Source organism: Lynx canadensis, chromosome C1, assembly GCF_007474595.2.
Source record: "Lynx canadensis isolate LIC74 chromosome C1, mLynCan4.pri.v2, whole genome shotgun sequence".
Classification (NCBI taxonomy): domain Eukaryota; kingdom Metazoa; phylum Chordata; class Mammalia; order Carnivora; family Felidae; genus Lynx; species Lynx canadensis.
In genome coordinates, this window is record NC_044310.1 from 81,369,659 (window position 1) to 81,441,747 (window position 72,089).

Here is a 72,089-nt window from a genome sequence, read left to right on the forward strand (position 1 = left end):
ATTGCTTCTTTGCCTAATGTCTCTTACCTGTTTTGTTTGTTTCATTTTGGTTGGTTTGCAATTATTTTCCAAATTTGTCTGAGTTCTAATTAAAAGGATTCATTTATGGAGGTTTTATAACTTTTTTATGGGGCATTTTTTGGGGGTGTTTATTTTCAATTTCATGTGACCAGCTTTCCCAAAATGATGATCTGTGACTATATTCTGAATAAGGATATTTAAAAACACTGCTTGTGAGCACTATATTTTTAACTTTTTTTTTTTTTTGGAAGAGAGAGCAAGAGCAAGAGAAAATCCCAAGCAGGCTCCACACCCAGCTTGGAGCCTGGGCTCAATCCCACAACCATGAGACCATGACCTGAGCCGAAATTAAGAGCTGGACGCTTAACCGACTGAGCCACCCAGGTGCCCCATATGAGCACTATATTTATGGTCAGGATTTGATGACTGGGCCCACTGTTACTTTGGGACCCTCAAATGGCACGGCTTTTTCTGGTGTTTTGACGTCTACCTTAGACACACTAGTTCTCATCAGATAGCTCACTTAATTTCTTTTGAGAAGAAATTTCCAATCTTTTGCCTGAGAAAAACATCTATCTACCAAGCATTCCATGCAATGCATGGACATCATGCTGGTGATGGAGGTCAAATGCTTGGTAGACAGAGTTAATTAACATTTCTGCTTTCTGGTTTACTTTCCTTCACACCTAATATTTCTGAGTCTTGAGTTCCTTGGGGTTTCTAGGGCAAGTAGGTCCCTCTCTGAGCCCATCTCTCTTCTGTTACCAACCATTTGCTGCTTCCCCCCAACCTGAAATTTTTTTTTTGTCATGTCTCCTCTGATAATTTCCTTCTTATTTTGGGGGGTTTGAGGAGGGAGAGACAGGTTGGAGAGGAAAAATGCACATGATCTATCCACATTTTAAAACCAAAAGCAATCTGAAGTGCATTGTAATCCTAGGTGTCTCCCTTCAGAATGTTCCCCCTTAAGTTGTCACGGACAACATAACTATTGGAGACAAATGAGTGTAGGACACAGCCATTTAGGGTGTGCTTCCTGAATGCATATAAATACTTCCATAAAAAGACTAATCTACCCACTAACCCCAATCAACCACCCACTGCAAGGTGATGGAAATAAAATGACAGGTATTTAATGCCACTAAAATGGCTTAATCCCACGGTGTCTTGCTGGATAATGCTCTGCTCAAAGTAATTCTTCTGATTGTGCCTGTTGTTATTATGCTGTTAATATTACTAAATTTAATATCAATACCCACAGAGAGACAATGGTTACTTTTCATGGAAACTCCATGGTTCCAATTTGTACCAATTGGATATTAAATAACTCACAAAAATAACTCATAACAAAGAGCAGAATGATATAACCTATGTATCATAAATTGGATACTATGTTATGATGAAAGCTAAAAACAACTGAATATGTTTAATGTTTATGAAAGAAAGCTGTGTACTGAAATTCAACTAGTTTGACTAAATTCGGTTAGAAAACAAGAACAAAACACAGGTGGAGATGAGGGGATGGGAATAAAATTGTGCTCATTTCTAGGTGTCTGTCTCCAAATAAATAGATTTGACTGAAGTATCTCTTTTCAAGCAGTTGTGTATCTAAAAATAATCTTCCCTTTAAGAAGACTTCCATATATAGTTGTTCTGTAGGAAGCCCTGGGGGCAAAGAGAAGACCTTTACTTAAGTGAAAAGGAGCCTGAGAATTGCCTCTAGGCAAAAGCCATTATACACTTCTCTTCCATCCTTTAGACAAGCAAAAAGCAGAGCTTCCCACTGATACAAATCAGCTCACAACTTGGCTCTCATTAGCTCTAAGTTTATGGAAATCTTTAGAAGCTTGGTTCACCCCACCAAGCTCATTAGGTGTTTAAAATTAGGCATTCTTTTCATAAGGAGCAACAGGAGTTCTTCCTGTAGCACAGGTATATATATAATGTTCCCCCAGGCTTTGTTAGGTTAACAAAGTGCAGTGAGAGTGCTCACTAGGCCTCCTTGGCTGTACTTGTTAGCTCAGATTTCATACTTAGAGCTAAAATAGAGCAGTGATTGGTATACCTAAATCCATTTAGAGTCTAGGGCCTGGATATCTGATCTTTTTTCATATACTTTTAATCCCAAATGCATCCATTTGTTTACTTCCTATTTCTGAGATTGTTGGTGGGGAGGGGGAGGCAAGGAACATTCAGTTACTAGTGTCAAGTGTTCTAAAATCACATAGAAAAATATTCCTGCAAGGGATAAAGGATTCAGGAATACGCCTCCAATTGAATTCTGCTTTATAACAAGGCCTACACTTTTCGACTTCCATGAGACTAGGAAGTGAAATTGTGCTCTCTTCGATGTAATTATAGTCATAAGGTGTCCAAAGTCTTTTTATTTACGTCAAATTAGGGCAGATATCCAAGGCACTGAGCTTGCTGAAATGGTTTTGTTTAATGTGTTCCATACGACTTGTAAGATTCTGGGAAGCAATGGGGGCAACTGGGGAGTCAGGATGTGTTCCTGTGCAGTAAAAAAGATGTCTTAAAGAAAAACCGTAGCTGGCAGACCCACAGCTTTGGATCAAGGGTCAGCCAGTGTCTGCAACCTTGATAACTCCTGTTGCTTTGCTCCCACTACTTCCCAAATTATCAAGACAATGTAGAAATAGATTTCTCCTTATTACAAAACAATGCTGTGGTACATAAAATGTCAGTCTGCTGTCCCATTACCTCATACATTACAGGTATAAATCTTGAAGAGGGCATAGAGTTCAACTTGCCTTTAGCATGGAAAAGAAGCAATTACTTAGCTGTTTAGAAAAATCCTAATATCGTTACCAGATAACCCTAATAGCCACCTGATATCTAGCTATTATTTTAAATGCATTTAAAACACATTTTAAAATCTCAAATTCAAATCATATGGAAATAATAACATAAGTTATCATAAAGGTGTTTTGAGATAATGCTAAATGTCAATTTAGCATATTTTCCTATATTGGTTTTCTAGAGTAAATGAATAGGTCCTTTTATGAGGTAAATGTCCTTTGGTCAAATGAAAGGGACAATCATATTTAAAGGTCAGTTAATATAGTGAGGTAGATGTAGTCACTAATGTTCAAATTTCAAATCTCTAAAAAAGGGTGCCCACTATTTTGACTAACACTGTGCCCAACAGCTTGGCCGCTTATCTCCTTTGTTCTCATGCTGTCCTACCATGTTGATCTAGTATTTCTTTTTTTAGCCTCAACCATTCTGTCTAGTGTGTCTCACAATCTAGTGACAATAATCTAATTCTCTTTCTGTTTTTGGTACAGTGATGCCCACCATCATATATATTTCAATGGCAACCCTTTTTGTAATTCCAAAGAATTGTATTGCAGAACTGAATTCTTTTTTTCAGCAAGGTAAGAATTCTCTTAGAATAAGGGGATTAAGTCTTCTTAAACAATAACAACAACAACAACAGCAGCAACTGAAAATCTGACAATTCAGACATATCCTTCCAGTCCTGGGACCATGTTTCTTAAGACTACCTGGGTGAAGGCACTTAACAACCACTTAAACTGAACAAACCTTCCTGCTTACAAAACAAGATTACATTGTAGTAAAAAGCAACTCTCTTTTTCCCCCCACTCGACCCTCAATCCGTGCATACCAACACATACACACAGCATGCATAACTTGGACTAATTGTTACCCTGAATTAGCCACAACTCTATGGAGTTACAGAATTGGCCTCTTTTGGGAAAAAAATATTTCAATAATTCTAGTGTTTGAACTGGAAATAGAAAAGTAGTATTTTATAACTATTTTACCATTACAATCATGAAGACACAGTTACTAAGAATTTATTTAGGCCTCTCCACTGATGTAAACCGTTCTATGAGATTAACAACAACCACCATGACAATCGAGTCATTAGTAAAGTGAAAAATTTGAGTAGAGTGGTCATTTACTCAAGAACTCGTAAATCCTAATTTTTCTGTGTTTAAATATCTGCGTTAATGGTATGTTATCTCAGCCTGAGTGTCCCAATTCACAGATGCTACCAGAACAAAAAGGAACCTGAAGGCCAGAGGTCACAATGTGTTTTTCATGTTCATCAAAGTCAACATAAATATTTAAAAATAACAAAATTCATCATACTTATTTATTTAACTGTGATATTCTCCTCCAGGACTATTCTTTCAAAATTGATACTCAAGTAGAGGAATATATTTCAAGTTTGCAGTCTTTGAATAATCCAATTCAAGCTGTAGTATATTTTCTTAAATAAGCTTTAATAGGAGTTGATAAAAGGCTTTGTTTTACTGGTGGGTATAGTTTTATAAAGCTATGATCATTGATAGTTATTCATAGGTAAACTAAACAGTAAAAACATTTTTTTAAAGAAAGAAATAAGAATTTCACTACAAAAAACTGGCTTTGGGCTGATGAGGCAGATCAACCCTAGAGTGACCCCAATAGGACACATGTTTGTCTAACCTCCTCCTTTTAAGTGCAGACAGAACTTGGGACTTGTTTCTGGCCAATAATATATAGCAAAGGTGAAAAGATTTTTCAAATGTAGTTAAGGTCCCAAAGGAGTTGATCAAAAAGGAGATTATCCTGTGTGATCTTGACTTAATCAGGTGAGAGGCCTTAAGAGAGGGACTGAGTCTCCCTGACTTCAGAGACTCTCTCCTGCTTTGAAGAAGCAAGCCACCATGAGTTGTACAGCTGCAAAGAAATAAATTCTGCCAGCAGCTACATGAGCCTAGAAGAAGACCCCAGGCATCAGGTGACAATACAGCCCCAGCTGACATCTGGAGTGTAGACAGCTTAAGACTCTGAAGCAAAGAACACAACTAAATCACACCTGGATAGGTGACCTACAGACTCTGTAAGATAACACATGTGTGTTGTTTTGTGATAATTTGTTAAACAGCAAAAGAAAACTGACACAGCTGAGCAAGAGAATATTTTCACGTGGACCAAGTGCGGGGAAAACAATTTGTATAAATGAGGCTGGGAATGGGAATGGATTTGGGAATTTTTATTCGGGAATTTAAGTGGATTGGGGGGGGGGTTCATTTGGGAGCTCCTCCTCAAACTATTGACTGGTTAACCTTGCTTAAAACTGACGAAATAAGAGAAGACATTTCCCAAACTGATGCATAAGGAACACTATGATATTTTACAACCTCATCCACCTTACCTCTGCCCTTATCAAATGACCACGAAGGAAGATCCTATGGTCAAATATCTTTGACAGGCATTATATAGATCCCACTTACCACCACCGCTTTCTCTACAAGCACCACCACTGGTACCCTACCCTTGAAGGTTCGCAGTGCAAAAGTTTCTCAGCCCGTAGTAATGAAACAAAACAAAACAAAAAACAAAAAAAAAATCTCACCTTTTTCAAAAACTATGTGGCCATCAAACTGTATAACAGAGTTCAGTAGAACACACTTTAGAAACCAGAGTGGCAGGGAGTTCCAGTGTGCAGAGACTGTGCTAACTGGGAAGTGGAATGACATGAGTAAGGATCACCGTCGTCCTCAAAAGTAATGTGCTTTGGCAAAAAGGGTGACTAGGGTGGAGAATGGCGCAAACAGATGCTGGCCATAGGAAGAAGTTGTTTCAGACGGCAGAGGCTTTCTTGACCTTGCCATTCATAACTCCTTCATAGGAGGGTATTTACATGTAACTATTTATCTTTTAATTTCACCTCAGCGTGAGACTGGATGAGCCGCTAAATGTGACTTGGTAACAAAAAAGAAACCAAACTAGTGGGGATGATGATGATGATCTCGTTTCTTAATGTTTTATTTTGACCCAGGACTGGCAAACCCATCCCTGGATAGAATAGTGAGACTTTTGACCTTCAGTGGCCTCACACCTCCTATTTCTCCATTGTGGCCCCACAAGATGCCCTATGCTGTTATATCATCCTTAGGTGCCACATTCTCCTACTCTAGTCCATCTCTTCTGCGGTGGGTCTTTTCCTTCAGATTTCTCTCTTCAACCTCTTCCTGTCTAAACTCACCTATTTCTACAGTCCTAGCTCTAAGCCAATCGTTTTCTTGTTTGAAAAGTACTCAGATGGGGCATCTGGGTGGCTCAGTCGGTTGGGCGTCCGACTTCAGCTCAGGTCACGATCTCGCGGTCCGTGAGTTCGAGCCCCATGTCGGGCTCTGGGCTGATCGCTCAGAGCCTGGAGCCTGCTTCCGATTCTGTGTCTCCCTCTCTCTCTGCCCCTCCCCTGTTCATGCTCTGTCTCTCTTTGTCCCAAAAATAAATAAACGTTGAAAAGTACTCAGATATCTTTGTTAATAGGTATTAAAAAGTCCTCTTGGCTTTCTTAATTCCAGTAATGGCTGCCCAGCCACAAAACAATAAGCCAAAAGAATTATGGATTAGACTCAAATACAAAACCAAAGTATTTTTAATAGAAAAACTTAAATTTCACTATGAAAAGAAAAATGATCCCTCTTAGGCCAAGAATCTCTTCCTATTCCTATTTAATTTACCCTTTCTTGATACTTACAGGCCTTTTTCTCCGCCCACCAGAACCATTACACCAGCCGTACTCCATAATATATGCCTAACGTACCAGAATCCCTCCGTATGTACCTAATCTCATAGTATTGCAGTTACCTACAAGCATCATACTCTTGTCGTGTGCATTTGTGTCACTGCTGCAGCCTTGTCAGCAGAATGGTAGATGACTACCCAATACTGATAATTAGCGAAGAAAGGATGGAACTACTGAAGTCCTACAGAAGATACTTAGTCAAGGGATGGAACCCTGAAATTAGGCTGGCTCTCTACTTTGGATCTGTATAATATACAATGCTTTGCAGGCAAATTGCATCAACATCAGACATAACATCAGTGGTGTCATAACATCAGACAGCACTTTAACTAATAGATACCTGTGTTGTGCAACATAAGTGATTTTCTCTGATTAACTAGAAAAAGAGGGATTAGCTATATGAATGGGCATGCTTGTGGCTAGCTAATGAAGCTTGCAAAAAACTTGTGTACCAAGTTGAGGGTGTGAGGCCATTATCTGCACTTGTCAGCAGGGCTGGCACAGGGTGAAGTGAATGAGGCACTTGCCTTGGTGCAAAATTTAAGGGCACAGGGTGCCAATAATCAAGAATAAACCTATTCCAGCCCAGTATTTTTAAAAGTCTAATGTAAGAAGTCATGATAAAGTATCAAATGGTTAACAGAGGCAAAACTAGTAACAATGCTGTGCCAAGCTATATTGGAGCCTCAAGCCAAAGGAAAAATCAGCAATACTAATCTGTCTTTATTTAACATTTTGATATTTTGTTCATCATAAACTTTTCCATAATTTTTTTATTATTTTTTCAAAATACTTCCTTTGGCACTTCTCTAAATTTTGTGCCTGAAGCTAGTGCCTCACTTGCCTCATCTTAGTCCTGGCCCTTCATTAGATCTATATGTTAATGTTCTGGCTAACTCCTTCAAAATATTTTCTCATTCTTGTTAGTCTCTCATAGTTTGGGGTCAAAAGTCTGTGACAGACATTTATAGTCAACTGGTTCTCAACAAGAATGCCAAGAATTTTCAATGGAGAAAGAATAAGTCTTTTCAACAAATAGTACCAGAAGTTAGATATCTTCCTTACACATAAGTGAAAATTAACTCAAAATGGATCACAGACCTAAAATAAGAGCCAAAGCTACAAAACTCTTAGATGAAAACGTAAGAGTGAATTTTGTAACCTCGAGTTAACCAAAACTGTTTTAGGTTTCACACCAAAAACAAGTGACAAAATAATAGACAAAACAGACTTCACCATAATTAGAAACTTTTGTGCTTCAAACGAAACTATCAAGAAAGTAAAAAGACAACCTGAAAAATGGGAGAAAATATTTGCAAATCATATTTAATAAGGGACTAGGAACTAGAAAATACAAAGAACTTTTACAAATCAACAATAAAAATGTAAATAATCCAATTTAAAAATTGGCCACTGATCTGAATAGACACTTCTATAAAGAAGCTAAATGGTCAGTAAGCACATGAAAAGATGCTCAACCTCATTAGTCGTTAGGAAAATATAAATCAAGCCACAATGAGATGCCACTTCACACTCACTAGGATGCCATAATCAAAAAGACAGAAAATGTTGGCATGAATATAGAGAAACTGGATGAAAATGTCACAGCCATGTTGGAAAAAGTTTGGCAGTTAAACATAGGGGCACCTGGGTGGCTCAGTCAGTTAAGCACCTGACTCTTAGTTTCTGCTCGGGTCATGATCCCATGGTTCGTGAGCTCAGTACCACATGAGGCTCTGCACTGGCAGTGCGGACCCTGCTTAGAATTCTTTCTCTCTACCCCCCACCCTTAAAATAAATAAATAAACTTAAAAGAAAATGTTTAACATAGAGTTACCATAAGACCCAGCAACTCTGGAAGAAGAGAAATGAAAACATGCATCCACAAAAACCTGCACACAAATATTCATAGCAATATTACTCAAACAGCTAAAATGTGGAAATAAATAGTTTAAATAGTTTAAAGTTCCTTATATCACCCTCACAGAATTCAGCATTCCTTAATACCAAACCACAACAGGTAGAAGCGCAAAATGCTAGTATTGCCATAGCGGGGCGTGGGCTCTTAAAAAATACAAATTCCTCCCAACATTTTCTACCTTGTATTTCCTGAATGTATTCACGGCATGGAAAGACTTACAAACAATATTATAAGAGGAAGCATTGAAGAAACAGGAAAACCTTTTAATGAAGAGCTATGGGGAATGGGAATATGGTCACTGCCTTCCAATTTTGAAGGGTACTGGAGAGGGAGTTGAGTTTTCTTTACAGCTGTAAAAAGGAAAACTGGTATCAAAGAGTAAATCTTATCGATGCCCGTTTTTTTGTTTCAACTTCTTATAAAGAACTCTCAGCAGTCAATAGATGAACAGAACCTCCTTTTTTCCAGGCACTGGAAATGTTCACACTGGAACTGATAAACTGTGTTTCTTTAATAAGGTAGGACATTAAAATCTACTCCGAGATTCCATAATTCATTGTATCACCCAGTGATGTCACTCATGTTAATTAATATTCCTTTGTAAATTGTAAAAACTAGTAACTACCTCCAACTCATTAACACCATAGTATTCATTAGTTTTTTTTATTCATTTCAATACTCAAATAAAATAAACTGTTCTGAAGAGCTATGATATATTTTGTTTTGTTTTGTTTTTAGAGGATGGCGAGAAAAATTGGAGCATGTGGCAGTTTAGAGTAAGTTTAGAAGCCAAACTGAGAGCCTCTTGGGTCACTCAGAAACCAGTGTAAGGGCAACACACTCCTCAGAGGGCACCGAAGAGGGGCGGGAGGTCACTGTTCTCAAAAGTCACCTACCTTTCTCAGAGGATAGGGACAAGATCCAAAAAGAACTTTCCTCTCCCAATAATTGTCCAGCATGCTGGCTGTATAACACAAGTCCCAATGTTATTTCCCCTAGGCAAGAAAGGATGGTTCAGAGAGGTCCCATCAGCTCTCTGCTGGAAACCATGTATTTTTTTAAAAAAGATCTTTATCATTCACTTCTTTATCTGAGATACTAAGCAAGATAGAGTAATAAAAATAAATTAATTGATAATAAATTATGTGGTATACGAGTACTGAATCATTGCTATTACCCTATCTTAATTCATTTAAAAAAAACTTATGTTTTATTTTTATTTTTGAGAGAGAAAGAGGAGGGGGGGTGAGTGGGGGAGGGGCAAAGAGAAAGACATAGAATCCAAGCCAGGCTCCAGGCTCTGAGCTGTCAGCACAGAGCCCTATGGCAGGCTCAAACCCACAAACGGCGACATCATGACCTGAGCTGAAGTCAGACACTTAACCAACTTAGCCACCCAGGCGCCCCTTAATTCATTTTTTAAAAATGCACTCAATAGGGGTACCTGGTGGTTCAGTTGGTTAAACATCTAACTCTGGATTTCAGCTCAGGTCATGATCACATGGTTCCTGAGTTTGAGCCCCATGTTGGGCTCTGTGCTAACCGGCAAAACCTGCTTGGGATTCTCTCTCCCCCCCTCCCACCACTCGGCCCCTCCCCTGCTTGTGCTCTCTCTCCCTCAAAATCAGTAAATCAAACCTATAGATAAAGAAGTTTTTAAAATTTTAAATTTATAAATAAAACCAACAGATAAAGAAGTTTTAGAGTAGGGAAGTCTTCCACCCATTTCCATCAGTTATGAAGAAAACAGCTGTGAGCAGCTCTGAGGTTGAATTTGAGGTATTGTTTAAGGAAAAAAGCACAGTCCGAATGTCAGGGATCTAACAGCGTTGCTGCTTTGCAGCACAACATAAGGAAAAACACAACTAAGAAACATCTATATTCATTATCCCTCTATAACCACCATGCCACATATTCCAAAATGGCTCCATAGAAATATGCCGAAGAAGACAGCTGAAACATTCATTGGTAAGTTATTGGCTTTGTATAATATACATTTAAAGGGAGCTACAAATGTAAAGGCAGATGTGTAATATATGGCTGGCACAGTTTTTATTTTCTTATACATCTTGCTACTGTCTGGGGGCAATGCTCTAGCGACTACTGAAATATAATAGCTGCTTTCTCTCTCAGTACACAATTTGACAGCATTTATTCTTTCCTTCAGTGAACATAATTACTTCACATATGGAACCTGTGATAGCCTACAGGCATCTGAGAGAAACCAGAATCATGCAATCTGTCCCCTTTGTGAGCTTAATTTACATTCACAAGTGTCATTTTATTAGGGCTGGCATCATGTAGGATAAAAATTACAGGTCAGCTATGGCATGTCACTGGGAGTGTGCTTAAGTCAATAATGTGGTATTATTACATTTGGGATAATTTTACAAGGGAGATCTCACAGGAGGAATCCGACCCTTATTTCTTAGTTTTCAGCTTTACTATTACCAACAAGGTAATTCATTTAGAAATGAATATCGTAACAGATAGTTTAGCCTGCTGTAAATATTTGTGCTGAGTGTCATACACATCAATGTAACTTTCCAGCATCATCTACAATCTTAATGGACATGGAAGATTTACCTCGCTAACTATTAAAAGTGGGCATGTTCAAGTCCGTGTAATCATAACGGCATCAGTCAGAAGCCTGTGCCCTTTATTTTGGCCTGGTTGAGAGTAGAAATTAAGAAAATTGTGCTACTGACCCTCTCCATCATAAGTTAAAACAACACTGTTGGTTTAATAAATGTTCCCTGGAAATGGGAAGTGTAGGGCAAGCTGTAGGCATTACAACTGGTGATTGTTTCCCTGTTTGAACAGCGAGATGGACTTGAGGTAATGCTTCCTATTTGGCACCTTTCTCTGCTGATAAGGTCAGAAATAAATTTTAACATGAGAAATTAGACATGGTCAGTAAAGTCTAAATCATGATTTCTTCATGATGCCATATTCTTTTATGAGATATATGGTCTAATAAGCCATAATTCAGAGATGTAAGGATGATGCAGGCTGAGAGAGATGAACCACGTCAGAACAAGCCTTCAAGACAGTTGCTGAAAATGCTCAGCTTCATCCTACTAGGGGTGTTCACAGTATGAGGACAGTGGATCAAAGTAAAACCAAAGCTGAGTCTGTGGAAGGGCAAAGTTAGGGAATAGAGTTCAGATACTAAACAAAAAGCAGAATCATTAATATCATAGTGAGTGTCTAAATAAGCAGGTAAGAGTATTTGGGATTAGGTTCATTTACCAAAATACTCTTTTTTAAGACTGATTAAAAAAAAAAACTGACTGACTTAGGTGTCATTGAACTTTAAAACTACCTTATTTTCTTAAATACATTTAGTTAATTTTTTATCATATTAGTCCATAAATATGATCAGAAAATCCAATGGCAGGTAGCTAATTTTGAGAAACTATTATCCCATATCCCATATTTTCACATATTTATTATCCAGAAGCAAATCCTTTTAAAACCTTCAAGTTATAGCCATAACCTACATATTACTTAAATGTATGCCTAGGCTGACATTTTTTTTTCCAGCTCTAATGAGGTCTAATTGACAAATAAAAATTGTAAAATATTTAAAGTGTGCAATATCATAATTTGATATGTGTATACATTGCAAAGGATTACTCTATCAGGTTAATTAACACATCCATCACTTCACATATTTATCTTTTGTGTTGGACATTTACATGTCTTCCTTGGAAAAGTGTCTATTTAGGTCCTTTGACCATTTTTTAATTGGGTTGTTTGTTTTATGCTATTGAGTTGTAAGAGTTCCTTGATACTAACTAACATTTGATTAGATATGTGGTTTGCAAATATTTCCCCCCATTCCATTGATTGCCCTTTCATTTTTTTTTCTTGATGGCTTCTTTTGTTTTGCAGAAGATTTAGTTTGATGTAGTTCCACTTGTTTAATTTTGTTTTTCTTGCTTTTGCTTTTGGTGTCAAATACAAAAACATCACTGCCAAGACCAGTGTCAAAGAGCTTATCACCTATGTTTTCTTCTAGGACTTTTATGGTTTCAAGTCTTATATTCAAGTCTTTAATCCATTTTGAGTTGATTTTTTTGTGTGTGTATGGTGTAATACAGTGGTCCAGTTTTATTTTTTGGCATGTGGCTCTCTGGTTTTCCCAGCACCAGTTACTGATGAGACTATCCTTTCCCCATTGTATATTCTTGCCTCCTTTATTGTAAATTAATTGACTGTATATATGGGTTTATTTCTGAGCTATCTAGTCTGTTCCATTGATCTACGAGTCTGTTTTTACGATAATACCATACTGTTTTGAGTACTATATAGTTTGAAATCAGGAAGGGTGATGCCTCCAATTATGTTCTTTCTCAAGATTGCTTTAGTTCTTCAGGGTCTTTTGTGGTTCCCTACAAATTTTAGCATTCTTTGATCTACCTGTCTGATTTTATGACAATACCATACTGTTTTGATTACTATAGCTTTGTAATATAGTTTTAAATCAGGATGTTATCTATGGGCTTCTCATATATGACCTTTAACATGTTCTCTTTCTGATAGTTCATTATTGGTGTATAGAGACACAACTGATTTTTGCAAATTGATTTTGTATCCTGAAACTTTACTGAATTTATTAGTTCAAAGAGTGTTCTGGTGGAGTCTTTAGGGTTTCCTATATATCATATTATCTCATTTGCAGTTACAGTCAGTTTTACTACTTCCTTTCTGATTTCTGATGCCATTTATTTCTTTTTCTTGAATAATTCCTCTGGCTTGGACTTCCAATACTATGTTGAATAAAAGTGGTGAGAAATAGCATTCTTGTTTTTCTTCCTGATCTGGGAAAGAAAGCTTCCAGTTTTTCTCTACTAAGTATGATGTTAGCTGTGGGCTTCTCATATATGGTCATTATAAGATCTACATATTGTTCCCTCTATGCCCACTTTGTTAAGGATTTTTGTCATGAATGGATGTTGACACTGTAATTTTTAAACCATGTTTTTATACAATTGAGAGAATAGCATGCATATTTTGGTTCTTTTCAATATTGCTTCTGAAAATGCTCTACATATGACTATAAGAAACATAATATTGTCTATCCATCCTCTACTAGTGGAACATTTAGCCTATTTATACTTTTTTGCTATAAATAATGCTACTATTATTTTCTATAACTAGAGTCAATAAGAAATTTTCAAATGAGTAAGTATAACTTGAAAGTTTGGATACTATAAGGAAGAAAATAATTTCACAAATGGGAGCATGAAATTACAGCTACCACAACAGAAGAAACATACATGTCCTGTGCCATTGTTAGAGGATAACTTTATTCTACCCTATCCACTTGTTTGAGGGATGGATATTTACTTGGATCCAATCAGGTAAATCTTTGGTTTGTGCCTCATTCCAATTTTTCTTTAGAGGTGAGAAAGATAGGCTTTATCAACAGATCATATTCCACAGGTTGACAGAACAGCCCTATCGCAATTATTTTTATGAGTAACAATTATAACCTGTCTCTAGTGTTGCACCTTATGAAGAAGGTAAAACAAGTATTATTGTCATCTGCATATTCCAGAAATGTAGAGAGCTTATGGTTACTTACCCCAGGTCATGCAACTATTAAGTGATAGATTACGCCAGTTACATAACTGGTCACATCATGCAAATTATACACCAATACACACGCACAAAAGCCAAGTGACATCCTTAACTGCATTTCTAAATCAAGAATTCAAGTTTATATAAATTCAGTTTACATAAAAGCCAACTGACATCCTAATTTATATCTTTAAATTAGGATTTCAAGCTTATTTAAATTTAGTTTATTGAAAGCAAAGTAACATGCTGAACTACATCTTCAAATCAAAATTTTATATTATTTTATTTTATTTATTTATTTTTTCAATATATGAAGTTTACTGTCAAATTGGTTTCCATACAACACCCAGTGCTCATCCCAAAAGGTGCCCTCCTCAATACCCATCACCCACCCTCCCCTCCCTCCCACCCCCCATCAACCCTCAGTTTGTTCTCAGTTTTTAACAGTCTCCTATGCTTTGGCTCTCTCCCACTCTAACTCCTTTTTTTTTTTCCTTCCCCTCCCCCATGGGTTTCTGTTAAGTTTCTCAGGATCCACATAAGAGTGAAAACATATGGTATCTGTCTTTCTCTGTATGGCTTATTTCACTTAGCATCACACTCTCCAGTTCCATCCACGTTGCTACAAAGGGCCATATTTCATTCTTTCTCATTGCCACGTAGTATTCCATTGTGTATATAAACCACAATTTCTTTATCCATTCATCAGTTGATGGAAATTTAGGCTCTTTTCATAATTTGGGTATTGTTGAGAGTGCTGCTATAAACATTGGGGTACAAGTGCCCCTATGCATCAGTACTCCTGTATCCCTTGGGTAAATTCTTAACAGTGCTATTGCTGGGTCATAGGGTATGTCTATCAAATCAAAATTTTAGATTTATATAGTTTTAAAGTTGATAATTCCACTCATATATCTGTAGATAGCACCTCTTAGAATTTTGCAGGGCTTCTATGCTTACCATGATAACCTTTCTTAAGTTTAGAAAGAAAACTTTGTTAAGGAAAATTATATATTGTATAAAGAGCATATAATATATATTTACTAAGAAAGTCTATAATATGTAAGATAAAATACAAAATATAATATATAAAATGACACTTACATTTAAAAGTATGCATTATAAAATTGCTAGGCAAAATATAAACATACATGTTTTTCTAAACCTCAAAAATGAGGATTATGAACATGTATTTTTGAAGGGGAAGTAGACACTTTCTGCATGCAGTTTCTTGTTTTTATTTTAAAAACAGATTTGGCTTATAGACTGGTTAAAATTGTTATTTAACCCTGGAAGCCTTCAGAGAGGCTGTCTCCAACCCTCTTACCCATTTGGGCAGATTTCAAAAAATGTTTTTTATTTTGAAATAATTATAGATTCACAAGGAGTTATAAAGATAGTACAGAGAGATTTCCTACAATGAGCTTCTCCAACAATTACCACTTACATCACTATGATATAGAGTCAGAATTTGGAAAATGACATTCATACAATGTGTGTATATAGCTCTATCCCATTTTATCATATATATAGATTGAGGTAACCATCACTACCCCTTACAGTCATATCTGCTTCTCACTTCACCATCCCTAATCTCTGGCTAATTTGTTCTCCACCTTTATAATTTTTTCTTTTTAAGAACACTGTATCAGGGGCGCCTGGGTGGCGCAGTCGGTTGGGCGTCCGACTTCAGCCAGGTCACGATCTCGCGGTCCGTGAGTTCGAGCCCCGCGTCGGGCTCTGGGCTGATGGCTCAGAGCCTGGAGCCTGTTTCCGATTCTGTGTCTCCCTCTCTCTCTGCCCTTCCCCCGTTCATGCTCTGTCTCTCTCTGTCCCAAAAATAAATAAACGTTGAAAAAAAAAAATTAAAAAAAAAAAAAAAAAAAAAAAGAACACTGTATCAATAATGGATTGTATTGTGACCTTTTGCATTGGCTCTTTTTTCACTGAGCATAATGGCCTTATGATGCATTTGAGTTGTATATCATTTTTATCATTGAATAGTATTTTATGGTATGAACGTGCCACAATTTGTTTAATCAATTTTGGGTGGATGTTTTTAACTAAGGGTCTGAACTGGACTCAGAAATGGAAGCATAAGGAAGAATCTTGTCTACCTACAAGGCATACTTCTGGTACTCAAGGGGTTTTGCTCATGAAAGAAGTAATTGAAAAGGAGATAAGGTAAAAGGTAAGCGTGATTAATGCAGTTTTCTGATTGAATTTTAAAATGCTATAGACTAGAGATTTCTGGAAGATGGCTTAGGTCCTGATAGTGGTTTGAATATCTTGTTCCTAGAAGCCAAATTTTACACAAGTACCAGTGTCCAAAGGACCATAATTAAACCAATCAAGCAGAAAGTCAAAGCAAGAACCAATTCATAGACCTACAACCAAATCTATTTTAAAAATCTTGTAGTTTATCACTAAATATATATGTTCTAAGAAAGTTATCAGAATACTTTATTTTTAATCTATGACTTTTCTTTCTAGAACAATACAATCTTGATCAAAAGTGTGAAAGAAAAAATAAAATTAATTACAATTGTCCCCCTGGCCCTCCCTGTTGTGCATATTTTCAGTAGTGTTTCCCTACAGTTTTGTATGAAATTTCGTTTGGCAACTAAAAAACCTAGTCACTGATTTCCTGATTAAATAATAGCTCACCCTCTGATTTTCATTCTGATTGCTAACAGGTTTATGAAGTTAATTACCTTTTTTATTGCTATTTATAACTTAAAAGACCAGTATGAAAATCTCCAGTGGAACAATTAAGACTTGTTTTTTCATGAGAATTGTGGAATATATCTTTTTTTTAAGATTATTTATTTATTGGGGGAGGGGAGGTGGTATGTGAGCAGGGGAGGGGCAGAGAGAGACGGATAGAGAAAATCCCAAGCATGCAGGGCTTGAACTCATGAACTGCGAAATCATAACATGAGCCAAGACCAAGAGTCAGGTGCTCAACCGACTAAGCTACCCAGGAGCCTCTTGAGAATTGTGGAATATATCTTATTTTCAAATTGGAGTTTTCTTATTTTTATAGATTATTTTTTAAATAACTTACTTGATGTAAATGTCAAAATGTGTCTACATGATACTATATCAATGATGGGTAGAACTTTTTGTGTGTGATTCTAAGAATTCATATCTAATAAATAAAGCCTTGCTATCTAACATTTAAAGAGCTCCTCGAAATCAATAAAACTCAAGCTCCCCCCCTCAAAAAACACCTGCTTTACAAATAAGGAAATATAAATGGTTAAGAAACATTTTAAATGTTCAATCTCAATAGTAATAAAGAAAGTAGTCAAAGTAACATTAAGATAATATACCACATTGTCAAAGACTTTTTCTTCTGTTTTTAGTTACAGTATCTAGTGTTGAAAAGTATGCAGGGAAATAATCACTCATGCCCAGCTGAAATGTAATTTGGCAATGTGTGTCCAAACTCTTAAAATTTAGTAAACCCTTTATCCTGCAATTTTATCATAAGGAAATGATACTGGATATGTTAAATTTTTATGTATATAACATTATCACTACATTTTTAATATGAAAACTAAGGATAAATCTATTACCAAAGACTAGAAATTGGTTAAATATAGTATATTTATATATTAAAATTCTATGCAATAATTAAAAATTTATGTTCTAAAAAACATAATTGATGTGAATATATATGTATGTATTTCTAAGTAAAAGTAATTTATATAGCAGTTTTAGTTTAAGATGCCTGTGTGTATGTGCATGTGTCTCCACGTTTGTTCATGTTAACTATTATTTCATACTGACTATTCACAGAGCATGAGAAAAAAAAAAAACACTGGGGAGATACTATGTCAAAATGATAGTAGCTATGGTATTTCAGGTATTTCTAACATATTATACCTATTTTTTAATTTATATAATCATTATGCGTTACTATCATAATCAGTATTAGAAAAAACAATAAAAGTTCTTTTAAGAAGAAGCTAGAGAAAGGTACACCATTTTTCTTAGTGAATTTGACAAGAATGATAAGTCTAAGATGAGAATGCAGAGACTCCTTTCACATACTATGAATCGTTATAAAGAGAGCAACTTAATTTAAAAAAAAAATAATACTCTTGATTCAAGAATGGTGATTAGAAACAGAATGACTTACTATATTCATTACCTTAAGCACAAATGTGAAGACTTGGAGAATAAAAGAACTCAGTGGTTCTCAGACTTTGATCCCATTGGGAATGAAAGTCTCTCTCTCCCCTTCATGTTCCAAGTTCTAACATGTAATTCATCCAGCAGATTCCTCTACAAACACTTAGGTCTTTGATAATTGCTAAGCTGACCAACTGTTAAATGCCTTGGTAAAACTACATTGCTTCTACGTATGGGAACTCCAAATCTCAACTTGCATTCTCTTGTGATTCTAGAATGCATTAGTCGATGTACGTATTTGACAAAGGGTCTAGTAAAATTGTGGAGTAAGTAGGCAGCACAGAAGGGGACTCTTCCTATTTAGGGTCTATGAAGCAGCTATTTAACAATGTCTGCTCAAATATCCTACACATTCAAGAAAACAATTTTTAATAAACCTGCAGGCCTATACACACTCTACATCCAATCATATCAGACTATTCCTGGTTCCCAAGCAACTCCATGCACTTTGACCAACCCATACCTTTGTTCATGCTTTTTCCTCAGTCTGGTATGTCCTTGTCCTTTGCATCCTTCTGTTAAAATCCAATTCATCCTAAGGAACAATTCTATTATTCCATTACTGCTTCTTCCCTTTTCCATATTACTTTGTTTCAGGGTGAATTCAAGCTCTCTCTTTTCCTTTCCCTGAAGAATAAGTCTTTTCTTTTTCATTTTTCATTCACCTAACATGTAACTAAGGGCCATTACTCAGTAGACACTCAGAAAACATTTGGTGAACTAATATGGCCTAGTAATCTAAACTTACAGATGCTTTTGGGTTTAATGATCCTCTCAGATATTGAAAAGTCATTTGGAATGATAAGATTTATCAGAATTCTAAAACATCTTAAAAGACTTGTAATACTGCAGCTAGGGTATTATTTATGAGTCTGTATTCTACCACACACACAGAACATACTGTTTTTGAATAACACATAATAATGAATTTAATGACCTCTAAGTAATTTTTTTGTCCCCATGAAAAATTATCTCTGGAGCGTTTGAAAGCAAATTTTTGCTATTCTTTCTTCTTTTAATCATATTTATGTTAATAATTTGCTTAGCAAATGTTTGGCACATTAGAATAATCATAAATTCCAAAAAAGTGAGATTGATTTATTCAACATATATTTGCTAATCACCTGCTACGTGTGAGATACAAAGTGTTAATAGCAGTTAGCTCCCTCCCAAACACATACACCCTTGCCCTCATAGAGCTTACTTCCTAGTAGGGAGAATCAGACAATAAGAAAAACATATAAAATACAACCATGTATATATTCCTGTAATAAATACTATGAAGAAGTACTGATAAATATATGAAGAAAAGTAAAACAATGAAAGGCTGTCAGAATTTGATGGGAAAATAAATCCAAATGACTTAGACTTAACCGTATATCTCCTTTTACAATTTTTTGTTTATTCTGTTTCCTGTTCTTTGTATCACTCCAGAATCTCTACATTTGTTAAGTTATGATACAAAGCATGATGGAGACTAACTTGATCTGAAAGCACAGGATTTTAATGGATTATGCAACTTTAATGCAATGTGGCCAAGACCATTTGAACAGCTTGGAGAAATAATGAGAACATCTCACATGCTTATAAACAGGTAAATTCACGTAGCATATTGGAGTCAATAAATTAAAAGACAATAATTATTTATTTTTATTTTTTTAACGTTTATTTATTTTTGAGATTTGAGAAAGAGAGGGAGAGAGAGAATGAGCGCAAGCCAGGAAGGGGCAAAGAGAGAGGGAGACAGAATCCGAAGCAGGCTCCAGGCTCTAAGCTGTCCCAACATGGAGCTCAAGCCCACGAACCATGAGATCATGACCTGAACTGAAGTTGCTGAAGTTGGACGCTTAACTGACTGAGCCACCAAGTGTCCTAATAATAATTGTTTTTTATTAGTTTTCTTTTTGACAGGAAACATCAAACATTTTAAGAATAGGTATTTGAGTCCAGTAATATAGGAACTATATTACAACACTATTGGGATTAAATATCACTGAAATAACCTTAGGTTTGCATGGACAATTTTCCCACCATGACCATCCCCAGGATTGCTTCTTTCCCTTTAAACTCTGAACCTATCCTGTCAATGACTGACACTACCTACTAGGTACGCAGAAGCATCCCGACTTTTGGTGTGAACCTGTCACTTAAAGGGACCTTGGGTAAATTATGGATTCCTGAGAAAGATGATCCAGGCCTTTGATTAGGCATTTCTGAGAAGAGAGAGGAAAAAGGGAGAGAGAAAGCAGGAAAAAAGAGAGGGGGCAACGGAGAAGGGTGGGGGGGAGAGAAGAACAGAAAAAAGAGGGAGGGATAAGGAAGGAAATGAAATATCGGAAGAAAGAGAAGGAAGGATAATAATAGAATTGTGGCAAAATTTAAAAGAAATAACATGCCAGGATGTAATATTGTCAAGTGCTGCCTAAATAACTTTTGACTTTCTGTCTGTTTCCAAGAAAATTCTAATTTTCTTATTTACAAAGTTTCTGCTCCTTGACAATGCCCTGGCTTTAGGTCTATCTTTGACTTCTGTAAGCCATGTTTTTCTTTGGCATTACCTATCACAGAAATTTTATCTAGATATCTGTTTATTTCCAAAATTACTTTTTTTTAAACTTACTCTAGCATCTGTTGCCTAATATTGGTTTTAGTTCTCTCTTACCCTTTCTTTATATTAAATAGATATATAACATCCACTAAAAATTTTCAGTGCTAAAGGTCTTGATATTTTAAAGCTTTTACAGCTCTGTCCTGAATTAGTTTCAAAACATTTACACAATAGTTTCTCCACACTACTCAACACAGCCACAGTATTCATATTTCACTGATGTAGGGATGATTGTATGTGTGGTACAACCCTTGTTTCTCAGTTGGTCTTGAGATCCAGTGGGCTGACTATAATAAGTGGGTCATTTTGACATTAGTAACCTTTATTTGGCTTGTCTGATCCAGTTCCCACCTGCTATTAGAGAGTCCTCAAGCATTGTAAATATCTTCCTCGCCACTTAAGAACTTCTGGAACTCCCCAAGGGCTTCTAGCATGTGCTTGGAAATAAGATCCGTCAAGCACTGTGTGGATTCTGACAGGTACTGCCGCCATTCCCCGAGTCCCACTTGCATGAATGCTGTACCAGCCAGTTCTACTATCCAAGTATGCACACCAGGGTGGCCTATGCCAGACTCTCCAGCTTCATCCTCTAGTACCATCACCACCTCTTTTGATGGGGCTGCTCAAGTACTGGAATGTTTATGAAGCTGAAGCGCCAATGAATTCTGTGGCAAAATAGAGAAAAATGCTTGCTTGCTTCCTTCCTTCCTCCCCACTCCATCTCTCCCTACCTCCCTTTTTTCTGTCTTTCCTTCCTTTCTTTCATGCAATACCTTGTTGTAACGGGCACCCAAGCTGTGCGGCTTACACCTTAATTAATGACAGTTTCCAGTGAACACAGATCTCTCAGTTTCTATGCACACCCCTCCTTCACATTAGATTGCAGGAATGAAACTACAGGAATGACAGAGGCTCTGCTGTGGTTAGAATCCCTCCAGCAACTGATACAATGGTAACTGGGCAAATCAAGGATGCCCCACTCCCTCTTTCCTAACTTCTACCAGTCTCTGCAGCCCCTTAAATCAATAGACTCCTGCTTTGTCTAACTTAGGTCAGGAGACGTGCCCACAAGGGTCTTGCTGTCAGCAGTAGAAACTGTTTAGGCATAAACTAGGAGCACCACCCCACAAGATAATCCAGGATTTTATCTTCCCATTTCCTGTCTTGACCACTTTACTCTTCTAGGTTTTGATCACTTAACAATTTTACATTTTCTACTTCTTGCTAATCATATAGATGATAATTCTCCCATGCAGTAATTTCACTACTTATTTGACTCCAAGAGAGATTATGTTGAGAAAGAGAAAAAGATTACTTGAGAAATATCTTGCGGGTCTCAATAACCCATGCTACTCATGTCTTCCATTTTAAAAGCTAATGGATAATTAACTCACTTGGCAATTAAATTTGAATTATACTACTTGTTTGCTATTTAACAATACTTCATTTTGACTAGTTAATATGTTTCCAAAATGGAGCTGCATCCTATTACACGCAATCAGCTTTATTATTTTCATACTTAGAATTAAATCATGACAAAGCAGACTTCAGCTAAAAATGTGTTCATTTGCCAATCCTTTCCTCTGATAAATTCCCACAGTTTAGCAGGGTGCCTGGAACGTGTGCTAAACATGTTGGATGACTGCATGAATGAATGAATGCATCAATCAATCATTCAATCAAGTTCTCCTGGGATACACTATGATCTTGTTAATTCAGTCTTCATCCATCCCCATGATTTATTCGGATCTCTGTTCACCTAACTAAATTCTTACCAAAGGACTTCCCTAGCATCTACTCTTATTTACATGTCATATGTAGGGATTGGCCTCCATTCCTGGGTGTTCCATTTTGTATGTTAGGAGTTGTTTTCAAGGAAGAGTTAGTTCACTGATTTCCTTCAGTGCTGTCCTACCATACCTTCTCCTTTGCTCCCATTTGCTCTCCCTCCCTTTATTGTCACTGGTCTGGCCCTCCACTTACATGACTTTACATGTCCAGTTCTCATGGCCATTTACGACTCTGGGCCTTAACCCCTAACTCTCTTCTTTTGGATTCCTACTACAAATTCTCTCCTTTTGATGGGATATTTCCTCAGACATATCTCTACAAATCAGGTAAGTCTGAGACTTCCTCTCCCTATCAGTTGCCTCCACCAGACCTGTCTAGTCCCAGAGGCAGACAGATGGATGTTACAGAGTACTGTTTTTCAACAAGAGATCTATGAATCTCCTGATTCAGAATTACCTGCAATGGTTTAAAAATGAAGTTTTTCACCCTCCTGTTTCCAAGAAACATGGAACTGGCAAAATTGAAGATAATTTTCAAATGCATAAGAACATACCCTCATTTTTTCTTTCTTTAAACTGTTCTTTATCCTGATTGATGTAAATGTAATAATACCCCCAAACCATGTTAGATCCAGTACTGCTAGGGTTAATTTCAATTTAATAATTTCAATTTGCGTGTCAGAAAGCACTGAAGCTGATATAACTGGCTTAATTTGTAAAGCCCATTCCCACATTTGTGAATTCCTCTGAACAAAATGTGAGAATTCTCTGTATGTGTATCCTTGGGCACAGTTATGTATATTAACCACTCTTAAGCTGTCAAAGTGTTTTGTGGGTCAGAATTTTGTTAGGTTTATAAAAAATTCTCCCCTAGATAACTTGAGGCAGCTTTTTTGATAACATATTTTGAGATTCACAGATTGAAGTTCTGATGTCACTGTATGTCTTGAACTAAGTTTTCCTGGATTTCCCTAAGAGTGGCATTTTCCAGCCCCAAACCCTATAGCATTCTGTTTATTTCTAAGGCTACTTATCATGTTGTATTTTGAATTACATTTGTTTTCATTTATTTTATCTTGATGGCATTTCAGGGCAAACCACTACCACCTGTCAGCAAAATGTGAGGGTAATGAAGCTGAAAATCAGGGGAGGGTCAGGAATTGGATAGTGAAGAATTATTATCAAAATGCAAAACTCATTCATGTTCCTTTCATGGAAGCAGAGTTGAAGATGTGGCTAATGGAACAAGACACATTAAATCTATATAGGGCATGTGCGAGGATCAAAGTCCATGGGGAAACATGAGGTCGCAGTAGGAGGAAGCTAATAAAAAGGCACATGTGGAAAGTAATGGTAGTGTTCACTTGTTCTATTCAGATTTATTGTCATAGATGGACTCTCATTACCATTTTGAGTTTTCTTTCTAAGGTTCAGGGCTTCTCATACTTTACTTCATCTGAATGAAGTAGCCTGCTTCATATAACAAGTCGAGAATCCTATTTCCTGTACTCCTATAACTCCATTGGTTATTCCTTTTTTTTTTTAATCTCCACAGCATTTAACACTCACACATATAAAGTGATAAATCTGAATGGATGAATTATACATACATTTTTCACTTCTAAGGGTTAACTAAAATTTTTGAACACGCACTGGTATTTGGTTGTGCATGCTAGTATAATTTTCTGTGGTTGAGGTAGCAAGTTCTACAATTATACTTTCTATTGCCTCATTAGTCTTTACCTATTAGCAAGTAAGTTGTCCTTAATGGGGTATTTCGGATCATTTTAGTGATGGTCATTTATAATAAAAAGAAGAGACTACAGTAAACCTTGCACTGAGCTTTAATGTATTATTTAATTCTTACTCCATCTGCAAGTGTTTATTTTCTTTTATTAACTGTATCAGAAGAGGCTAATTTGTATAGCGTTTACATGTTATTTTCCCCAGTGAGGTGTCTGCTGTCATGCTTCTATGGCTCTATTATACCAGAAAATGATACAGCACTGCTTTCAATTGCTTTAATATAAAAATCAATAAAAAGAATTATATGGGGGGGGGGGAAGAATTCCCCTTACAACTGAGAATATGTAATAAACAGAAATGAGGAAAAATCTTGTAGTTGGTCAAACTTTTTTCTTCTTCTTTTACCTTTCTTCTTAAAAAATAGAAAGTCCCCTCCTGTATGTCTCAGAGGCACAGCTGTGTCACTGGCATGCCACCGCTGAGTCATCTGTGGCAGTTACTGTGTGCTAGTTAATTCTGCACAGTGCAGGGTAGGAAAAGGACCCATCAGAGAGTCTACAGCATAATTAAGAAACACTCTTCTCATCCCACTGCTCTCCATTATCTCTTCTTTTCACCTTGCCCTGTGTTTTTCTTCTTTATGAAATGGTAGTAGTTTTTCAGTCTCGGTGAGAAAATAACAATTTAGCTAACCCCAAATGACTTGTGCACCAAGTTCCAGGTATGTGGCCGAAGTGAGAGATCTTGCCTAGTCATTTTCAGGCCAAATTTGAGGCAGATAAAGGGAAAGATAGAAAAATGTCTCAGGTCAAAAACTGTTAGCCAAATTCATTAAAGAAAACTGGATGCTGTTTGACTAATTGGAGGCTTTTTATTCCAAGATTTTTCCCACCCTCACTGTCTTCAGAAATTTTTGTCTTCATAAACAAAGCATTTTGCATAAGTAATCTGTACATCCAAAATGGGGCTCAAACTCACGATCTTGAGATCAACAGTCACATGCTCTACTAACTGAGCCATCCAGGCAACCCTAAACTAAGCATTTTTGATAAAGCCTTTCAGGTAAAGCTTTTTTTTTGTGGGGTTGGGGGGGGGATAGTAATATCCACACCAGTCATGACCTGAAGTGAAGTGATACCTCACTGAAATTCCACTTTGTTTCAAGGTCTCTGAGCTGGCAATCAGTCAGATTATCAACATATGACAAATAGTTACTTCCGTGTGTGTGTGTGTGTGTGTGTGTGTGTGTGTCTGTGTCTATGTGCGTCTGTGTGTGTCTCTGTGTCTAGCAAAGTTATAGGTACACAGTATGGTATGTCTGAAAATTTGTTTCAAGGATATGGCTTCACACTGTAGAGATATTTTATAATGGAATCCCCAAGCATTCACACACCACCAAGATGTTTTTCTGTCTGTCTTCTCATTTCAGTATTTAAAATGAATCTTACAATATAATCCCCAAAGTATTATGTTATATACTTATTTTATGTATATGTGGATGTGTAATCACAAAAATTTTTAAGATTGATATGACTGGACTAATAAAGCAAGGATTATTAATTAAAATCACACATATGAACAAACATTATAAACTATAATTACATTAAATATAAAGTTTTAATAATTTTTTTTAAGTTTGCAATAGGACATACACTTGAGTTTGTCTCCCCTAACTTCTGTTTACCAAACTGGACTCATTTTTGTTCTTCATAAACTATCATGGAGTCATTTTAAAAAGCATATCTGAGAAAAAGCAGCAAAAGGCTTTGTCATACTCTAAATCACGAGAAAAGTCATGTTTATATAAAAAAAAAAATCAGGATGGCTTACAAAAAATAAAGGTGGGGGAGGCAGAGGATGCTAAGGTCACTTGGAAGCCATTCATGTGGGTGGTGGCCATTTACGTTTCAATAAAACATGACTACTTACCATAGCAACCACAGGAGTGGATGGTACCTGTGCTGCCTCTGAGATGCAATACTTTAATAAAGAAATACTTGCAGCGAAGAATGGACAAACATATAGGCACATTTTTATAATCTCATAATAGAAAACAATACCTTCTGAAAAAGCATTTATATTTTCCCAATTTTTAATACCGAGCTACTGTTTGATAATCAATACTATGCTATAAGCCATCTGTCTTGCTTTGTGACTAGCTTGCCTTTGAAAGTGATGATTTTTGTTTGTGTGCTTGTTTCAACAGGATGAATGTTGCATTTCAGGAGGCACCAAGAGGTCATGGGAAGGTAGCTTTTCTTTTCCTAGAGAATGAGGTACAAAACGACTGAAGTTCCTGCTAGGGGATACACTGGTTCTTGTGATTCTCTAAGGTCTTTCCGGGGATATGGCTCACATATTATCTCCTAATTTCCTTCTAGTTTCACACAAGGAGGAGGCTCCAGAGGGGTTTTAACGAACATAGGAGTTAGGCTGCAGTGGTCTGCGGAGGAGACTGCTTTTGGCTACAAATTAGATCCCCGTGCTTTTTTCAAACCTCATTTATATACTTTGATTGCACGTTTACAGTTTACAACACCCTAAACTTTGTCCCTGAAAAGAGTCCTGAATTATCTTGTTATCAGTTGTTTCATATTTTTACAATGTTTATTTTGCATGTGTAGGATTATTCATGTATAATTACTATAAGCAGGCATATTCCATATGTTATAAAAGTTAAATTTTTACTTAGAAATCATAGCCAAGGAACACTTTTTTTTTCCAATGAAAGTAATTTAAATTGAAGTAATACCCTCTAATACCACCATCTGTACAAGTATGCTACTTTTAGAGTAATTAAATATGCATGTCTGATCCACGTACAGATGAACGAAATTTTATTGAGGCAGTATGCTATATAAATCCCCTATGTATTAAAGATGAGGAACCAATGGCATTTTATATTCATGAATATACAAATAAACACAAAGAGAGATATCTGATAAGTTTTATCTTTTCTAGAAAAATATTTTATCAACTTTTTCTAGTTAATATCTTTACTAAATAGTATGATCAACATTTTATTGGTCTAATATTCTGCATTGATTTCAAGCTTCACCAGCTATTTTCATGTTGTATGTATGTCTGGATTTATGATAGGTGCCCAACCACTTATCGTTTGCAGGTTCCCAGAGAGCTGAGCAATGCAGTGAAACTGAAATCATTATGTCGTCTGAATTCATTACAGTTGGACTTGCCCCTCCATGAAACAGCACTGCACAGCCAATAGGAATTCATGGCCCCAGACCTTTATTACATCATCATGGTTTATAGTCCGTAACAAATACAAATACAGAAAGGAACCACAACAATATGACCTGCCAGCCTACCTTCTGGGGCTCTGCCTGATGAACTTGCATTTTTACTGCATGGGGCAGAAGCAAAGGGAACACACTCTGTTGTTACCCCCTTGTAAGACCAGACCATGGGTTCCTAGTCTCATCTTTGACCACATCATCACCACCATCTATCATCACAACCAATCTCAATTGGGAAATGCAGTCATTTAGGTAAGATCTCCCAGCAACAAGGTTTGGTGAGGTTTTGCTGATGCCAGTTTAAAAGTGGCTTCCCAATGCAGTGAAACACCCCAGTTACTTTTTATAAAGCATTACTACCTCCCTTACTGGAACTGACACGTGAACTGGGCCATAGAAATGGTCTGTATAAATTGACAGCTACTAAAGGAAGACTCTGTTGAGGACATTTTCATCCCAAATATTTAGGAATGGAATGTCTTTTTCTCACACTGTTCTTAATCGTTGGGAATTTGGTAATCAATGTTAATTTCCTTCATATCAAAAATTCACATTGAAGTCAAATTACACGTTAACTGGAAAGTGTTGGAACTTTTTCTTCTCTTTAGCATCCTCTCAGTTTTTGTAACCATACTCAAAGTGGGTAAAACTTGCAAGCGGTATGGAATGTTTCTTTTTATAATTCATACTTAGCTGTCCTTTAACAAACAAACTAAGAAACTAAATGAATAGTTTTTCAACAAAGGGAATTCCAAATTGCTTCTAGAACAGAAGCACAGTGCATGCTCTGCATATCTTATCATGTAGTTTTTCGTTTTTTGTTTTTTGGTTTTTTTGCTTAGGACAATTTTCCTTTTTCTTGTTTATAATAACTTAAAAGGACATAAAATGCAATACCTTAAGCATCAGATTAAAGTTCCATATAATATCATTGAAAACGCATTAAAAATTATGGTATTAGAAATATGGAATTGTCCTCCAAATATTTTCTCTTTGCCAATGAATTGAAATTGCTATCCAAAATTGACTACATATTCCAATGTCAAATGGTAATAACAAAACAAAGTCCAATATACCTTAGAAAATTTCAATCATGGAATCTTACAAAAATGTATACCCTAGGGTTTGTCTATTTTCATCTATTCTGGATAACTTTTTGTTTGTTTGTTTCCCTCTCAAGTTGCATTTAAGGTTCAAGGAACTGTTTGCAGGGAAAGGTCTTGTTTTTATTGGAGACTACTGACGAAGTTCCAGATTCACCCGATCTGAAGTCTGTCACATCTGATACCCAACAGTCATTTCAGAGATTCCATAAAATCTAAAAGACTCAATAAGAAAGGATAACTGGATAGCCTGCACACCATCATGTCTTACTTGGAAAAAGATAGGTTAGATGGGACAGAAAGAGTTAACACTGGATTTCCATATTTTCTTCATCTTCTTCAATTGATGAAGTTTTGGGGTGATGGTGGGTGGTCTGGAGCCAACGGCCAAGAAAGAACTCTTGAAGATGTCTTTGGTGCAAAAAAGTGATTTTATTAAAGCACGTGGGACAGGACCCATGGGCAGGAAGAGCTGCACTGGGGTCGTGAAGGGTAACTCATTATATACTCTCAGGTTAGGAGGGGGTCAGGGATAGAATAAGTCTCGAAGGAATTTTGGAAGCAAGATTCCAGAATCTTGAGGGGCTAGCTGTTGCTAGCAAAACAACATTTATTACTGTTCAGTAAAACCTCAGTCATAAGACCCTCCCAATGTGTATCAGGGGGCCATAAACTTGGAGTATGATTGCCAGCATATATCTTGGGGGGGGGTGAGATAAAAAAAGTTTCCAAAGGAGTTTTTATATATTAAAGTAGACTTACAGGTTCCTGAGGGGTCAGATAATGTTAAGCTAAGATTCTCTTTTGCCCCTAGCAAAGTGGCATCATCTAGGCAGCTGAGCTCCTAGAGGGAGGTCACTGTGCTCATATCAAGGACTTGTCAATGGGCTGCAGGTGGTAAGGGAATTTAGTTTTTCATTTGCCTTAGTTTCCCACATTACCATGGGGAGGACTTAAACCATTTTCCTTTGGTTTTGGGTAGCCAGGAATGTCCGAGATATATTATACATATTCCACCTGGGGGGGGGGGGCGCGGGCATATCACCCTGTATTTTGCTCTCAGCTTGCCCCATCCACACTCCCTCATCACAATGATTATGTATTAACCTTTCTTCAGTAAAATAATTCATAGCTTTAAAAATAGTTGATCTTGGCTTTAGGCTGACTCTGTGTTCCAATTTTAGAACTCTAAGGTACACCATAACACAAACAACTAAGTCTTCCTAATCCTCCTACAAGCATAGTATAATCACAGTGACCATCATTTTATTATATAATGAGAGGAGTCTCACGCAGAGTTGGTTTTTTGATCCATCTAGTGTCCTGAGACTGGGAGGATTCATAAGGACTGGTAAAAGTATGGGAATGAAGTACCCTTCAGAAGAAATTAAAAGCCGAACTATCACAGGAGGGTCAGGCTTGTTAAAATAAGCAGCAGATAAGCAGCTCTCTCAAAAATGTTTGCTTTCTCAAGACATTTCAACCAAATATGAAAGCAGCTCATACTACCTTTAGTCCAAATGTAGAGGACCAAGTGAACGAACATATCTCTAGTTTGCACATTTTCTGCCATCAAACTTCTAAATACCTCTCAGTGAAAATCTGAGTAGTAAAAACTTTACCTGAAAACTTTGCCCCTTCAAAAAGTACATACTTTCTTATCATGGATTTCAAATACATGGTTTTTGAATGCCCTTTGAAGTAATCTTCAAATTCTTTATGCTACTCTAAATTAAGGATTCTCCATCACAATACACTTTTATATATTCACATAAATAAACCTATACTGCTTCTGAGCACTCCTCTTACTGTCACCATCATCCAAAATCACAGACCAAGCCAAAAACTTATTAGTAATCCACATTATAAAACTAAAAATATATTATGGGGGTCAAAAGAAATCTGTAATTTAATTTGGAAAATTATTTCAGATGTCTGACCTGCTTGCTTCTCCATGTATTTTCTGTTAGTTTTTGTTTGTTTTGTCTGTTTTTACTACTATTTTTGTGTGTGGAGTTTTTGTTTCAACTTATTGTTATTATCATTATCATTATTATTATGCTTTTACTGAGATCATGCTGGACCATGGCTTTTGTACTAAAGGGATCTGAGAGATGAAGTCAAATGAATATGAGCTCTCAAAATGAAAACTGACTTATGCTATCAAGTCCAGAAAACATCCAAAAGCATTCATTCCCATCTTCCAACACAAATAAGGTTTCACCTATTCATGTGTGAACACAATCTAACTTAGATATTTCCTATTTCCTTCTTTTCCAGGAAATGTGCAGCTACTTGAAATTTTTTAGGTACACTTGAGTTTCCCACCTTAGAGAAAGATGGTGTGGCATGAGAGATATCACAACTACGCATGATTGAAAGCTTTCTCTTGTCTCAACGTAGGTATATTTATACTTGCTCATGACCTTTGAAAAAAAAAGTATGTACACTCTTTAAAATTATTTCAGAGACTAAATAAAGTAGATCTAAAAAAGAATACTTTTTAAATGGTTAGGAAAATAACAGAATGATCTTATGTTTACAATTCTCCCTCAGCTCTTTTCAGATAGAATTTTAAAACAGATTTTTGTCTACGAAAGATAGTATTCATTTATATTGTACTAGCATGAGGTGATGCCACAAGGTATTGTCATCTATTTAAAATAGTTTTTAGTCTCTTGGGATGTTTATTTGAAATAGTTAAACTAAACTACGGTTTCTACTGGGGAAAAACTGAAACTCCAGAATTTTTTTATTCAACATTCTACAAGGCAAAAGAAAACTTAAACATTTGGAGGGATAGACAGGGAGCATCTCCGCAGACACTGAGGCACTATTCGGTGCCTAAATTCTAATACCAACTACAAAACTAAAGCTACATTTGTGTTTAGATCTTTGGCAGAATATAATAAAGGACAGATGTAAAATATCATCTCTCACTTAATTCTCAATTTTCTCATTCTGGAAGTTAGAATTAGAGTAAAAACTATATGACAATTCAATTAGTAAAAACTATAGTAGACATTCAATTAAAAGGGAAGCTTGGAAAATAGCTAATATGTACCCCAAAGAGACATTATTAAGCCTCCCTAGACAAGAGCCTTGGAAGGTTTACTCACAATCCCACAATAGGAAAAAAAAAAACCCTGACAAAAACACATTCAGATTTTTAGCTAAAACTTACTTCTTTTTTTTTTTGTTTTTGCACAAAAATGTTCATAGCAGCTTTACTTGTAATAGCCAAAAAATGCAAATGTCCATCAATTAGTGAATGGTAGATGTATGGTATATCCATATAACAAAACATAATTATCAGCAAAAAGAAATAAATTATTGATACACACAAAAACCTGGGTGAACCTCCAAATTATGCTGAGCAAAAGAAACCAGGTAAGAGTACATGCTGTGTAAATTGTACCCACCTGTGTAAATTCAAGAAAACATAAGCTGATCTACGTTGATAAAGAATGTACATCATTGGTTTCCTGGGGATAGTCAAGAGGCAGGAAAAAGGAATGAAAAGTTACACAAGAGAACTTTTGAAATGATGGACATGTTTGCTGTTTTGGTTGTGGTAATCGTTTCATTAGTTAAGCATATGTCAAAGCTTATTAAATCACACACCTTAAATATGGCATATAGTCTGTGTGTCAATTAAACCTCAATAAAGCAGTTAAAGAAAAAGAATTCACTGATAAGACAAACTTGGCTTCCTGCCTATCCAATATTTGTTTTCCCTTTCGTTAGCTTAATGGAACCCCAATCTGGTGTGTGGTGGCAGTGTGAATGGATAATCTATGCCACTCATAACAATCCTATTGCCCTCCCTCTACCTGCCTCTTTTGCAGTTGTGAAAAGCCATATAACCCAAATCCAAGGAGACCTAGGCTGAAGTCTGCTGATGATGGTTCTCAGAGTGTTGACTCTCTCAATGAAATGGGATTAAGATGGTTTGATCCTTTCCCTTTCTGCCTTCTTCCTTAAAACTAACCTCTTTTATTAACAATTATCAAATCCAAACTATGACTGCGATGAGAAAACTGTATCTAAATGGTAATGAGAGCAATATTAATAAAAACAACAAAAATTAATTTAAAACTATACAAGGTGGTCTTCCACTTCTGACCATGAAAGAGGAGGTAGGTACAAACTTACTCTCATTATAAACAACTAGAAAACTTAAAAAAAAAAAAAAAAAAAAAAAAAAATATATATATATATATATATATATAACAACAGTTTTTAGAAACTTAATGCTTTATAATGACCCCAGGTTTCTACTTGGAGGCATTCTCCAGGCTATGGTGCAGGGAAAACAACAGAAGTCTTACCAAAATGAGGACAGGAATCAGCTTTTGGTAAGGCCAAGGACACTAGAATTTTCAAGGGAGAGTACAGAAAAGGAAGGAGATACATAGAAAGTGCTTCAGAAATCTGCACAGAGTCCCCTTGAGTATGTTAATAGATACTAATCTACACACACCTATTAGAAACTCTATGAAGCCAAGCAAAAAGCAACTTTTAGAAAAAGAACAATTATAGCATAGCTACAAAACAAATGATTCTCTGATTCTCAGAGGTCACATAAAGCAGGAAATCATTCAAATCTCAACAAACCAGGTTGGGGAGATTTCACTGACTATATGGGACATTCATTAAAGAACTCAGAAGGCTGACAACTTATTAGCAGGACTAAATTTGGCCTAGAATAAATCCTACTCTCTACCTACCAAAAATCCTTAAAAAAAAGACTCAGATCCAGTGCTTACAAATGTGAGATTCACAATGTTTCCTTACTATAAGAAGTAACAGGAAAAACTGACTTATAATCAGGAAAGACATCAATTGATAAAAGCATAATCAGAAATGAGAGAAATAATGGAAGTAGCCAAAAAGATGTTGGTGAGTATGCCCAAAGAATTAAAGAAAAACATCAACATAAAATGGAGAACAGGGGATTTGCAAAGACCCAAACTGGAGCTACTACAGATGGAGTATAAATAAATAACCGAGATTAAAATCTCACTAAATAGTGTTAATAGCACAATAGATAATGCAGAGAAAAAAAATCAGTGAATCACAAAATAGCATTAGAAACTCTTCAAATGAAACTCAAACTGGAAAAAAAAAATCTCAACAAGAATAACAACAAACACAGAACCTCAGTAACCAATGAGACAATATCAAGTACTCAAACATATGTATAATTGAAGTTGCCAAAGAAAAGGAAAATATGAGGACAGAAAAAATACTTGAAGGAGTGGTGACTAATTTTTTTTTTCAACTTTAATGACAAGATCAACTTATAGATCCAAGAAACATTTAAGGTCTAAGAAGAATGAACAAAAACAAAAATACACTGAGGCACACATAGTCAAATTCCTCAAAACTACTGATAAGGAGAAACTCTTTAAAAGGCTAATAAAAAAGATACATTATATACAGAGAGGGAAAAAAATGGCAACAGATTTCTTATCAGAATATCAGTGATCCAGGAGTAGACAATGGAATGCGATCTTTAAACTGCTAAAGAAAAAATAATCAGGGGTGCCTGGGTGGCTCAGTGGATTAAATGTCTGACTCTTGATACTGGTTCAGGTCATGATCTCACAGTCATGAGATCGAGCCCCATGCTGCACTCCACACTGAGCATGGAGTCTGCTTGGGATTCTCTTCATCTCTCTCCACATGTGTGGAGCTCATGTGTTAGCTCTTTCTCTCTCTCAAAATAAATAATAAACATTTAAAAAAGAAAAAAATAAGTAACTGTGAATATAATATTTGAAAAATGAAGATTAATAAGGTACCCTGAGAGTTCTCTCTCAGTCTGTTAAGCATCTGACTCTTGGTTTCAGCTCAGGTCATGACCTCATAGTTCGTGGGTTTGAGTCCCACATCAAGCTCCTCAATGCCAGCACTGAGCCTGCTTGGTATTCTCTCTCTCTCCCTCTCTCTCTGTCCCTCCCCCACTCATTCTGTCTCCTTTAAAATAAATAAACTTTTGGGGCGCCTGGGTGGCGCAGTCGGTTAAGCGTCCGACTTCAGCCAGGTCACGATCTCACGGTCTGTGAGTTCGAGCCCTGCGTCAGGCTCTGGGCTGACGGCTCAGAGCCTGGAGCCTGTTTCCGATTCTGTGTCTCCCTCTCTCTCTCCGTTCATGCTCCGTCTCTCTCTGTCCCAAAAATAAATAAACGTTGAAAAAAAAATTTAAAAAAATAAAAAAATAAAAAATAAAATAAAATAAATAAACTTTAAAAAACATTTAAAAAAATTTTATTCAGAGCATAACTAACTAATTAAATCAGAAATTATAATGTTTTGTGGAATACTTAACATATGTAGAAAAAATATGGTAACAACAGGCATAAAGGATATGGGAGGGAAATGATAGTAAACTATTATAAGGTTTCTACATTCCTTATAATGAAGTATCGTATTTGAAGGTAGACTGTAACTAACTAAACATGCAACTTTTAAATCTTAGCAACTACTAAAAGTATAAAACATAGAGGTATAGGTGATAACCCAACAGTGAAAATAAAAGAGATTCATAAAAATAAACAAAAACAAAAGGCAGAAAAAGATAAAAAGAAAACAGAAGAAGAAAAATATAAGTAGAATAGAAAAAAATAAATTTGCATATTTAAACCTAGCCACACCAATCATACTCCCACTAAATGTAAAAGGAAAAAACATTGTAATTAAAAGGAAGAGATTATTAGACATACAAAGAAGCAAGACCCACTCATCAATAATAATATTAGAACCTGACTTTAAGTATAGACATAGGCAGATATAGATATAAATATAGATGCAAAGAGATTTACCATGCAAACGCATAAGAGAGCTAGCGTGGCTACATTAATATCAATGTGGGCTTTAAAATAAGAAATGTTATCAGAGATACAGACATTTCATAATGATAAGAAAGACATAACAATCCTGTGTATATATTCAGACACAAAGCTTCAAATACCTGTAAGAAAGCCTGATACGACCTAAGGAAGAAATAAATACATCCACAATTGCAATTGAACATTTCAACATTCTGACTCATAATTAGTAAGACAAACAGAAAATCAATAGAAACATATACATGATTTTAAAACATTATCAACCAACTTACCTAACATTTACAGAACACTATACCAGCAGCTGGTAAGTACAGATTCTTTTCAAGTACACATGGAATATTCCCAAAGATAGAATATATGCTGGGTTATAAAGTAGTCTCAATTATTAAAGGAGTAAAACACAGATTATGTTCTCTTGTCATGATAGAATTAATTTAGAAATGAATAATGGAAAGTTATCTTTAAAATCCCCAAGCGTTTGAAAATTAAATACCCCAGGTGAATATTGTACTGGAAATCCTAATTAATGCAACAAAATAAGAAAAACAAATACTATACCATACATTACCAAATACATTTACCATACATTAAAATGGAAGAGACAAAATTGCCATTATTTATAAATATTATGGTTGCATACACGGATAATTCTGGATAAATTAATCAACAGACTAATATGTAGTGTCAAGATTCCCGCATATAAGGTCCATATACAAAATTCAAAATCATTCCTATATAGTCATGATAAATGAGAATATTTAATAGAAATAAAGGATTTCATTTAAAAAAATGAGTAATTTTTAAATCAATTTCTTAAAAAAATATCTTGAGGAATGTGACAAACTAATGCTAAAATGTATATATGTAAGAAAAAGACCAAGAATTGCTAAGACAATTCTAAAGAAGAACGAAGTATGGGTAGTTGTTCATTGTAAACAAATTTATTACACTTCCATAATAATTAAGAATATAATATTGATGCAATGATAGACCAATAGACAAACTGAAAAGGAAAAAAAGCCCAGAAACAGACCCATGTACATACAAAACTTAATATATATCTGTGGTGACATTACAAATAAGTAAAAAAAGGAGTCTGTTAAATAAATGATATAGGGAAAATTGGTCAATTATGCAAAAAAAAAATAGAAATTGGATCCCTGCCTCACATTGTACACAAAAGTTCAAGCTGAAATTAGTGATTTCCTAATTTGTATTTGACTTTGCAAAACATTACATTTTTAAAAGAAGATAAGACTGAGTAGAATTTCTTAAACATGACACAAAGTAATATGAGCCATAAAGGAAAATATTAATATTTTTCTTCAAATGTTTAGAAAAAAATCTTCAGATAAAGTAAAAAAAATAGTCATAGTCAAAGTTGGAACAATTTGAGAAACAAAATAAATAGAGTATCATTGGATTATAATCTAAAGTATAAAATAAATATCTATAACTCCATACTGCTATAAATAAATGATTGAATAAATGGGATAGAATAGACAAATCTCTTATGCAAAAGAATTCCAAATAATTTATGTAACATTTCATCTCCAAGGGGGTGGAATAGAGCTTCCCACTACTTAAGTGTGGACTGCCTATAGTGACTTTCTTCCAAAGAGTAAAATATGGAAAAGGGAAAAAATGACTTACTTTACAATGCAGAAACCTGACAAACACTACCTCAGGTGACTGATGTTAATATCAACAGTAAATAAGTCATGTTGATAGTATGTACCCTTCATCTGATGTGATTAGAATGTCACTTTTCATCTGTGATTTTCCTCCCTAAAACCCTCAACCTCAGAATAACCATGAGAAAAATATCATACAAATTCCAACTGAGGAATACTTGATCAGTATTCCTCAAATTATTAAGGTCATCAAAAACAAGGGAAAATTGAGAAACTGTCATAGCCAAGAGAAGCCTTAAGAGATATGATGACTAAATTAATGTGATATCCTGGATGGGATCCTGGAATGGGGTGGGGGTAGGGGAGGACATTAGATAAGGAAATTTGAATAAAGTATGGATTTTACTTAATAATACTATATGATATTGGTTCATTAATTATGGTAAGTGTACCACACTAATGTCAGGTATTAATTAGTAATAGGGGAAACTGGGTGCGGGGTATACAGGAATTTTCTGTACTACCTTTGCAACTTTTTTGTAAATCTAAAACTGTTTTAATTTAAAGGTTTTCTTGAAAAAAGAAGAGAGCCATAGTTTGGGAGAAAGTTTTTGCAATATGTGCAAAATATGCAGATTAACGTTGAGGACATATAAAACACTCAATAAATCAATAAGTAAAAAGCATGTAATCTAAAAGAAAAATTGGCAAAGAATATGAACTGTCAATTCACAGAATAGGTAATCTTAATGGCCATATACTTATTACAGAGAAACTCAATGTCATAATCATGATGGAAATACATATTTAAATTTCAATGTGATAAAATTTCAGATACACCATGTGATTTAAAATTTTAAAATTTGACATTGTAGAAGGGGGGGTGGAACAATGGTGATTCTCATGCTCTAATTATAGAGTGAAAATTAGATCAAACATGCTGGAAATCTGCTTAAAAACATTTAATAGAGTTGAGGATGCACCCTACCTTTCAATCTAAGTATTCACCTCAAAGTATATATAGTTGGAGCAGTTTTCTTCCTAGTGGTGTATTAACACAGCTGGGGTATACAATGATGTTCATACAATGATATGCAGGCATAGGTAGATCCAGGTAGATCTCTCTGAGAGACAGAGAGATCTCATCTTTGAGTTGAGATCCAATCCAATGGTGGATTGCCCCAGGTCTAAAAAAATCTCTCGGTGCTGAAGAGATATTTCAAGAATGCACAGCTCAAAAGGGAAAGTCCAAGGACTGCAAAAAGTAAGAATGGTTAAAAAATACTGAAGGGAGTAGGGCCTTATTTAATCCAAGTGACAAAAACAGGCAAGGCCCATGTCTTTATCTTTTTATCCTTCTTTCTTTCCATCTATCTTAGAATTCAAAAGTGAATTGGTTGTCATAGAGATGAGTATAAAGCACTCATATTTGAATTGAAAAATAAAGTCATATATTTCTGACAGAAAGTAAGTCTGATAAGTGTTTGTTTTGACAATGAAGACTGGTTTGCCCTTTTAGTTAAATGATAAACATTTCCCATAAATCAGATTAGCCAAATCTGCTCCAAGGTTTTGACCAAAATATATTTAAAGCATAAATGCAACATAGAATATGCTGAAACATGTATCCTTTGTAATTCTTACCTTGAATTCAAAAACAAACAAACAAAAAAGCATTAACTTAAAAATGTACAGAGGGATAGTTTTCAAATAAATGAAATGTCTATCAAAATGAAAACAGAGTAATGAACTCTGGTATATTCATACAATGTAATAATACACATCATCAGTTAAAATGAATGGATTTACGTGTACCTTCAGGTACATCAAAAATGTGAAGTTGAAGAAATAAAGCAAGCTACAGAATACGTTCTGTGAATATCCTGTCAATTAGTATTTATTGAAAAGTTATTATATTGCAGGCATCATTTTAGGTGCTTGGGATATAGTGTCAACAAAACAAAAACCTCTGCTCTTACAAGACTCAATATTCCCTTGGAGGAGGAAACACCCAATCAACAAACAAAATGTCAACAAATACATGTGATTCTAAAACTATCCAGTCAGATAATGGCAAGGATGGGAAAGCAAGACAGGGAGTGCTAGCTAGACAGAGTAGGTGAGGGACCAGGGGAGTTACAATCATAAATAGACTGGTCAAAGACAGCTTCACTGAGAAAGAAACACATGGAATACTTGAGCAAGTGACCCATGTGTTCATCTGGGGAAAACAAGTTACAGGCAAAAAGAACAGGAAGTGGGAAGGCCGAATATGGAGGTTTAAGAAACAAGGAGGCCATGTGGCTCAGGCAGTAAGGAAGAGAGTAATCAAGGGGGTCATAGAGTAAGAGCTCCTAGATTGTGAATAAAAGAGGAAGGAGTCTTTGGAGGATTAGGAATTATCTAATTCTACTTATAAAAGCATCATAAAGCTTCTAAGTTAAAACAACAACAACAACAACAACAACAACAACAACAGGACTGCCTGAGGGGTGCAGTGGGTTAATTGTCCAGCTCTTGGTTTCAGCCCAGGTCATGATCTCACATTCCTGAGATGGAGCCATCCCTGAAATTGAGCATGTGCTGACAATACGGAGCTTTCTGGGGATTCTCTCTCCCTTTGTCTCTGCCCCTCCCCTGCTCACTTGTGCGCTCTCTCTCTCTCTCTCTCTCTCTCTCAAAAATAAATAATAACAAAAACCCCCAAAACTATAGAGGTAGGAAGCAAAAGCAGAAGGATGACCACTTATTTACAAGACTGTTTAAATATTACAAATGAAATATGATTATAGTTTGGACTATTGTGGTGGCAGAGTAAGTGGTCCAATGCAGTCAGATAGGGGTTATACTTATTAATACAATTGGAAGGAAAAATCAAATTGCCTTAATAGAATAATATGCATAGCATGATACCATTTTTAATACATTTGAAACTATAAAAACCAAGATTCTACATTCCCTTTTTATATACACAAATATAATTAACACATAAAAACATGAATGTGAAAGATGAAGACCAAATTTGTAATTGTAATAATCACTGAGGAGACAAATAGGGGACTTCTACTGTATGTATATTATACTTTAAACAGAAGATGTATTATTGCTTCAGCTCTCAAGAAACTTTCAATCCAGCCATAAAAAGATCAGCATACATTAGAAAGTCAAGATCAATACAAGATAGAAAATGTGCTGAATTATAGGTATTGATTAAAATACCAATGAATCCAAAGAAAGCAGCACTATGGCTTGAATATGTCTAGTGTGTAATGTTGCACAAAATCTTTCTTATGGCCAAAACTTATTTGCATTCATTGATTTATACTAAGCTAGAGAAACAAACCTGGGTGATAGTGAGGTAGTACAAGTACCGTGTCAACCATATCAACATTGCAGTTCATAATCACACCACAATGACAATGTGTGCATGTGTGTGCTCAGGGATAGGGGCAACAGGTGTCAAATTTTAAAAGGAATGGAGAAAAGCCAACATAGTCTCATACAAACTCTCCCAGGAAACAGAAAAACAAAATACTTAGCAGATCATTTCATGAAACAAGATTACACTGATAATAAAATCTCACAATGTTAGCAAGAAAGAAAAATGCATGCCAGTCTCTCTAATAACATACTTACAAAAGATTCTTAAGCAAATTATTAAATAATTGAATCCAGCAATATATAGAAAGGATCATTCATCCCAACCAGGGATGGGAGTGTGGATTTAACATTTAAAAAACCATAAACAGAACTCACCTTTTTAAGAGGATAAAAAAATAGAATATGTGAACATCTCAATACATACAGAAAAAGCATGATAGAAGTGAATAGCTATTTATTGTTTAAAAAGTTACAGATTAGAAATAGAATAGTCCCCTCTTAATCTAATAGTAGTTTCCACAAAAAAAATACAGAATATTGAAATGATGAATCATTAAAAACTTTTCCCCTGAAAACAGTCATAAAATGAGATGCTGAATATCACCATATTTCTTTAATATCACTCTGGGGGGTCCTAACCAGTGAAATAAGGCAAGAAAATAAAATTAAAGGTATTAGATTTAGAAAAAAATAAAATTTCATTGTTCTGGGAAGACATGACTGTGTATAAAAAAGATCCAAAAGAATCTACAAACCATAAGAAGTGAATTTGGCAGGTCACTGTACACAGGCTAAAATGCAAAATTTATATAACTACACACTAACAACAAACTATCAGAAGATAAAAATTTTTTAAAGTATAATTTCTAAAAGCATAAAAGCCAGAAATTATGAATCAATCTAATAACTGGTGTGCCAGACCTCTACAGAGAAAACTATAAAATTCTATTGAAAAAGAGTAAAGAAGACCTAAATAAATGAAAGATAAATCATATTTGTGAGTTGAAGAGCTAAATGTTTTAAAGACAACAATCCTTTACTTGATCAATAGATTCACTGCAAATCCAACTAAAATTCCAACATGTTGTTTTGTGGAAGGTGACAAGATAATTCTAATATTTATATGGATATACAAAGGTCTAAAATTGCCATGGTATCTTGAAGAAAAGGAACAAAGGTGGAGAACTTACACTATCAGATGTTAAAACTATGACGTATTGGCACTAAAAAAAGAAAAAAACAGACATAAAGAATAAAATAACAAATCCAGAAAAATATCTACATTTAACTATAATAAAAGTGAAAATCAATGATGCTGCAGTACAGAGGGGTCAGGAATTCATTTTTTTTAATAAATGGTCCTGGGCCAATTGGAGATCCATTTGACAAAAAAGAAATCTTTCACCCCCTTCCTCATACCACACACACACACACACACACACACACACACACAAAATCCAGAATGATTAGAATCTAGATTGAAAGATAAAAGTAAAATTTAAATGAATGAATGAACAAATGTATAATACCTTTTAGAAGAAAACACAGAATATCTTAATGAGTTGGGGTGAGAATAATTTTCTTAGAAAGGATAAAAAAGAAGAAAAATGGGTGAAATGGACATTAGGATTGAAAACTTCAAATTGTCAAAAGGCAACATTAAGGACAATAAAAAACAAAAATAGTAGTTAATAGTTATTTCAATGTCATGAATTCCTATTCACAATATATAAAGATCTCCCAACAAATCAATAAAATAAAGGTAGACAACCAATTTTTAAAATTGGGAAATACTTGGGGCACCTGGGTGGCTCAGTCGGTTAAGTGTCCGACTTCAGCTCAGGTCATGATCTCATGGTTCGTGGGTTTGAGCCCCGCGTTGGGCTCTGTGCTGACAGCTCAGAGTTTGAAGCCTGCTTCTGATTCTGTCTCCCTCTCTCTCTGCCCCTCCCCTGCTCACACTCTGTCTCTCTCTGTCTCTCAAAAATAAATAAATGTAAAAAAAATTTTTTTAATTGGGAAAAACTGAACAGATAGGTCTCAAAATGAAATGACAAACAAAATGTGCTCAACTTGGATTATCAGGAAAATGCAAAATTTAAACCACAATTAACAAGTATACAACACCAGAATGGCTAAAATAAAAAAGGCTGTCAGAACCAAGTTATTAGCAGAATTTGGATCAACTAAAACTCTCACACAATGCAGGTATAAATTGAGGAGTGGTAAAATCTTTTGGAAAACTGTTTAGCAGTATCATTTAAAACAGAATGCATGTACTTAATGACCTAGCAATTTGTGTAATTTTCATAGAAGTACCATTCATAATAGCCATAAACTGAAAAAATCCCAAAAAACTGTCAAGAGTAGAATGGATGAATTATTACATATTCATAAAATGGAATTCTATACTCCAGTGACAACAAACGAACTGTAGCCAAATGTAGCATTATGCAAATCTCACCAACATAATGTTGACCTAAAAAACTACACATAGAAGTATATACTGTATAATTCCACTTACATAAAGTTCAAAACTAGACCTCTTTAAACAAAAGTTCAAATCTACCTGTGGCATTAGAAAGGAGAAAATGGTTACTCTCAGGAAAAAAGACAAGTGACTAAAACAGGTCTCAAGGAAATTCAAGGAAACAGGTCCTGATTATGTTCCGTTTCTGAATCTGAATGCTTATTATTTCAGTGAAATTTTGTGAAAATTTACAAACTATACATTTGTGATCTCTGCACTTTTCTACAGGCATGTAACACTTCTGTATAATTACCAAAACAAACACATGTACTTGAGGAAACTAGGGAGTGGGGAGTGGGAGGGGAAAATGCTTAAAGATGAACTAGGCTCTATATTTAAGTTAAAATTTTAATAAATAAAAAGTAAAAATTATAAGCAAATTTTTAAAAATTAGTAATGGAACCCCAAGCATAAAATTCACTAAGAAGAAAGAAGTCTGGTAAGAAAAGGCAGAGCAGATATAAGTCCTGATAGTAGGCAGTTAACAATGCCTAGTATGAAGCAGCATGTTCTAAAGTTAACTCCCTAGGTTGTGATATAACCCTTGTGTTAGTCTGGTAAGGTTGTCACAACAACATGCTACAGATTAAGTGGCTTAAACAGCAGAAACTTATTTTCTCACCATTCTGGAGGCTAGAAGTTCAAAATCAAGGTGTTACCACCTTTAGTTTTTTCTGAAGCCTCTCTTCTTGGTTTGCAGTTGGCCACCTTCTCCTTGGACGTGGTCTCTCTTCGGTGTGTGCCTACCCCTGGTGTGTGCATGCATATGTGTGTGTGTGTGTGTGTGTGTGTGTGTGTGTGTGTGTGTGTGTGTGGTTAGTTTTTTAAAAAATAGATCCAGGCATGCCTGGGAGGCACAGTCAGTTAAGCACCCAATTCTTGATTTCAATTCAGGCCATGATCTTGCAGTTCATCAAGCCCCACCTCAGGGCTCAATAGTGGGGAGCCTACTTGGGATTCTCTCTCCCTCTCTCTAACCCTTCCCCATAAATAAATTTTAAAAAATAAAAATAGATTTTATTTTTTAGAGCAGAAAAACTGCAGAAAGTACAGAAATTTTCCATACATCTCCTCCTCACACATGGATAGCCTCCCCCATTATCAACATCCCAGCAAAAGTAGTACATTTGTTACAACTGATGAACATATATTGACATCTCATTATCATCCAGAGTTCATAATTTACATTAGGGCTCACTCTTTAGGTTGTACATTCTATGGGTTTGGAAAAATTTATAAAGCCATGTATCCATCATTATGATATAATACACAATATTTTCACTGCCTACAAATTTGTGCCCCACCCATTCATATTTCCCTTACCCCTAATCTCCAGCAGTCACTGATCTTCTTGTCACCATAGTTTGGCCTTTTCTAGAATTAATTGGAATCGGACAGTATGTAGCCTTTTCAAAATGACTTCTTTCACTTATTAGTAACATGAATTTTAAGGTTCCTCCATGGCTTTTCATGGCTTGAGAGATCATTTCTACTTAGTGATGAATAATATCCCATTGTCTAGATGTACCGCAGTTTCTTCATCCATTCACCTACTAAACGGCATCCTGGTTTCGGTAATTATCAATAGGACATCCTCAAGTTTTGGTAACTATCAATAAACCAACTATAAACATTCATGCATAGGGTTTTTTGTGGATGTAAGTTTTCAGCTCCTTTAGGTAAATATCAAAAAGCATGATTGCTGGATCATATGGTAAGAGTATGTTTAAGGGCTGACCTTTAGCATTTAGAAATGAGTTAATGAGGGGCTGAAACTACTTCCAGAAATTACAATGTAAAAACAAGGAAGATTTGACCAGATTAGTTCATGTCAGCCTAGAAACTGTCCCACAAGCCACAATACATTTTGCACTTCCCACTGCCTTTTTCCATGTCCATATCTCTTCCTTTACTTCTATTTCTTCTTCTTTCTTATCTGTATCTGCCAAGCACTTTCTTCTTTTTTTATGTCTGTTGATAGGTATTCCCATTACCATGGTTATATTTCTTCCCTCACTGTTTTTCTTCCTTCCCTTTCTATCTCTCTTCTGCTCTTTTCTGTCTTCCTTTTTTCCCACAATCTATGCCTTTCCTCACTTAAATCAGTCATTATGTAGAAATCAAGTGGATTTTTAAACTATGCCATATTTAATTAAAGTTTATGTTACTTCTTGATTTTAAAAGTAAAAGTATTAACCTATATGATTTTTTTTAAGTTGACTTATTTTAAGAGAGATAACACAAGCAAGGGAGAGGCAGAGAGAAGGAGAGACTGAATCCCAAGCAGGCTCCACACCATCAGCGCAGAGCCTAATGTGGGGTTCGAACTCACAAACTGTGAGATCATGACCTGAGCTAAGATCAAGAACCACCTGCTTAACCGACGGCCACCCAGGTGCCCCTTAATCTATATGATTTTAAGGGAAACTATAAATTAGTTGTATCCCAAGAACCAGAGGAAAGGCCTCCTCAATGTCAAGGTCAACTCCAATTTTCAGGAAACCCCTGTGACCTCTAGATTAAATCAACACCTTCACCTGGCCTAGGAGGTACTAAGAAACTTAATAAAATTCAGCTATTATTTTTTCTTTTCACTTAATGACTTTTTTCTGCTAATGTATAAATCTATGAAGTCAGGGATTATAGTGTTCTCTACACCTTATAAGCTAGCATCTAGCTGTGTATCTGGAGCATATAAGGTGGTTAAACATGTTAAATGAATAAATCATGAATAAAAAATTTCAACCCATCTCCATTTCCATGATTTCAAAAATAGCCCAACTTTCTCAATCTTTTTAATTCATCTAAAAGTTTTCTACTCATTCCACAGGTCTCTGAAAATGTGAAGACCAAAAGTGAACTGTGGGGAATGAGATAATACAGAATGGATTCATTTCTCATAGGCAGTGGATTCTGAAATAAATTCTATAAATTTTAAACGTTTCTTGTTGTGATCTCATCTTTAGACTATGATGTGCTACACATTTTTCTATTTTCCCCTTACCCCTTAATGCTCCAGAAATATCTTCTTTAACATTGACTTACTCTCTACCTATTAGACTTTCTACCTATTAACCACAATGGGCCTTTTTTCCTTACGGTTTCTTATTCCCATCCTGCGATGTGTATTTCTTTTTTTTTTTCCCCCTGAAAGGGTGAAAACACCAATAAATGAAGATAAATTGTTGGCTTTGTTCCAAAACAAGCTTGTTGTTTTAGGACCCCAAACTGTCTCAAACATCATTAAGAAGCAGCAGGCCATCCAAGGTTGTGCATCAATTAGCAATTAGGTCACACGTTGGGTGGCTGGAGGCACTCAGCCTTTGGCCTTGTTCCTTGCAACACACCCAAGCAGGGCACCGGTATCCAAACAATGCCCACCCTGCTGTATCTTGTTCCTTAATTGGGATAACTTAGAGATGCTAATGTGCACAGGCAGACCCTGTCGCTCCAATTAGGCCTCATTAGTGGCTCTGCCAGTGGTGACCACTGCAAAGTGATATTTGCTCTTGGGAAGGCTTTGTGAGGTGCTCTGGGTTCCTGCAGAGAAGCAGTAAGGACATGTTTTACACTCTTTCCAGCAACAAACTCCTTCCCTCGGTTCTCTACAACCACTGTCAGTGTGGCAAGCATTACTTTTCGTGGTTCAGTTACAATACCATGACTACTGTTGTCTGGGGTGGCAAGTGGAAATTCTGACAGACACCCACTTGGAGAGGACTGGTTTATATGTCCTCCTTTTCCCCTAGCTCCCACTGACTTTGCATGAAATACAGAAAATGTATTTCATTCATACAGAGACAGGCTTCTGAAACCCAAAGACAACACCGCTCTGAATCCTGAAGTATCCCATAAACAGTTGCCTAAAAAGCAAAAACTAGAAGGCAACCATTTTGAAAAATGCCTAGGGAATGAAGAATGCAATTTTTTTTTTAATTTTTTATGTCTGGGATATTTCAAAAGGGCAAATTTTGAGAAGGATGCTGTTCTCTCCACAATGGGAATGAGAATGACATCACTCTCCACAATGGGAAACTGGATGTTGGCGCACTAACAGAGGACTCTAGATATTTTAGTCTCTGCAAATTTAGTTTAAAAGGAGACACAATGTGACCCTTCATGAGGGTCACTGGCACAAATCCACCCGGGTTATACCATTGTTAGAGTTTACCCCATAATCCAGCAGACAAGAGCTCCTTAAAGGCAAGGATGGCAAGACAAGAATTCCCTACAATGGGATGGGGCAGGACTGAGTAGGCATGTGATTAGAGCGTCCTGCTGCTATCCTCTCAGTTCACTCAAATGCCACTGTAGTTCTTGTTTCAATATTTACATCTTTTTTCTTAAGAATAGGAGAGAGTGAAATACATACACTCAAATGTGTAAGACTGGAGACAGATTGATCAATAATACAGGACATTAAAAAATGGCAGATCTGACAGTGTCACTTGCTTGCAATTAGTTGTTTAAAAGATCCTTTTTTTTTTTTTTTTGACCATTCACATTCTAGGAGCTGCCTAAACTCCTGGCACTGTAGTATGTATCAAGACATTCACTACCTAAAGAGCTGTTAGGAGAATCATGAGAGTAGAGCTTTGCTAGTGGCCATTTCCATCATGTGATTTTTTCCCCCTAGTTACTTGCATCCTTCTTCCTGCCCCTTGACTTGTATGAGCAGTTGCTGCAGAGATGGCAGGATGTCAATGCCCCCAAAATTGAACCTGTGATTTGTTTTTCTTTGATTTATGTTCTTGTAGTCAATAAACTTTATAAAGGAAAGTATCAGACTGAACAATCAATCAAAGATAAACAGATTCCTGTCCTTTAAAAGCATTTCAGCCCAGTAGGTGAGTGCCTCATTCATCTTTTGCAGGCACGCTTTTGGCCTTTCCACTGAGACACAACGGACTGCTCACTACAGGCAGCTTTTCTACCAAAGGGCTGCGGCAGTTGAGCTGAGATTTATCAATTTCATGGCACCAGTGGTCCTGATACAGAATCATTTTCAGGATCTAAATGGTTAAGCATGCTGTTTGCATGCTGAGACCCGGCCTTTCCATCTACCTGAAAGGAGAGAGAAATGAGTAGTTTTAAACACTCTAGGTTTACACTTTATAGTTCTATAAAAATTTTTATGTACTTTTTTTTTTATTCTAAAAAGCTGAATTCCTTCTTTGAAAAGAGAATTCCCTCTTCGTTCTATTAGTGGTTTCTGAATCTTCCCTCGAATCAGGCAAATGTCATCCTGCATTTTTTTGCTTCTCCGCAGCACAGATGGTGTGCATATGCAGATTGGTGATTTTCTAATCAATACAGTGGCACTTGGGAATATCTGTAAGTATTGTAATAATGCATTAGTCAGGAGTGATGTTGTAACACACTGAGATCATACACATAAATCTAAGACACCATGTCTAGACACTCCAGGGAAGATGGCATGGCATGGGTTAGAGCAGGCATTAAGGGAGGGCAATATTTCAAATATGATGGGAAAATAATGCAATTTGCAGACTTTAATAAAACCACTGGGGAATTAATTTCAGTAGGGGTACATTCTCTCCCCAAACATTCGCATTCTTATGTTTGCTTCATGGACACTTGTAATGAGATACTTTTCACCTGTTATCTCAGGCATAAACACAGAATGGGATCTGTGAATTGAGCTGGATTTTTAATGTGCTGAATATGAAAATAATCCCTTTATAGGTAGTGCTTTAGCTGTACAAAAGTGCATTATGCAAACAACACATAGAGAGAATAAACCTTAGAGATTCAGAGTTAGAAGAGCTTAGAAATTAATTTCCTACACATACCTTGAGCGTGCTCAGAGTCCACTCAATCATAAAACTTGACCAACTGAACCTGCAAAGTTTTAATAGGGATGGGTTTGATGATGAAAAGTGAAAACAATATTAAATGTATGCCTGTTTTAACACTACCCAAAAGTTCCAGGCTGGTTATATATACTCTCTGCTGCTTTCAATGCCATTTGCCCTTGAGTCCTTTATTTTAAGCAGCCACACTCAGTTTAAATTCTGCAGGCTGATGGCGGACCTGATGTCAGGTATTCGCCTTGACAGAAATGCTATGATAAAAATGTTAATTCAAATGTATCCAGAAATGAAGACTGTAAGTATTTCCTTTTTTTAACGTTTATTTATTTTCAAGAGAGAGAGAGAGAGAGAGAGAGAGACAGAGCATGAGTCGGGGAGGGGCAGAGAGAGAGGGAGACACAGAATCCCAAGCAGGCTCCAGGCTGTCAGCGCAGAGCCCGACGAGTGGCTCGAACTCACAAACTGAGAGGTCATGACCTGAGCTGAAGTCGGACACTTAACCAACTGAGCCACCTAGCACCCCTAGACTGTAAGTATTTTCAAACCAAACACAAGTACAGGATGCACAGACTACCCCCACCCACTTGCCTATAAGTTTCAAGCAGTAACACAATAGGCCCCTGGTCCCACAGACTGCTTGGTCTGTCCACTGGTTGTCATTTTGGTCCACTGCTGCCTAAGTGAAGACCCCTCAAGTCTCAGGCCAGCTCTGTGCTTCTAACACTCTGGAGGCTTTTCAGTTAAAATGCGAGAGAAGTGAAGGCTAGATGGAATCAACCCAATTATCTCCGTAGCCATAGAAATGCACATGATAAATGAACTCCAACCTTTTCCTTTCTGATGACAACTTGGGCACTGAATGGAGGTGTGATTTTTTTTTTCTTTCGTGTGTGTGTGTGTGTGTGTGTGTGTGTGTGTGTGTGTGTGTAAGAATGTAGTTTTCTATACTAGAGAGTGAAACACCACTTCCTTGGCAAAATATCTCAAGGCATAATGCCTCCAAATACCTGTAGAGTTTGGTTCTATGAAGGCTTAGGCTTAGAAAAAAGTTTATTTTTTTTTCCCTTCAGACTTCTGTCCAGAGGGAAAGTACATCATTGTAGCATCTCATTTACAGAAGTCTCTTCTTGCAGCTTTAGTGATTCACTTCCTTATTATGTTAATTTTTAAAGTTGTGTTACTAAATATTGTCCCCTGTATCTTTCTTTCAAATATTGCTTTTAAAGAGATAATAAGAATACAAACAGAACGTATTAAACCTGTTTCATTTCCTAGGCCCCTGACCTACTTCCCTCTTTGGTAGAAGGCAATTTTATATACATTACTAATAATGGACACACATTTTGTGAGAAAGGTTAGAAAGCTCAGCAAGAGCAGAGGTCAGGCTAAGGTTTTCCATATTCCTCGGGTCTTCTGCCATTCAGACACACCCAGTGGTCACTCAATATTGCTCAGTGCAGCTTCAAGAGCCCCTTAGTAAGTAGCATCCACTCAAAACATAAGACATAGTTGCTCTCCCTTTCACATTGAGGAAAACTAGAAAATTCCATCCTAATATTTCTTCTGTAGCTCTTACTGTATCCCACTATTTTCTTTTTAACTTCATCAACCTTTCTGTCAAATGCAGGGTACAGGAATCTGCCTGTTGTCCTTTCTTTGTCCATCTGTCTACAGTTCAAAATACTACTGGAGTTTATCCCATTTGAATTCTGAGTCGTACAATCATCAAAACTTAAACTGTCATGTTCTTTTTGCTATTTTTTCCCCATCTTATTCTTAGGCCCTAATTCCCTAGTTTCTTTCACTTTTAAACATTTTATGATAGCTATCACCAAACTATGTGTTTAAGAATATGTTGCTGCAAACACTAACAATTTCACTCATTTTTTATAATCCACTTCACTATGATCTGATTACCCAATGGCAGTTTCTTCCGGTTCTAGAGAAATTTGTGATGGTGGTATGATCACAGAGATAATGTGTGTTCATTTTTATTTAATAATTTGTGTTTATAAAGTGCATTTGGGTGGGGAGGAAAAGGGGAAAAAGGAACAATTATTAAACAGCATGTATGCATGATCCTTCTCATGACTCAATGATTAGGGTTTCAGCCTGAAGATGAAGCATAAAGGTCTTTGTAAGGGGTTGAGCATCATGTTACCAGAAGGAAGAGATCTCAAAAAAGAGACACAACATTGCCCCCTCAGAATGGGGTCCATGAGGGAACAGCAACCATTTGAAACAGAAAACAAAATCATAGGGTTCCTTACATCAAGATCAGTCATAAATAAAATTATTTTTCAGGAGACAAAGTTCATTTCTACATTTATAACTCAATCCCTCATTGTGGTCATTTCTTCCTCAAGGTCATCAAAGCTGTTTGACTTTCATAACAATAACCTCTAAGCTTACACTTCACCATCTTGCCCAGCTAATAAGATTGGATCCTGCATGTGTCAGAAGTCTGGTGAGAAGATCCCACCAAAATATCTGTCACCAAACCAAACAGAAAAACTCTGATTTCTTTGATTTAAGGATTTGTTTGCCTGTTAAAATGTAAATACCCCTGTGGAAGATAATATTTTATTAATCGATTACATTTCAGTATTAATGATATTATCTTTACCTAAAATCAAGTGTTAATATACAGGTCTTAATAGTCCATGGCAGAGAATATCTCAGAGAAATGAAGTGTGTGTCACTAAGCTGGGGAAGGAAGGTAGGGGGAGCAGAGGATAGTTGCTGGAAACTGAGCTATCCCAGCCTGAGTGGCAAGGCCCGGGCTGTGGACGGATTGGTGACTGCAAGGTGGACCACCGACAGTGAAGCTTCTTGTACTCCCGCTTTTAGGTAATTTGGCCTTAAAACTACCTGGGGTATTGTCTGTTGGGGAATTGCCCTCGGCAGGCCCCCTGGGAAAAGAACCATTAGGGAAGAAAATAAGGTTCCGCAAGAAACTGAGCGGCCTTACGTTTAGCCCTTGCCATCCCCTATGGAGACTCCTCTACTTATAGGAGGGATAGCCTCATACATTTGCCAGCAAAGACAGCCTGTAAAGGAGAGACAATGGATTTGAAAGCCTCACTCCGGCAACTAAGGAGTGTATCTCTGGGCACACGTGATTTCAACCCCTAGGCCTACCTGGCCCCCCGGAGGCATTCCAGATGATGACTGAACCTAGTCGGTTAAGGTACAGAATGGTTCATTGGTTCCTAGGCGCATTGTCTCTCTGAGAATGTATGAGGCATGGGTTTCTAAGGCTTTTTCAGCCCCTTTCTGGCACCTCGGACCGAGGCAAACACATTGTTCTTCTGGGCTCATGTGGTTAGGAGGTCATGTCCCTATAACTGTTCCACTTGAGGTGTTGAGAAATGGAGGGCCTTTCACGAGAACAGCAAAGCAAATGCTTTGTAGATTATAGATAAATGCAGATGCATAATGGAATAATGTAAGAAATTAATCAATAATCAAAGGGTATGCGGGAAAACTAGGGGAAAATCGCCATGTTACTTCTTAAAGGTTGATTACACATAGGAACATTTTCAAAGTTAGGTAATGTTAGAAAAACATAGATGACGTATAGTACAAGGAAATCACCTAGCATATATAATGTCATGTTTGCTACAATAAATCGGCCAGTTCAACACACTGCTGTTGTCTGTGTCCATTTTTATTTTAGTTTTATTTTTTATTTTAGTTTTTTATTTTTTAGTTTTTTATTTTAGTTTTGTTTTATTGTCACCGACGCCGTTCTTCCTTTGGGAACCCCTGGTTGCTGGAGCTGGCCTCCAGCAGATAGTGAAAAAACTGTAACAATACAAAGCTAGTGACACTGAAAACTGATTTCTTTGCTTATCAGTTATGCCTTGAACTGTCCCTACCTGAAGGTGAAACTATGGAACAGGTATTTATGAAACAACAAACAAGTATTGCTAAAATAAACAGTTCTCTGTGTGTACTCTCTAGCTGACTCAAAACTGAAGACGGGCACTAATTAATTACTGTTTCCCCAGCATGAGACATTATGCCCAAAGACATGGAGCACAAGGTGAAAATGTAGATTTCCCCATCTTGTGGTGTTTACCAGGAATGCTGGGCTCCCTCTGTCTCCTAGTTCTTAGTCCCCTCCTATTTTCTACAGCAGATCAATTTATCATCAGATGACAGATTACTGATTAAACCAGTCTTAGCATCAGTTTAAGTCCGAGTCCTCTAAAGAAAGAATCTGCCATTTCAAAGACTATGGGACTCTCATTCTCTCCCCACTCTCCCAACCATTTTAAACAACTGAGGACATAAAGTTCATTGAACAATGCTGGAAGTAATTTGAATTATTCACAAAACAGTATTTCTATATACTATTTTTATGCTTTTTTGCAACTCCATTTTTTTTCACTAATTGTACATGGAAATAAGAGGACTGTTTTCTCTTCTGTTTCTCTTCTGACATTACTGAGATAATGACTGTGTAATATTTTATACCAATAATGCCATGCAAAAATAAAATGCCATTTTAAAGTATCTGCATTAAATTAAATTGTCTAAACCATCTGGTAAAGAGGATGAGCACTGGATTTATAAATCAAAATGGACCCAGTCCCAGTTCTACCCTCTCACAGACTGTCTAGGGCCCATGTCCGCTTACTCTGTAAGATGAAGGGGCTGGACTCTTCAGCATCAGCAAAATTGTTCCATCTTGTCTGCCAAGTCATACCGGTTTGCCAGTTGACTACCTGAACATCTGGATTAAAAAGGGTCCAATTCCACTGATCGGCAACATTGGCCAGAAGCAAAGCAGTGGGGAGTAGCAGGACCCGGACTAGATTCAGCCATGCTGGAACTAGATGATCTTAAAATGCTCCTCTGACTTCTGGAATCTTCATCCTCAACTACAGAATAATTTGTTTTTGTTGTTTAAAAAAACTATACACAGGTACAAAACTGAAAACTATCAATTTATTTTTTAAAGAAAGCAGAAAATTATCAATAAATTACATACTTAAGAGTAAAATAACTTGTTAATAGGGTTAAGTAAGCTTTATTGTAGCCTGGAGCACACAGTGTATTTACATAAAAATTTGTCTTAATATCTGTAGATTCTGTCCCATTGTTTTAAACTATTTTGTCAATCCCCAGTGCTTAAAATAAAAAAGTCATATAGTTCACAGTGCTGATGGCACGGTGATGAAGTAATGCCATCTGAAAAAAACATATTTATGGGATTTTAGGGTCTCGTGTGTTTTCAAACTAACCATACTTTTCACCTAAAAGTACATGTTAATTGTCAGAAATTGTGACAGGCAGTGTGTAAGTCCCATTTTATACCAGCATGTTCAATATGAAAGAACTATAATTTTGTGATTGATATTAAATTAGGAAATCCCATGTGATCACACCATATCACAGGTTGGGAACGACTGTATGACTGTGTGTTTAAGGACCTTAATTATTATCTTGTCTTTTTTTCTTCTTTAAGAAAAAAAGTCTTTTCTTTTCCTTAATCGGCAATATACCCTGTAAATAATGTTGTTCCCTTCACACTGAAAACCATTTAATTCCCTATTATCTCACTTCATTAGCCAAATGTCCTGTTTAGGCAAACTCTGAATATAAAGCACATTATAATGTAGTAGGAAAATAATATTTAGAAACAGCCTTTAACTGAAAAGAAAAACCCAGCAAAACAAGTCAATGCAGATGATACGTATTCATTATATTCAGGCTATTTCAGAGATTTAACTGTTATGATTGACCTTGGAAATCAACTGGGAGAAATTTCCACATGTTGTACTAAGTTAACAATGAATTCTGGGACAGGCAAAAGTAAGAAAAGTTAGAAAATAATTCTCAGTAAAGATTCTGAATATATGTAAGACCTTGGGCTAAACCAGAAGGGCTTTAGAGATGAAGAAAATCCTGTATATCACCAGCCCATATCTCTATCCACCACTGCCCTCTCCCCCAGCAAAATGTCCTTTGAAATGTAAGGAAATATGAATATGGGGTACATTTAACAGGACAAATAGTTACAAAGAAGAGCCTGCACTGTGTGTATAAAGAAAGAAGGCCATCCCCAAGAAGGAGGTATGGGAGAGGCTATGGGCCCCAGGCAAACATAAACACTTCAGAGGTATGTTAGCCCTTGCTGGCAACATCCTTCACCCTCTCAGATTTCCATTCTCAGTTCCCTGCTCATTCACTGTCATCAGGAGCCTTGCCCTAAAATAATGGGGCCTAATACAGTCAACATAACATAAATGACCCCTCATTGTCAAACTCGAGTGGTCCCCTTTACTAGGAGCAGAGCCGCAAAGAACTGCTTTCCTCTAAAGCTCAGAGAATGAGGGATAGCAAATGTCAGGTAGGCCTTCCTGTTCCAGCTACTTCTCCTTCACACTAACTGAAGGAGCTGTTTTAGCTCCTTTTCAAAGATGAAAAAAAGATCATTGAAAACTACAAACCCACACATACTATGAAATGAACTTTCCATTCTTTACTTAGTACTGAAATAGAGGATACTGTAGTACCATCATCATACTGCTGCTCCCTCCTTCCTAGGCCTACTCTAAGGGAGGATTACACCTCTCAACCCATTAATGTCAGACTTAGTCATGTCTTTTTTGGCCAATGAGTAAAAGTGGAAGTGTCAAGGGGCACCTGGGTGGCTCAGTCGGTTAAGTGTTCGGCTCCTGACTTCAGTTCAGGTCATGATATCATGGTTCATGGGTTCGAGCCCCACATCAGGTTCTGCACTGGTAGTGCCTAGCCTGCTTGGGATTCTCTCTCTCTCCCTCTGTCTTGGCCCCTTCCCCACTTGTGTGCTCTGTCTCTCTCTCTCTCAAAATGAAGAAATAAAAAAAAAAAAAAGAAGTGGAAGTGTCAAGTGCCACTTTTTCTTTTAATATGAAATTTATTGTCAAATTGGTTTCCATACAACACTCAGTGCTCATCCTAAAATAGCACTGCTAGGAATTTACCCAAGGGACACAGGAGTGCTGATGCATAGGGGCACTTGTACCCCAATGTTTATAGCAGCACTTTCAAGTGCCACTTCTGAGAAAATTTAAAGTTACATCATTTCTCTTTTGCCAGAAAAAAAAAAAAAAAAAGGACGTGCAGTTCAATTTGAACTATATGAAAAACAAATAACTTTTTTGGTATATGTACCAGATATTGCATGAGACACACTTACACTAAAAAAAAAATCATTTGTTTATCTAAAATTCAAATTTAACTAGGTGTTTTCTATTTTTGTTTGCTGCATTTGGCAATCCTTATTCTGCAGGATCCCAGGTAGCAGGTGCTCTATGGGTCTGTGTTCCACAATAAGGAGCAGGTGTAATAAGCCCTCAGTGGACTTGCAGCCCACCTGAAATGCAATCAAGCTTTGTGGTCTCAAGCCACTTAGAGTCAAAGGTCACTGTTTCTGTAGTGCAATCTAGAGAAATATGACTGATAAAATCACCAAAAATTCCTCACTAAGATACTAATGAAACCCTTAACTAAGAGAAGCTAGGGAATGTCCCTCTGGTTCTAGTTTGAATCCTTTCTATGCCACTCTTCACATCAGCTTCTATGTCCACTGCTTATCTACATTGGTCTAGTCTGATGCTCTTCCCAGTTGGGTTTGGTCACTTCTTTTTTATCAGAGATCCTTGTTAATGGCAGCTGTCAGTCTTCCTAACTGCAATTCCTGTGAATTCAGATTCCATGGCACAGAGGCTTTACTTCCCTGACTATATGCATTTCATCAATGGTATTCCTAATACTTTACTAATGTCAATCAGTCCCTAGTTGCCATTGCAGAAACTGGGTATAAATTCTGGAAATGCTAGAAAGTGTATGTGATCTCTGCAGAAATATTCACTACAAAATATATTCTGGTTATGTAATGGTGGTTCCTTCCCACTAGTGGTTGAATCCCACTAGACAGAGAACCAGGGAACTGGCTTTAGTGTGATGAACAGAGCAGGTGTGATAATTGGCCTCATGAAGCTTACAGTCTAGTGGGTTAGAGAATTCACAGACCTCCCTTGATTTAGGAAAAAGAAATACATTAAGTCAGGTTTGGCTATTTTCTCCTTCTCCTTAACCATCATACCTCCCAATTTACTCACATGCTCTCTTACTTTCAGATTTATATCTGTAATTAATACTCGAATGTCCCTGTATCTGTAGCAGCTGCTGGTTAAACTTTTTTATCTTCTGCTAATATGAGCTTTGTAATTTAACTTTTTAATGCCCCTTTAAGTAAAATTTATAATTGGTTCCCTTAGGGAATATACCATATTTTACTCTTGTATATGCAAATTCAAATAAAGCACACTACCAAATGCTCACTTTTAGTAGATGCAGGGCAGGAGGAAGGTGCAATTAAAAAAAAAAAAAAAAAAAAAAAAAAAAGGATGACACAATCTCTACCCTCAAAGAGCTTGCCTATAATCTCCCAGAAAGAATTAAAACCAGCACCACTAAAATAGTTAATTAACTATGGCATAAATAGTAAATGTTAAGAAAATGATTAAAATAATAACAGCTACAAGATTTCAGAGAATGAAGAGCCCTCTGTGGCCCAAGAACTCAGGGAAGGGAACTAAATGTGGCCATGAAGGATAAGGAGGAGTTTCATTGGGCATAGAGGAAGAGGGCAGGGCCTCGTAGGAAGGAGATAATGGCAAAAGAACTTAGTGAGAAGCAGCAGGGAGGAACTTTATAGAAATGATGAAGGGTCCTTTCCACAGGTATCCTATGGGCAGTTTATGGCAGATCTAGAACACCAGACTCAAGGGTTTACATTTTAATGACAATGGATAAGAATAAAAGTTTTGAACCAAATAATAATACTGTAAATTCTAATTTGCCTCTTCTTAACAATTAGATCTGTGGCCTTTATTATTTTATAAATAGAGTCTAGACTACACACATTTTAGGATCTGTATGGGGGTGTATGTGTGTTTGCACACAGCTGTGTGACTGTTTAACCATTCGTGGCCCTTAGACTGGGCCATTCAAAACTACATGTTCCTCTCATGGATTTGCAAAGGCAGAATGTATTCATGACACATATTTTAATTGCAAGTGACCAAAAAAGCCAACTTGAAATGCTTACAGAAATTGGAGGAATTCTGGCGAGAATAATGAGATATCCCAGGGAATCCAAGAAAAATCTCAGCCACGAAAAGTTCAATAATGTAGCAGGGCTCAGGCACTACCAGAACCACCAGGGAATAGAAAACTATTTCTAGTCAATGTACCTTTTTAGTCATCGTTCCATTTCTTTTCCTCCTTGTGTAAACCAGTTGGTTCCAATTCAGGTCATAAAACTCACCACTGAAGGAGCTCCCAGGTTAATTTACATTTTACATCTTTGATTACAAGAGAGATTGCCAAAACTCCCACCCTAAAATTCAAAATTTCACTAAGTAAAATAAGTCAGAGAAAGACAAATACCATATGATTTCACTTATATGTGGAGTCTAAAAAACAAAACAAATGAACAAACAAACAAAAAGCCGAAACAGACTTCTAAATATTTATGAGAGTGCAAATTGATAGGGGCCATAGGGGAAAGGGGAGTCAGATGGGCAAGATGGGTGAAGAGGAGTGGGAGGTACAGCTTTCCAGTTATGGAATGGATAAGTCATAGAGATAAAAGGTCCAGCATAAGGAATATAATCAATAGTATTGTAATAGCATGGTATGGTGACAGATGGTAGCTACACTTATGGTAAGTACAGCATAACATACAGACTTGATGAATATACTGTATACCTAAAACTAATGTAACACTGTATGTCAGCTATGCTTCAGTAAATAAATAAGTAACTCACAAATTCAAAATTTCAGGGAAGAGTTTCAGTGGTCCAGTTTGGATAAGATTCTAACTATTGAGTCAATCAACTGTGGCACCCAAGGCCAAAGTCATATTGTATAATATGGTCATTCCCATAAACAACATGGATGCCAAGAGAAGATGTGTGCCTAGAAAAATTGGAGATGGGCCACACACGAAAAAAGATGTCTTGTACACAGAAGTGACAATTACAACCATCTTTTACACAGAAAGAATGTATAACTTTAACTAAAAGGACACCTATTACACAGGAATGCTAAATCACTATCCGAAACAGAACAAACTGAGACAATTCTGATAGGACACCAGTCTCACAAACCTGCTACTACATTTAAGGGCCTGGGTTCCATCTCTAATATGAAGACAACAAAGGAGACCTAGGAGATAGGACACTGATGGAGAGGTGAAAAAACAGCTTGTGAATAAATAGCTCGGAATAAATATTGATGTGGCCAATAGTTTCTGAAAAACTAGAAGGGTCCCCTCAAAATGGCCCCAGCCACATATTCACTGGTCAGTCTGAGCATGTACTATAAATGACCTTCTAATTTGCAAAGAGCAGATGGTAACATCAGCTATTACTATACAAGGTTTGCTGCCATTGCAGAACTGGTTGCTGTAACAAGCATACATGGGAAAGAACGGTGTTGAGATTATCACAAATGGATTTTAAGGTCTTTTCAAACTATCATTAGGATTTATCTTTAAACTGGAATTTTGAGAAAATGTATCATCTTAGGAATTTGAAATGCAAAATGTTGTTTCTATATGCACCTATTTGCAAGTACTGTGCAATCTTGCACTAAACTTTTTAGTTTACTGCAATGCGCATTTCAAGAGAAATATAAACTCTAAAAGTAAGGACCCTATCTAAAACTTTTTGTCTACAATCCCCTTCTCCCCATGCCCCACCTCATCACTTCTACCTAGCAATTATGCCTAGAATATTGCCTTGACCCAGGAATTGTGCAATTAACATTTATTGGTATATTCATGACATAAAATACTACAGAATCCTCAGATGGTTGTATGCAAGATAGATTTGGTAGTAGATAGAAAAAAAGACTAAATATGTCACAATAAATTTGGCATGGCTTATTAGCCTACATACATACTCCACAGTGTGATGGCAATGAATATGAAAAAAAAGACTTTTTTCAAAATATTAGGAAGAAAAGCAATTAACAGGATTTAGAAATTGGCAAATAACACAAGAAATAAAAAGAAATAAGTAAAGGGAAATGTGAGTTTTTAAACTAGGAATATCATAGAGTTAGATAAATCTGGAGGGGGATTTGGGAAAAGGATAAGTTTTAGGAGATAAAGAAATATTTAGATGAAAATATCTAATAATATTTTATTATTTACAGTCATAACATCTTCCAAAAGAAAGCACCATATTGAACATGCTGAGTACTGAACTCAGGATCAGGCAAGTCCAGGCAAATTATCACCTGAGATGATAATCAAAGCCATAAGGTCTTATGCTTAAAAAACGTGAAACAAACTGTACCGATATGATATTGTCACCACCCCTTAAATTTACATATACAAATGGGGTTGGTAAAACCCCATTCCATGAGTTCCATGTGTAACTCATAATCTACCATAACAAACAGGCCTACAGTGGGTCTAGAGGAAAGAATCTGGAATTGCAGTTTATGGTTTGGATTCTTAACTCTGCCACTAAATGGCTAGGTGATGTTGGGCATGACACATATCCTTGCTAGGTTCACTGTCCATCTATAAAAAGAGGATGTTTGCATAGATGTTCTCCCAGTTTCCTTCCAGTTCTAAAATTCTAAGATTCTACTCTCTATCTGGACTTGTAGACTTGGCTTTTAAGGGCTGCCATTCTGTGTTTTCACTTAATAAAAGGTTGTTGATTCTGTCTGACACCTAGAGGTATTAGGGAACTAGGACTCAATTCATGAGCAGAATAAACAACTTTGGCAGGAATGGTTGAGTAATTATCTTTTTGCCTACAGTAATCCAAAATGGCCATCAATTTGAGCCAGTCTGTCAGGAGTAGAGTAACAGATGGTTTTACAATATATCTTGATGTTTTACCTATAATAGTCTATTTTGGTATGACAATCCTATCCCCCATGAGACAAATGGCAATATCTGGAGATAGTTTTGGTTGTCACAACTGGGAAGGGGGTACCACTAGCATCTTGGTGGGGCAGGGGCAAGGGGTTCCGCTAAAAATCCTATAATACACAGGAGAAACCCCCCCCCATCCGCAATAAGATATTATCCATCCAAAATGGCAGTAGTGCTGAGCTTGAGAAATCTTTTCTCTTCTCCATCTTTCCTAAATCCATTACAAATTAGCAGAAACATCACAGAATATAGCCATTTCATGGATGTCCTATTCACACAGTCTTTTCACATTTCCAGCCTTGCAAAGTTGAAGGCGCACAACTCTGTTTCCTTAATCTCTGGGAGGTGAGGGGGGAAAGAATTAAAAAATGGACCTGCAAGATGACTTTACAGTTGTGTCTACACCCACAACATGATTAAATTATATTTGCAAAAGAAGTTTGGTTATCATAACACAATGGGCTTTATTTTTTTTTTCTCTACTGCATTTTTCACTTTGAACAAGTTATTTTGGCAAATAGAAACTAAGACTTATAGGGAAAGCTAATGGATTTATTCAGGAAGCACAATGTAAAATTAGTGGCAGGTTTTAAAAACTTAACTCTTTTAGACAAAGCTCAAAAACTGATTAACAAGCTAGTAGTGACTATTGAAAGAACATGCTTTCACATCTTTTAGGAAACTGCTTTAAATTATTATGAAAGCTTACACATATTCTGAATTAACATACATTTAAGTATTTCAGTGTTCTTTTTTAGTCCTAATGTTCCATTTTCAGTTTCTTCACATTTGATTTACAATTATATTATCTGGAAAATAGAAAAAGTGTGCAACAGCAAACTTCAGGTGGTGTTATAGCGATCTGTGTTACCTGGCTCCATTTGTCATTTTCTTTCTTCCCCTTTTTGTTATTATTTATTGGCATTTTGCCTGTGGCAAGACACAGTTTTTAAATGTGGACTTCATGATGTTGTGAGTCAATCCAGACACGGTAAAGTATCTCAAGGGCAGCACAGATGATAAGTATTTCTGAATTTTAATTTTAAGCATTTTAGCATACATATGCAATGGAGGTTTATTTATTGAATTTGAAAAATTAATTCCTTACAGCCTTGAGTGTATTTTGCTTTGTCTGCCCCTGGGTTTGTACATATTGGTGTTTTTTTCCTTTTTAATATTTCAACAGGTGAGGTTAGCAAGACAGCTGATGATGCTGTTTTACACCTAGAGGTCTTATGGAACCAGAACTGCATCCAGAAGCGGAACAAACAATTTTGGGGGATGGTTTAATAATTGCCTTTGGTAGGACTTGTCTCACATTCATTAAAAAGTCTAGGTGAGGCTGCTTCCTTGATCTTCATTTCTTTTCAGTTGCCAGGCAAACAAACAAACAAAAATTCTTTCCTGAAAGCTGTTTAGTTATCTAACCTCGAATATCTTTGACTAGGGTGGAAGTTACACATCTCAAATATCTCCATGTTTAGAAGTCAGAACTTGGCAGACATTTGCTGGAATGCGTGACTAGTCTGTTTTTCTTGCTTTTGAAAGCATTTAAAGTAGGCTAGAATTTTAACCTTTATATAATACCATCATAATAGTTTTCACTCTTAAAAATACTTTTGTGTTCTCTCTTTGGTAAATAAAAAATACATTGTTGTCTAATTATCTTTGATGTAGGAAGTGACTGGAGAACAATTAATATAAAGATCATGATTTTTATTACTTAGGAAATGATAAGGGAATATTAAAGTTCTCTAGTTTACACTTACAGATATTTGAACTTATCTTCTTTTCTCATTTAGTTTTATAACTAAATCTGAACTTAGGCTTGTAAAAGTGACAATATATACAAAGCCTACAAAAAATGTATCTTGTATAGAAAGTAGACAGCAAGTATTCACTTTTGCCTGTCAAGGAAATGCCCATAAGAATTGTTGGTAGGCGTCTAAATGTGGAGGTAAGTAATAAGCAGGTATTGACTTCTGTTGAGATCAATATCAAGATTTGTTGACCCAAAGAGGTTAAAATTGACTGAAGAGTGGGACAATAAATCTTGTTATTGACTAGAAAGCAGAAGTCAATATATGTATTATTATAAACATTTTTCTTTTACTGTAGATGATAGGGGTGGAGTCATTTTTAAGGCCTTAAATGCATACAGCCACATGTTGTTTATACCATCGTGGTGGCCAACGTAGGCTCCTTGGCTTACCAAAATGCATTTACTCAAATGACATCCATAACATTCCTGGATCATTGTTCATGGTGTCAAACATTCTTCTTCCTGTACTTCAGGTTCTCTTATCCTGATTAATATCAAACTGAAATGTATTCTACATTTCAAACTTGTATGATGAAATTGTTAGAAAGGGAAAAAAGCAGAAAAGATATTTAATTTTTTTTTTCCTCTGGAGTGTAGAGCTCTCCAGATTCTCTGATTACTGCTTCCACTGTGTGTGTGTGTATGTGTGTGTACATGTGCACATTTTGTGGACACATGCACATGTTCTGTGTGCCCACTTAATATTCTTCTATTTTCAGGCAACAGAGACTTCCTTCCAGGTTGCCCATTGCTAAGATGACTCTGCTCCTCACATGAGATATTATATTTACCAGGTAATTTTAAAAGCATGACAAGATAAAGACACGTTTAAAAAAGTACACTTAAAATTAAGTTTTTTTGAAACCACAAAATAATGCAAATGGGGTGTTACCAGGTCATATTTTAGTTTTTCTATTCATACTAACCACCCAGTCACACATAAGCCAAATAGAGATTTTATATTACCATAGTTTAGAGAAGTGGAAATGGAAAACAATTTTCCATTGTTCCAAATAGCTCTCATGTTGATAAGAAATCAAACTCTGTACATCCAAGCTGAACAGGGCGTGCTGGGTTACAATAAGTCTCTGTTTGTCTAGTAGCTTTGCCTGAACTGAGGTCTGTACACATGGATCGTGAGTGCATGAAATCCTGGAGGAATATTTGGCCAGGACATTGATGTTATAGACTACTAACCCAAAATTCTCTCATGCAATATGAATCCACCCTCATCCCTCCATCCCTAGCCTCCAGGTAATAACAAAGGGAACACTCATAAAGCATCTTTTCTTTCTAACCATCTCCCAAAAGATAGCACTTCACAAGGAAGAGTCAAATTCATAAATGCTCCATAATCTGCAAGTTAGGGATGAAACATGAGAGATGCCTTCAATGTCTCACACTACAGGATGCCTCCAATTCCTCAATACACCCATTGTGCCTCACGGCTGGAGAAAGCTCTGCACATCCCATTTCCTCCTTTAACTGTGAATTTCCTCGCTTCTATGGGTTTAGATTTTAATGGTTGAATTACATTTACATCTACTTGTGCATTTGCCATCAGCAGCCAAGTTCCTGCCTAAAGCCTTTACTAACTTTGAGAACACATTTCTCATAAACAGCCTCATTTAGTTTATCTATATAAATTCACATAAGAGTTCTTAATTCCTAGGAAACTCCAGGACACCTCTCTGTACTAAATGGCAGATCTTAGCTGTCTATTGGTTTTAAGTGCTTTACAATGAATCATAGCTCAAGACAAATCAGTAATTAGGCTGAAATGATTCCAAAACCATTGAAAATGTGGTAAAATGTTGGTTAGCCAGATAAGTCTTAGAATTTGTGGTCTCTAGTAAGAAGAAAATAGTTCTACAATGAAAATACACCCAAATGGTACTGAAGAATCATCAAATACGATAGTATATTGATAATACCTTAGAAATACACCCAGGTTCATACACCAAAATGTCTGCATTTTTACCATAAACATGAGAAAGTACAACATGAGGCAAGCATGTAGCTAGGGCATGGCTCTGGGTTACCACCCCCACAAAAAAAAATTATGTTTTTAATCTGATGAACCCTATTACACAAATTCTATCTATGTATCTCCATATATATGCGAATTTTCCACAAAAATTAAGAAATTCCATTTTGACTCCTTACTACTTATGATTACTATGATAATATACGATCTTACCCTTTGCCTCATAGATATTCTCTACACAAAGATGAAAAAAATAACATGATCTAAGCCCCCTGTCTTCTTGTAGTGATAGGTTTACAGGGGTCACCTGAACTTTCTCACTTGTTCTACTGTTTAGCAACTTAGGTGGGTTAACAGATGTCCTTGAGTAGATGAAGGTCAGGGATATACTTAAAAAAACTTTTTTTTAAGTTTTGATGCCCATGACATAACGACTTTGAATAGGGCTCTGCATAACCCATTAGGTCACTAGAAATGATTCATTCAATATGTTAGCCCGTATCTGTTAATACTCAGTTTTGACTAAGAAATTATCCCCCATAATTGCTTTGGATGATAAAATTGTTTCCTTGGTAGATAATCATTTTTTTTAACTTGGAAGTTTAGAATTAATTACAGAGATATTTAAGAGAATCAAAGACATAGTGTTAATATTTATGTGTTAAGGAAGCATGATTAACTTTTGAGTATTTATAATGTTTAAGATATTTTAGTTTATTAGAGAACAGGTAAAATTTGTGATTCAACTTAAAATGTGTAATTAAGCAATTGATTTAGGCCTGTGAATTTAAGTAGAAATTTAATTTAGTTTATACAGTAATTACAGTAAGTATATAAAGTAAGTACTAAAACATTTAAGAGAACTTGAGGCTCACAATATTTCTAGGTTTAATTTATTAGAGCCATTAGAGGTATTTTAAGTGTTCTGGAAAGTTTGTTTTTAATCACACATTTGAAGTATCTAAATAAGAAGTCACATATATTTAATTTATAAATTTAGTTTAAAATGTTTGAAGGAGATTAATTAACTTAGTTTGTACATGGGTCTAAACATTAATCAAAGGCTTCATAAAAGTGATTGCTAAATTTGCTAGACTTACAATTACAAGATTATGGAAGAGCTAAGTTTTCAAATTTTTACAACTAATAATTCAAATATATTTTTAACTAAACTCAACCTTCGAATAATCTTTCCTGAACACAAAATCTACCCTTGAAATTACTGTTACTAACAAGGCAAAAGAGGCACATCAGAAGCAAAACATTCACGTTGACAAAGGTGGTGTGTAAGAAGGTAAAGAAGTATTAAATTATTGTACTAGTAAAGACCTCCTACAACGACTGCCTACCAGAGATGTCTTCAAATACTCTCAACTTCTGGCAAGTTTGATAGTATTAGTACTGAGAAGCAGAACAGAGCAAAGGTCACAAACTCAGGCCCTGGGGTCAGATCCCTGTGGTTTATACCCACGTTGCTTTATGTACTAGCTATGAGATTCTGGGTGAATGCTCAACTTTTTAAGATTCACTTTCCTTATTTGAAAACTGGAGGTATCGGGGCGCCTGGGTGGCGCAGTCGGTTAAGCGTCTGACTTCAGCCAGGTCACGATCTCGCGGTCCGTGAGTTCGAGCCCCGCGTCGGGCTCTGGGCTGATGGCTCGGAGCCTGGAGCCTGTTTCCGATTCTGTGTCTCCCTCTCTCTCTGCCCCTCCCCCGTTCATGCTCTGTCTCTCTCTGTCCCAAAAATAAATAAACGTTGAAAAAAAAAATTTAAAAAAAAGAAAACTGGAGGTATCAATAGTGCATTGTCATAAATTATTGAGAGACTTGAATGAGATAATGCTTACAAGTACTCAGCAGAGTACCTGGCATCAAGATAAAGGCTAAATAAATGTTCATTAGTACTAGGAAGAGGAGGAATCTTCTCCTACAGGAACTAGTCTCACTCTGGTTTTTAAACAGATACCCTTAGACACAATATATGGTAATTGCAAATTCAGTGAAATCCTTTCTAGAAAGTTATGCACCTGGTAGTGGATAGAAAGAGGAAAGAACAGCTTTTTTTTTCCCCTGGTGAATAGAAACCACAATAATCGAGAATTAAGAAGGATATTGTTTATCAACAATAAGCAACTCTTACTTGTCTTCTGATAAAAAACTATTACCTGTTCACTCTCAAGAGAATTATAGTTTATAGCACCCAATAATTTTATGACCTCTTTAGTTTAGCCCCTGCCCAAGTGTACTATTATAAAATGAAGCAAGAAAAGAATAATATCAGAACTCAGAACTGTACATTTTAAAATATTTAATGCTGAACTTTTTATAATTATAGGAAAAATAGGAACGAACTTACCTTTATAACAAAAACTAATGTATTAAATAAATGATAATATATCTATAAATGGGTATGCCATTCAGCCATTAAGATTAATTATGGGGGTGGGGGCGCCTGGGTGGCTCAGTCATTTGAGCATCCAAGTTCAGCTTAGGTCATGATCTCGAGGTTCACAAGTTTGAGCCCCGCATCAGGCTCTGTGCTGACTGCTCAGAGCCTGAAGCCTGCTTCAGATTCTGTGTCTCCCTCTCTCTGTCCCTCCCTGCTCATGTTCTGTGTGTCTGTGTGTGTGTGTGTGTGTGTGTGTGTGTGTGTGTGTGTCTCTCTCTCTCTCTCAAAAATAAATAAAACATTAAAAAAGATTAATAATGGAAATGTATTTATGTTATCAGGGATATGCATTTAGAATATACTGATAAATGAATTTTATAAGCAAGTTGCAAAGCAATATATATATATATAATAATTCATTTTTTGTTTAAAAAAAGAGGGGGGACTATCCCGTCTTACCTATGTATATTATATATATCTATAACATATATAATAATAATATATGTAAAGTAATATATATATTATATACATATACACATAGAAACAATCTAGATAGCTATATATGGTTATATGCATTATTGGCAAAGATTTTAATGTTCATGTCAGAGTTTGTGAAAAAAGGTCTCCCCTACATTATTTGCTAATAAAGGTATCACTACAACTAACCAGAAAAGTAATAGAACAGTTTCCAATGAACTGTTAAATGAGGAATCCTACTTTCGGAACTCTAAGTAAGTAAAAGTACTAGCATATACAGAGATATATTTCTTAGCCTCTTTTTCTGTTGACTAAAAGGAGGAACAAAATACATACTCGTTAGGTATGCCACAGAAATGATGCAGTGAAACTTCAGCGGTTATGTGATAAAAGACACTGAATCTTCTACCTTGTTCTCTGTTGGATTACTAACCCAAGAGAAAGAAAAAGCCAATGCCAGGTCATGAGGATATTCAAAAAACCATATGTAGAAGTCAACATGTAAAGAAATAGAAACCTCCTTCCAATAGCCAGCAAGGAATTGAGGTCTCCAGCCCATAGACAGCTGCTTTGGAAACAGATCTCCAAACCCAGCCAAGCCTCCAGATGACTGCAGACCCAGCCCACACCTTGACTGCAGCCTCATGAAAAACCCTAAGCCAGAATGACCCAACTAAGCTACTCCCAGATTCCTGACGCTCAGAAACTGTGAGCTAATAATTGTATTTTAAGCCACTTTAAAAATTGTGCACGGTCATACAAGCATTTTAGTTGCTAACGGAAAAAGAATGATTTAGATATATACATAGGTATGTATATTAACATATTTAAATTTAACTATCATAGTATCAAAAGTACAACTGTAGAATAACGTGTATAGTACAATTCAATGTTTATTTAAAAAAAAATCTAAACCTTTTGTCTGTATTTGTTTGAGTGTAGAGGAAAGCACCAAATGATTCATAGAAAACTACTAACAATGCGTGGAAGAGAAGATTATAAGCTTTTTCTTAATATACCTTAGTACTATTTTCATCATATGAAGATGATGTGCTACTTTTACAATTTTTAGAAGTATAATAAACTAAATAAAAATGGGAGGAAATATCAGGTGTTGTATCTGGGTATTAGGATTTTGAAATTTTTTAAATTACATTTTCTTTCTTTTTGTGTCCAAGCTTTGCAATGACCATACATGAATTAGTTAAATGAATTTAGTTTTAAATAAATTTTAAAAATCAGAAGTCAACTATAAAAGAACTTTGAAATGTAAACAAGAAGCCATTGTACTCAGTGGAGCTTCACTCGCCAACCTGATTGTAATGTTTGCTCACAGAAACGTTTAAAATGTGAAACTCGTCAGATGCTTTCCATCAGAAGAATGCAGAGTGTTTCTAGTCTATGAAATGACTGATATTTAAAGCATTCTTTATTTCTGAAGTGGGCTTCGTAGGGAAGACGGTCAAGTACTATTCCTGCGAAATGCAACCACAGCAAAGTGATAAGGATCACCCAGGGCTATCCAGTAAACCGGGAATCGGACACCTCTCTCCATGTCTGGGCCAGTCAGTTGACGTCTTGTTCCTACCGACACAAACTGGTACAACTGAAAGAACTATTTGTACACTTAAACATTTCTGGGATAAAACAAACTAACATACAAACACAAAACCTCACTGGTCACTTTATATAGCAGGAAATTTTTTGTAGTTGTAGCCAACAACATGCCCAAGGTACAACAGCTATCACTTTGACGACAGGCTGATGAGCCAGAATTCTGCTTACTCCATTGCAAACCACAGTTTTCACCTAGCAAACCACATGATGTGATTTAGTTGTCTCATGTTTCTATTTTCTCTCTGCCTTAGCAAAATTAGATTCTTCTAGTCAACCTGAACTTTAAAGATATAAGTATACTTGCATTTTTTAAACGAAAGATTTGTTTTGAAGAAGGTGAGAGGAAAGAATCGTCAACCTTGATCATCTCTTCTGAGCCAAGATGTTTAACTCAGAGCAGCAGCCATTAAAGTTAGGAGAAAGACATGAATAAGAAGGAAATGCATACATCCCGATCTCACTGTAAAAATGTTCTCGAACTATCATGTCCCTAACAAATAAACATACCTTTAATGAAACCCTATATGTTTTTTTTCTTTTTAAAAATTTTTTTTAATGTTTTATTTTTGAGACAGAGAGAGACAGAACATCAGCAGGGGAGGAGCAGAGAGAGAGGGAGACACAGAATCTGAAACAGGCTCCAGGCTCTGAGCTGTCAGCACAGAGCCCGACGCGGGGCTTGAACTCACAGACCACGAGATCATGACCTGAGCCGAAGTCAGACGCTCAACCGACTAAGCCACCCAGGCACCCCTGTTTTTTTCTAAAGATAAAAAGAAATCATTTTATTTTTCCTTTTTAACGGGTTCATCATTGCTGAGACTGATTCAGACTCATGTTCTCCTTAGGTTTCAATTGGCAATGCCTTATTTGCTTTAGATGACAAATCACTTCCATGGTTGTGATGTTTAATTCTCATAATAACATTTTAAAGTCAGTTATCAGCCCTCTTTCACAGAGGCAACAGATCAAGTGCAAAGAAGCTGAGTGATTAATTCATAGGCATTCCATGGTATTGACAGGACTCAAAATTAGGTCCTCTCTCACTCTCTAAATGTTATAGACTTCTCTTCTACATCGGCCTTCCACGCTCCTGCCTCTGTTGCAGGCTTTGAATGCTTCACAAGAATACCTCAGCCCCATTTTGCTTCTAAACACCACCCCCAAAGCCTAAAATGGAAAAGCCAACACATCAGAATTAATGATTCTAATAAACATTGAGCTAGAACACTGATTATTGGCAACCTGCCCACACCTTTGATATGTAAGCAATTATTCAGTCTACACCCATCACCTAAGAGAGGGGCTCATGGGAAACTGGTGACTCATTCCAAGACGAGTTTGGGCAAATAGAAAGGCCGAGGAAGCACCTGCACATAATAATCAGGAGGTATTGACTTCTGCTGTGGTCAGGAACAAGATTTATTAACCTAAGAGATAAATATTGACTGAAAATTTGGACAGTTCCTCTTTTTCTTCCCAGAGACCTGGTAAATTACTCGGACTGCCACTCAGACACTAAAAACTTAGAGTTTTCCTCCAGTTTTATGTCCATCTTTAGTTATAGACCTCCTAGGGGAGGAAAATCTTTGTACTATATTTTAGAGAGATATTTAAAATCCTGCTAATTATTGCTTCATATTTATCTGTTCTAACACTTGCTGGCCAGAAGCCTCTTATTATACAGCAATAGGTTTTCACATCCTTGGGGCTTTTTTTCTATGGTCTTCAGTGTCTGGCTGTGAGTCCAAATTTCTATTCATCTCATATGATAGCTTCTATTCTTTCCCCCTCTAGTTTTCTCTCATCCTTAAGAAGTGGTTTGCCTCCTGTGGAAACCCCTCCTAGGCCTGCAAATTGTGCAAGCGATGCCTTGGGAATGTTGTGTTCTGGAAGCTCCTTGTTGTGACATGCTTATCACTAAGTCATAGCAAACTCTTTCCTCCTCAGATTGGTTATTCACAGATGCCTCAATCCAGAGGGCCTGGTTTGAAGTGTCAAACATCCAGGTCTCTGTCCTTTTGCCCCATAGCTTGGAGTGGTTTGCATGTGTCTTCAGATGTTGGTCAGATTTATTCTCTTTTCACTTTTGAGAATGCATAACAATCACCTCACATAACCTGCTTTCTTTTCAGGTCTTTTTCCTCAATATTTCTTTTCCTTTCTTGGAGCTCATTCTCCTTTCAGGAAATTTAGATGTACATCCCCACATTATATTAAAAGCTTCACAACTGTAAATCAGTGAGGCTTCAAAAAATGTACTCTCCTCATTTAAATATACTCCTTCTTGATCAGAAAAATCAACACGTTCCACAGACCGTTCTTGTTCATGAGTATGTTTAAAGCGCTTATCTCCTTGACTCCAATAAATTATCAAAGTATTTGTTCTAGTTACTTTGAAATATCTTAGAAACATTTGTGGCATTAACACAGTGTACTGCAGATTTTGAAGTTTTATTGCTTTTCAGTTCTTTTCATTATAGTATATTTAAACTCCAATCCTTTTCTTTTCTTGAGATGACTGTGTTTGACAGAGACCTGCACAGAAGTATGTCTATCTTTATATGCATTTCCTCCCCCATCTCATTCCTTCAGAGACTGTTATGGTTTTTTAACAGCAGATGTTACTAACATATTTTCTAATTCTTTTTGAGAGTTTCTACCAGGCTTTGGCATGACTGGAGCCTGCAAGGCACTGAGTCCAGTGTGCTGCCCAGCTTAGGAGGTAAAATACTTGATAGAAATGCTTAATTGTGGATTGAGTAAGACCCACTTTCTAGTAGTAACACATTTTCT